Source organism: Chelonoidis abingdonii, chromosome 3 (genome assembly GCF_003597395.2).
Source record: "Chelonoidis abingdonii isolate Lonesome George chromosome 3, CheloAbing_2.0, whole genome shotgun sequence".
NCBI classification, from domain to species: Eukaryota; Metazoa; Chordata; order Testudines; family Testudinidae; genus Chelonoidis; species Chelonoidis abingdonii.
The window spans coordinates 126,300,382-126,372,470 of record NC_133771.1 but is presented as its reverse complement, the minus strand read 5'-3'; the positions used below and the strand labels follow the sequence as shown (position 1 = coordinate 126,372,470).

Genomic DNA, 72,089 nt, shown 5'->3' with positions numbered 1-72,089 from the left:
TCCTTCAGTTATCAGCTACCTCCCTGAACTGATTTCCACCCCATGCACAACTCATCTTCTCTTCCAATGGGACTAATCCCTGCTGTTAATGAAAATCACGTTTCTCTAGTCTGCTACCAGGATTCTCTGGAGCATCTCATGGGATCCTGCTCTCTGCAGTGCTTCACAAAGGGCCTAGCAGAATAATATCCACTGCAGCAGGAAGTTTGATAGCAGGGCAATAAAGGATCCTGTTGAGAAAATGAGCGCTTCACAGAGCTACAGATAGGAACAGATCTAGGTTTTATGGGACTCTAGGCAGAGTAACTCATGTGGAGTCCCATCCAGCTCCCCCTTCCTTAATTTATTTGCACCCTCTCCCATCCTTAGCCAGTTAGGAGCTCCCTTCCCCTCAGGCGCTCCTGAGTTACTTGCATATTTGACTGCACAGCATGAGGTGAAGCTCCCCCACCAACCCAATGTAGTCTGGAAGGCTACGAGCCAATGCTGAAGTGCAATTTTTCCAAGAGAGAGGGCATTTAGGGCATTTAGGGAATCTCTGCTAGTGTTGATATCAGTCTGGAACATGGGTGAGCATAGGATTGTGGCAGGCTGGCGAGAAGATTTTGTGTGGGTGTGGCTATGTCTGTGGAAAGGAGGAGCCCAACTCATAGACCTAAGGTTGATAGTGGTTACTGGCATGTTAGACATTGTTACGAATTAAAACAAAACAAGAATCCACAAACCCTTTTCCACAAGCAAACATCAACAACAAAACCCAATCCTAGAGTATGTCTAAAATGCAAAAACAATGAGAGAAGGATTTCTTTGATGAAACTGTAGAATGACAATATAACCCAGTGAACATTATTTGTGCCTGATTTTCTTCTCACTTACACTGGTATAAATCAGGCATAGCTGCATTTATGCCAATACAACATTGTAGCAGCATGATGGCCTGGGCATTGAAGACACAGAATAGCAGTTATTTGCATTCTGCTCAGTGGCAAAAAGTAATTTTCCTCTCTGCCGATACTCATGCCTTCTTGTCAACTGTTGGAAATGGACAACATCCACTTTGATTGCATTGGCCTTGATAGCACTACAAAAGTAATTTCCTCCTTTGATATTCACCCCTTCATGTAAACTGCTGAGAATAGGCCACTTCCACCTTAATTGAATTAGGCTCCTTAGCACTGACCCCCCACTTGGTAAGGCAACTACCATCTTTTCATGTGCTCTAATATTTATACTGCTTTCTGTATTTTTCACTCCTTCCATCTGATGAAGTGGGTTTTAACCCACAAAAGTTTATGCCCAAATAAATGTGTTAGTCTCTAGGTGGCACAAGGACTCCTCGTTGTTTTTTGTATTTTTTCAGTAATGCTGTCTCTGCCTTTAGGTTAGCAAAAGGAGACCTAACAATTTCAGAGCTAAAGCATGTCCTGTATGATAGGAGAGTGCTTTCATCTTTTCCCAGCATCTAATACAAACATTTAAACGTTATTTTGTAAGATCCTCAATTCAAGGTAATGTTTGAACATTTAGACCGTGGCAGAGTGGGTCACAGAACAGGGAGAATGATTAACTTAATTTGACTATCTTGTTTGTTTGATGCTGTCTAAGTCGAGTATGAGTCAATAAAACTGACACAGCATTAACACAGCTTTCAGCACAGAGCCAGCCTGTCCCAAAATGGGGATTAGCAAAGCCATCTTTCTGTTACTTTTATTTCTATATGCAGGTAAGGTTTCCTTATATTGCATTTTAATCAGTGAGATTCTGGCCCAACTTTCCAAATTTGGTGCTTGAAATTGGGTACCTAAATCCATATTTAGGCACCTAATTCAAAGGGCCTGGTTTGCAGAGGTGCTGAGCAACCACTGCTCCTAGAGAAGAAAATGGGAGCTGTGGTTGTGCAGCAACTCTGCAAATCAGGCCACTTGTATTTACTTGCCAAACTTGAGGCACCCAAGTCAGCAAACATTGACCTATATATTTGAAAGCGCAAATTAGTAATGTTCCTAGCCTTTAAAGATCTAGGTGAAAGCCACACAGCCCAGGGTCACTTATCTTCTCTCAAATCTATATTTGTTGCTCCTTTATGAAGGCTTTCTGACAAAGCATGACATCTACAGAAAGGGGACCCTGCAGTCTTGACTAACTGCTGCTGCTAGTATTTGTTAGTATTAGAGAGATTTGGAAAATTGAAATTCTATCTGGATTTCAGATGTCTTACAGCAGTGCTGAAAGTGGCCTGAAAAAAATGTGTGTGGGAGGGAGGGGGGAAGAGAGTCTATCATAATTTGGGAGCAGCATTTTTGTTAAAAAAAGTGCTTAAAGTGTACTCTTCAGTGCCCTGGCTTGATTATTATTAGTATTGTTATTGTCAGATCTGCAACCCCTGGGGGATCTCCCCACTTTAAGCTCTGAAAATGTTCAGAAGTATTTGGGTTCAGAGATTAGGCTTTTCCATTAAAAGAGTAAGTGCCAGCCACAATATTTCTATCTAGAGCCTAGTTCAGATTCTGAATTCCTTCAAAGCTCCAGAATCTCCTGATATAAATTTTGGTTTAGTCCCCTCTATACTTAAAACAATTGTTATATATTATACACTATATTGTATATCCTTGTCTATAATAGCATATGTATGTCTCATTTCCTGATTTATGTGTTCTTCTGATTCAATGTAATGCACCACTAGAATACTCGCTAATTTTTGTGATTGTATCGTACCATGGCGCCGCTAGAACGAATAACAACACTCAGATTAAGTCGTTTGTAACTTTGCCTTACCACATTCAACAAGTGGTCAGTTAAACAAAGGATTTGGCAGCACTAAATGGTGTAAATCGTGAAACTTCAGTGGTAGCAGAGATCTCACATATTTATCCTGCTCTTTGCTAAAGTCCCAGGAAAAATGATGAACCATCCTTCAATGTTTTTGTGTTGAACAAATGACAACAGATTGATCAGTGGCCAGATTTTCAGAGGTAATGAGCACCCACAAATCCCATGGAAGCCAATGGGAGCTGAAGGTACTCAGCACCTTTGAAAACTAGGCCAATACAGGCCTAATATAAAAGCTGTTTAAGTCCATGGAAAGACTCCATGTGGGCTTTCGATCAGAGCTGAGGTCTGTTTATTTCATCAGTTACTATCAAACATCCCAGAGCTGTCTGATTTTGATTTATTTTGAGCAATATTACAGATTATTATTTTTTGTTTGTTTTTAAATCCAAAGTTTTTTTTTTTAAAGCAGAAACAAAAGAAAACATCCCCTGTTGCTTGGAGATTTTAGTCTCTTCTGTGGCCTGCTTCTTAGAAGAGGCTTTCCTATTACTGATTTGTATGAGGCAATAAAGGATTTTAATAGATTGGAATTTAATCTTCAGTAGTCTAGACTCCATGAGATTAGTTCTTCAAAAGATAAAAACAAGAGGATTTATAAAATGCTAGACAATATGTTAAGCCTTTTAAAATACATATTTGTTTTATGAAGATCAGCAAATGCTATTGAGATTTTGAATAAGTACTCTGTGTGCTGTACAAATGATAAGACTCAGATATCAAAACCTGATGGCATTTCTTCCTGCAGACATCGTATATGTCTACATGAACTGCTGCAATAGCAGTTTTAAAAGCAAGGTTAACAATCAAGACAATATGTCATATGATTATATAACAACTTCATCTTGATAGAGATCATATGGAAAGATAACAGAAGAAAACAGGGATGTGTTTTGTGTGTGATTGTGTGGGAGTGAGGGATATAAAAGAAACAGCTGTTGTAGTTACTTGTAAAAGGTATGAACAGACTCTAGCTAATGGAAAATAGGATTTAGAAATATTACAGAGGGGCCCTTCTATAACAAAATATAGTAATTATTTGATGTTAAAGAATATCCAAGTGAATTTAAATTCTAGTTTCTGAGTTGTCCTTACTGACATGAATACTCCCAACTGAAATCAAAGGGATTATTTAGGTGAGTGAGGACTATTTATATGATTAGAGGTTTACAGGATTTTGTCCTTTGTTGGCAAGGTATTTAAGAAACATACTCAGTATTTGCCTTACCAATCTGTTCATGGGCCTTTCTCAAACTGCTGTAAATGTCAATCTTTGTTCTCTTTTCTGAATAAGAAAGTAACATCTTTTTAAAGTTAGAGAATTCCACAGACTAAGAAAAAACTGCAGTAGGCACATGTCACAAGCTCAGTGCTGGCTGAATAAAGCATCAACATTATTCACATACATTTTCAATGTTTTCTCAAAGTAGTATTCTCTGTAGTGACACTATGAGAGACAGGAAAAGAAAAAAATCATACACCTTTAAAAATTAATTTAATCTAATTTTAGACCATCAACACTGAATACCTTAATCAGAACCATATGGTTATTGCATGGTGTCGTTATGGGACAAAGATAAGGTTGTTTGGATACCCTAGCAGTATATTTTCATACCTTAACACAGTGGTCCCCAACCTTTTCGTCTGGCGGGTGCCAGACGAAGAACCCAGGCGGCAGTGGAGCACCCGCCAAAATGCCACCGAATTCCTGCGGAATTTCGGCGGCGGTGCCTCTCAGTGATGTCACTTGCCTCCGACAAGAGATGTCATCGAGAGGTGTCACCGCTGAAACGCCGCCGAAATTTGGTGGCATTTTGGCGGATGCTCCACCACCGGCCAGGACGTGGGCAATGGCGCCCACGGGCACCGCATTGGGGACCCCTGCCTTAACATGTGCGGACGTCTTTAAGTTTAACCTTTATCCTGAATTTTCAGGCTTAGTAATGAATGTATCTGAGATGAGTACAACATCCCTATATTTTACCCTGAATTACTGATATATTTTCTCAGTCTTACTTCTTAATACCATTTTTGTCTGGGAATACAGTAAAGCGTGGAATCAGCAAGATATGTGTGTAGTACATCTAAGTAACTATCTGACATTATTATTGTAACTCCTGTTTTCCTATTCCTGTCTGTCCTCCATGTTCTTGTTCGTAGCCATCACTTGCATCATGTCTAGCATTAGACTGTATGCTCCTAGGGACGGACCACAGGCCAAAATCTGCCTTCAGCAACACCAGTGTAAATCCAGAGCAACTTTAATGACTTCTGTTGGGTCTCGATTTAGATTGATAGGACTGAGAGAAGAATTTGCCTCTTTGTCTATTTTATTTGTCTGCAAGGCATCTAGCATACTGTAGATGCTAAGTGATGATTAAGAATAATGTTGTATTGCAGGGTGATTATTGCAGAACTTGAATGAACAAAATCACTCCATTTTCAAGTTGTGCTGGCTAATGCCAGCAGAGCCCCACTATGGTCACAGGAATGTCTCTTTTCAGAATTAGGGCTCTGTGACTATTCTGCTAGAACTGTGCTTACCAAGGAGGTGTAGTCAGTCAAGTGGCTATTAGATTCGTGTCAAGTTTATCCTCACCATTAAGCAATAAATCCCATTTATAAAAGGGACGATTTCTTTTTGGCTTTGGAATGGGTTATTGTTACTTCAAGCCCCCTGTAACTTGGCTTGTGTCAGTGGTCACTAGGCTTTACCTATTGACTGTGCTCACTGTGCTAGGGCAATCACTTTCCCTCCCTTGGGAAGGACTGCACTATTTCCCCCCAAACAGTCTTAAACCACAGGGATCTTCAATGCAACCAAGTTCATTAGAATCAGACAGAGAAAAATCATAATAAAATAATATAAATGGTATCAAAGCGGTCCTAGCCAGACCTGTAAAAGCTATTTTAAAACAAATACTGACCTGTATGTAAAGAAAGAGAAATCAGATAATAAGGTACTCTGTGTTTAGCATAATGCCTCATGTGGCATCTTGTGATCTGTCAAAGTGACCACTGCTCTTACAGACAAGCTGTGGTCCAGCCTGTCAGAGTCAAAAGATGCTTATCTTGTTGTGCACAACACTGATATTATAGTCCCTTTGAAGTGAGTAGGTGTTAGATTGCATAAACTTTCCCCATAGAATCCCTTGTTTGAGAAATTACTATTTGTGCAGGTGTCCTCTCCTTGGGATGTTCCTTTCTCATACAACAGCCATTGTATGTTTCCCGTTCTATTCAGTATTTTTGGATTGTCCTCTCCTAAGTAGCTTGGGGGACATCTGCATCCTGTTCCTTCGCAGGTTCATTTCTAAAGCGTCTTGGAATGCATGGAAGTATCACTCAGTTATATATGTCTTTTCTTAGCTTAGGCCTCGTTTACGCACAACTTGCCCTGATTTAACTAAAGGAGTGTTTTTAAATGGATTTAGTTGAAGTTGTGGGCCTTCCTCCTGCTCTCCTCCTCCCTCCTGAGGAAAAAAAAACAATTTACCAGGTGCCTTTCCCAGGCAGTTGAGCATCTGGAAGTCATAAGGCTGCAAGGAGATGTACTATCTCAGTCTGGACATCGGTGTCCTTCATAGAATTTAGCAAGTAGAGGGGGGCGTGATCCGTGAACAGTAAGAAGGTGTTCCCTAATAGATAATAGTATCGGTCCTCTATGGTCCATTTCGCAGCCAAGGCCTCTTTTTCAATCTCCTTTTGTGGGAATAGCTTCATACTCAGATACAATATTGGATGTTTCTCACCTCTTACCTCTTGGGACAACATGGCCACAAGACCTACTTCTGACATGTCCGTCTGAAGGATAATAGGCTCTGAAAAATGTAGGTGGAAGAGAACTGGCCCCTGAGCTATCCGGTTCTTCAGAATTCTGAAGGCCCTGTCCCATGCCTTTGTCCATTGCACCTTCCCAGGGTGGGTGCTTTTTACTAGGTCGGTAAGGTGCAGGTGCGACTATTGTGGCAAAGCCAGGCACAAACCCCCTATAATAGGCAGCCTGGCCTAGCAAATGTTGCACCTGCTTCTTAGCTGACATGGTCATACCATCAGTTAGTGCCTGGACCTTATCCACTGGGGGTGTTGCTGGCCCCACCCTATTGGGTACCTGAAGTATGTCACTTCTCTCTGCCCAAGGTGGCACTTAGCTAGATTTGCAGTAAGCCTTCTCAAGGGCTTGAACAACCATGATGATGTGTTGTAAGTGGTCTTCCTGACTGTAGCTATAGATGACTATGTCGTCAATATAGGCATCCATGGGTCATGGGGCTGCAGCACCTTATTTGTCAGTCACTGAAAGGTGGCAGATGCTCTGTAGGCCAAAAGGCATAGTCACAAATTGATAGATGCTAAAGGGAGTAGGAAAGGCTGCCTTCTCCTGGGACACCTTTGCCATAGGGATCCTGTAGTCAAATCTAGCATGGATATATACTCGGCACTCCCCAGTCTCTCTAGTAGCTTGTCCCCCGCGCATCAGGTACACATCAAATAGCAGTATCATGTTGACCTTTCTAAATTCTATGCAATATCTCATTGAGCTGTTGGGTTTTGGCACCAGCACAATAAGGCTACTCACTGGGGGACTTCTTGATGACTCTCAGTGTCAGCATAGCCTGGAGTTCTTTGCAGACCACCTCCCACCTTTTCTTTGGCAGAGGTCAACGAGTCTCCTGTACTTGCTACATCCTCCCTGGGAGGGCTGAGAACACTATGCAGAAGGCCTGAGTCAGTCGCAGTGTTTGATCTTCCTGTCTTTGATTGAGCTCTGGCTTCACTGACACAGTGGGTGGGTCTGTGGATGTCATGGCTCGAGGCTCCAGTTCTCGTTCTGGGGAATAAAGAGCTATCAGAAGGCCATCTTTAGTTTTCCAGGCCTTCAGTAGGTTGATGTGATAAATTTGCATCTCCTCCATCTCCCAGGCTGATGGATCTCATAATAAACTAACCCTACTCTTCTTACCACTTCAAATGGCCCCTGCCACAGGGCCAATAGTTTTGACTTGGGCATTGGGAGTAACAACAAGCCCTCTCACCTGGTTTGAATGATCACAACTGTGTCCCCTTTTTGTTGATTTGTTCCTGGGCCTTCAAGAGACCTTCAAGAGGTTTTCCTTAGCAAAGTCCCATAGCAGTTTCAGCTATTCTTGAAAATTGGAACATATATGTCACTGAGCCCATCAGTATTTCAGTCCATCAGTATTTCCTTTGGTATTCTGACCCTGGTGAAAACCTTCATGAGTTCATTCACTATGGTGAGCATATTTGTTGTGTGTAGTGTGATGGCTTCAGGGTACTGTGTGGCATAGTCTACTATCACCAATAAATAACAGTACCTGGATGTGATCTTCTCAAGGGTCCCACTAAATCTTTTCCTACCCATTCAAAGGGTATGCCCACTACTGGGAGCAGAATCAGAGGGGCATTTGGCATCCCTTTGGGCCCTGCCAGCTGGCAGTCGGGGCACAAGACAAAAATCAAACATCTTTTTTGTGGATTCCTAGCCAGAAGAATCTAAGGACCACCCTCTCCAGTGTCTTTTTTCACCCCAAGTACCTGGCATATGGCTCTGAGTGGGTTAGGTGTAGAAACCTTCCATGGAACTTCTTGACTCCCAGCAGCCATCACCATGTTTCCTGGGTTTGGGAGTCTCATAACTCAGTAAAGCCACTTGTTACAAAGCTCAAAGTGGGGCCAGTGCTTTACTCATTGGGTTTTGCTCACCTCCCCATCGGAGACAGCTATCTGTTACCATGCTCAGCTCAGAGTCTGGTCCTCCCATTGTTCTTGCACAAAGTTCTCATCTTCTGGTAGCCAACTGTGGCTCATTTCCTTGGGTATCCCAGAGCTAGTGGGCTTCTGGGTTGGCACTGCTGGCTGGCTGCCTGGCGGGGCACTTCCAGGGGTCTTCCATTGTGTCTTGGCCCAAAACCAGGTGCTTTATCATTTCATGACTGTAGTGGTGCGACGACTCACCAGTGCAGCACCTCCTGCTGGTCTTTCAGCCTCCAAAGTGCCCTCTGCAGGTTGATGCCACACTTGCCTCTTGCTTTCATGTCCCTCCCAGATCCCAGTGCCCCTTCCCTTGGGGTTATGCCCCCTGCAGTACCCCACAGTCTTTCAGGATTTCCCCTCCCCAGGGAACCCCCAACCCCCAATCCTCACCTCAGCTCAGTCTTTGGCTACTGCAAGTCACCATCTAGCCCCTGCTCATTGGGGCGGATTGCAGTGTAATTGCCACTCATCATCAGCAAGGAAGGTCTGGACCTGCTGCTTCTGCCTACTCTTGGGCTGCACCTCTGCAACCCCAGTAACTTTTTCAGCCTTTACCAAGGCTGCAGCCTGGGGTTTTTCCAGGCTGGAGTTCCCCAGCTCCTCCAGCCTTTCCACAGCTCTGCTCCACTCAGGTACCCTGTTCAGCTCCCAAGCAGTCAGGCCTGTCTCTTTCTACAGCTAGAGAGAGACTCTTGAGCTCTGGCTAGCAGCCCTTTTATAAGGCCAGCTGCGGTCTGATTGGGGCATGGCCCCAGCTGAGACTGCTTTCCTAATCAGCCTTTCCATTTCCTTCAGGCCTAGCCCTCTCCCAGGGCTGCTTTCAACCCCTCCAGGCAGGAGTGGGATGACCATCCTGCTACAACGACCATTTGACCACTAGCATCACTTCCTCTATGTCACTGACCTGTTGCCTGCCAAGTTCATTGCTGGATTAAGTTGTAGTTTACATCTTGGTGGGGATCTGTTCATTAATTCACAAAATTGCTTATTCCGGCGGTTAAGTTATACATCAATATTCTGGCAGTATTCTCCATTTTTGTCCTTAACCGGCAGAAGCCACAAGAATGGACTGCCAATTAGACCTGAACAGCGAGCGACATCTGCTTACTGAGCATATGCAAGAAACAAACCTCATCCCCAGAGGACTCAACATCTATAACCCTCTGATTCCTACAATGCCACAGAAGTTGGTCCAATAAAAGATATTACCTCACCCACCTTGTCTCTAAATGTTGTCATAACAGAAGTGTCATTAGCCCTTGTTAATTTATCATTTTTAAAATCTTTAAAGAAAAAACCCCCAAAAAGACATTTGCTCAGTGTTACCAACACAACCTCACATATCCCAAACTAGTGAGCCACACACTGACCCCACTCTGAACTTCAGTGAAACAGTAAGTTATGTATTCTGGATCAGCCCTGGAACATTTATAAGTGATACGTATATAAATGGAACAGATCAGTTTACTTCTAGATATTTGACTGGCCTGTTAATTAATTTCCTTGTGCCATTTCTGGGTTTTTAACAAATTGGAGTTTAGGTTAAAATAATGCACAACCTGTTGTATTTTGAGGTCAGTTATTTTGTTTGTATTTTGCTATCTTCATCACGGAATTTAAGTCATATTCTCTTCTCTGTTACTAGTTACCAGTTCAACCAAAATTAGCTTATAAACATCTTCCAAATTTATTTGTGCACAATTTAAATCAGTTTTTAAAAAAAAAGGAGCAGCAGCTCTGTAGGTGCAAAGATATTAGCAAATGTTATTTTCTATTTATGCCACTGATGAGTAAGAATGGGGATGCTTCCTGTATGATCAGAGACAGCAGTGAATATCTGAGGTGGGACCATTTTGGAAAATGGATAGAATTTGAGATTAGCAAAGCCATAGGTGGCCCATAAATGGCTATTGCCCCATAATCATACAACAGGACACTAGGGACGTGAATCCCACAGCATGTTCTCCAGCTATCTATTTAAGGTATTTACATGGCCCCTGCCACTAGAGTACCTCACACTCTTTATCCTTAAAACACCTCAACAGGGCAGAGGAGAGCTATTAACCCTGTTTTACAGATGAGGAATAGAAGCACAGAAAGGCAAATGATGTGCTGAAGGTTACACAAGATGACTGTAGCAGAGCAGGGACTTGAACCCAGGTCTCCCAAATGCTAGACTAGTACACTAACTACTAGAAACTATGGACAATGATCCCAAACTTTCACAGGTCTTGAGTGGCAGGCCAATCCTTGCCCGCAGACAACCCGCCAACCTGAAACGTATTCTCACCAGCAACTGCACACCGTACCATAGTAACTCTACCTCAGGAACCAATCCATGCAACAAACCTCGATGCCAACTCTGCCCACATATATTACTACCAGCCTCGACACCATCACAGGACCTAACCAGATCAGCCACACCATCACTGGTTCATTCACCTGCAGCTCACCAATGTAATATACGCCATCATATGCAAGTAATGCCCCTCTGCTATGTACGTCGGCCAAACTGGACAGTCACTATGGAAAAGGATAAATGGACACAAATCAGATATCAGGAATGGCAATATACAAAAACCTGTAGGAGAGCACTTCAACCTACCTGCGCCACACTATAGCAGACCTTAAGGGCCACTCCTGCAGCAAAAAAACTTCAGGACCGGACTTCAAAGAGAAACTGCTGAGCTTCATTCATTTGCAAATTGACACCATCAGCTCCTGGACTAAACAAAGACTGTGAATGCTCTTGCCAATACAGAACCAGTTTCTCCTCCCTTGGTTTTCACACCTCTACTGCTAGAACAGGGCCCATCCTCCCTGATTGAAATAAATTCCTTACTCGTAGCTTGTCTGCTAGCTATATAATACCTACCCCTGGAAATTTCCACTACCTGCGTCTGACGAAGTGGGTATTCACCCATGAAAGCTCACGCTCCAAAACGTCTGTTAGTCTATAAGGTGCCACAGGATTCTCTGCTGCTTTTACAGATCCAGACTAACACGGCTACCCCTCTGATACTAGAAACTAGCTACTTTGCTAGGGATTATGGGTAGTAGGAATAGTAGCTGGCAGTAGGACTAGGAGTATTTCTTCCCATAGCTGATACTGTGGATCTGACTTTGTCTGCACTTACACTGGTATAAATTGAAAGTACGATAACTCACTAAAATCAATGGAATTAAACCAGTGTAAAACGTGTGTATGACAATGAGAGGGTTGGCCGAGGCAGGTGCTTTGTTCCCCGCATACCCAGATTGTGAGGTTTGAGAAGTGTCTGTTACCTGTGCCACTTCCATGAAAAGTCCAGGAGAGGTTACCTTTGCTCCAGACTGGCTCCGGAGAAAAAGGCAGGTCACTAGAGCTCCTTAAAGATGTATCTGTAAGGTAGGGGTAGATATAGGATTCCAAAAGGTTGGAGATTTTCTTGGATGCTTGGATTCTTATACTACTGAGCCACCCCCTCTGGCACCTATAGAACAATACCCTTGACGTGTGACTTAACTACAAAGGAGATAAATTAACTTTGATAGCTGCAACAAAAAAGCATTTGGCATAATATAAATATGGACAGTATGTATGTATGTAATGGTGTGAACTCTCAAAACTCTCTTAAATTCATTGGAGTTACACTGGCATAAAACTGGAGTAATGCAGCAGTGAATCAGGCCCAATATGTGTTGATTCAAATCAACGTCTATGAGAGTGAAGTTCATCCCTGTGCAGAGGGTCCGCACAAGATGTAAATGGATTTGAGTGATGTGCAGGCCTTGGGGTCAATGTCTGTTTAGGGATGAATTTCATACTGAATGAATAATTCTCAGTATCAAACATTTATCAAGAATATCCTCGTTTGAAAAGGAAATGATAAAACCACATGATTAGTGCTCTCTGTGATCCTGCTGCTAAAAACAGCAGAGAAACAATTGTCTAACTGATGAATAGACATTTAGAATTTTTATAGATGGCAGAGGAAAGTTACTTAGATAGCAAATTCCTTTACAAGGGTGAATATAATTGAACATCTCAGCATTAATTGGTTCATGCAGATGTAAAACATATTAGCATATTCATCCAACACATTTAACAAGTAGGTCTAGCTTTCAGAAACTGCCAAATTAATTTATTTACCAATTCACAATTTTGTAATTCATTGCAATCAAAGACACAGCCTGATAGCTTGACTATTGAATCTGATCCGGTCTTGAGATACTATAACAATAAACATGGTCATTGTAATTGGCTGCAGTAACAGCCTGATGACTGAGGTTGTCTTGTTTCCACTCAAAACATCTGCAGACCGACAACCAAGAAGATGTGACAGATAAAACTGAACAAGAGTCATTTTTTCTCATCACTCCCATCCTTCCAGTGTCTCCAAAATACTGTTACCAAAATCATCTCCCTTGTTTCTGATTCACTCCGTATAGCTTCCTCACCCCTTTGGGTCTCTCTGCCTGCTTCCCATTCCCTATGCATCAGACCACTTGTTCTCATCATCAAAGCACTTCGTCTCTGTCTTTGTGTTCACTGATGCCAACCTTTACCATGCCAGGAGAATGGAGCTTGTTCAGGGTGTGTTACCATTAGCTCAAATGCACACAAATTAAATGGCAGCTTCACTTGCCAATGTGTGACAGGAAATGCAATTTAAAAGCATAAATTATATGAACTGCAGAAGTCTCACTGTTTAATCACCTCTCCTTTTTTTTTGTTTTCTTTTAGCACAAGGAGATATACTAGACAACTATGTAAAAACGGAGGGTGCTTGGATAGTTGGTCAAATAAAACAGATTTACAAAACAAACCGTAAAGAAGAATGTGCTGAGAAATGTGAAGCTGAAACAAAATTCACATGCAGGTAATTTCTGTTGTGTCTCACAGCTATATTCCATTGTGACCGACTGAGTATTCTGCTTTATATGTTAAGGAAGCTTTCTAAAGGTGTTCCTCAGGAGTACGTTTATTCTGAGGTTTGGGAAGAAAGGAAAAAATGCCCAGAAAGTCAATACCTGGGAGATGTGAGTGAAAAGAGACGATATGGAAGGAGAGACCAAGAAGATGGTGTTTTTAATTTCAGCATACGTTAGAAAAAAACTGGGTATCTTGATGCACAAACCTTCTTGACAAACAATCTAACACACCAATATCCAGGTGCCTTCAGACCCTTTGCCATACATAGACCTATAAGAAATGCGCTTCTCAGAAAACAGGACATCAGCAGCAGCACTTCTTGGGTCTATATCATTCTTATTCTGCACCTTGAGCCAGAGGATCCCCTGCACTAATGTGTGTGGACTAGATCTTTCCTGGGACGGAGGGAATGGCACCATCTCTCCTCCTTGCTTCCCTGTGGAGGTCCTATGAGTGAAGGTCTCTGTAGGATTTTGGGGCATTGGAGGTGATGGAGTAGGAAACAGGCCAACCTGTAGCACTGTCCCCTGCTCAGTTGCCATATATCTGACTGGATATTCTACTAACAGTTATCATTCCTTGCAGCAACATTAACTGCAGAGCCCAGCATGCTGCCTGAGGGAAGGGGGCTGGTGGAGCAGTGCAAAGGGAGAAGCCTGCACTGTAAAAGGAGGCTCCCTTCACACCAGGTCCTGTCCATCCATGGGGCTGGGAGGACTTCCTCTCTAAAATCCCAGGGTTCCCAACCCTTTCTCTTCCAAATGATGATGCTTTGAAAACTCCAGAGGTGAATCTTATGGAATTTTCTGCCCTTTCGATTCCCCTCCCCTTGTTCGAGCCACAGGTGATCTGGTGCTGAGTTTTTAAAATGGTTTATAGCTTGGCAATCAATTTAAAATCTACCGAAAGTTTTAAAGATGGCAAAGATCCATCAAAAAACAATATTCATTTTAAAGGGATGCTACCAAACAGGATCACAGAAGTCACTGCCAGGCTCCAGCTACTATTTTCATGCAAATGAATCATCACCCATCCTCTGTGAACACCCCCCACCCTCGACACACACACCTCTCCTTCACTCCCCATAAGCTATGCAGAGGATGCAGAACTTCAGCAACACTTCTGGAGCTCTCACTGAGGAAAGGCAAGAGAGAGATTTGGACCAAGTTCCTTAAAGAAAAGTTAAAAATATACATGTATCTTTTGTAGAGGGGTAACTGTTCCCTGCTGGGACCTCTACGTACAGAATATTATCCCTCAGCCTCCTGAGTGCCTGGTGTGGAAGTCAGGGCTGCAGCCATGAACTCTGCCCATGGCACCTGATCCTGCATCACTGAAGTTTATGGGGAATTTTGCAGGATCAAGTCCCTGTACGTTTGAGCCCTTGATCAAGCCTGGTTTTTAGACCAATAGGACTTTTTTGTATAAATACTTTTAAATCAACAATGTGTGCTGATTAGCATGGTGGGGGGGGGGGGGAACCAGGAGAAGAAAGTTGCATGAGAAGGAGGATGTTACATCTTTATAAAAATACTACAGGAATGGACTCAACATTGCAGTTTAATGTAATGGTTTTGCCATGTTTTGGGCCCATAATTGTTGAACGCTGTTTTGTTTGTGTTGTTGTTTTAGTAAGAGCAGCCTGTCATGGTGTATCAGGCTTTGCTAGACCAGGGAAAAGCTGAGTGTAGGTCAGGCTTACTTGACATCAGCTAGCTAGGACTCCTTTAACATAACCACTTTTCCTAATGTGAATGCAGGATAACACCCATAGTTCAGTTTGCACAGGCTGAGTTATAGGCGAGGCAGTTAGAACCTACTCCAGACAAAGGGTAACATTTTCAAAATGTGCTGGAGACATTTAGGAGCCTAAGTCCAATTTAGGCACTTCAGGTGCTTTTGAAAATTTTACCAAAAGCCTAAAATGTCTCTAAACTGCCATGACTGATAAAATCTAAAATGGATAATGAAAAATTTTCACTAAGACAATAATTTAAACAACATTAATGGCTGTTTCTTCTACGGCTTTCCCCTCTCAATTTCAACAGGGCCTTTCTATTCACCAGTAAAGATCAACAATGTACTACACTGGCTGAGAACACCAAAACATCGGAGTTGGTTAGAAGAACAGATGTAGTGCTCTTTGAGAAGAGAAGTATGTATATATTTTGATATTACTTCTTTAATATATGCTCACCTGACAGAAATATATCCTTTACCACTTTTCTGAGGTTGTTAGTTTCCTGTCATTTATGGTGGTGATGATTTCTGTGAGATGGATGCATGGAAATGGACTGAAAACACTAACGTAATTCCATATAGGCCTTTGAACAGTCCTCAGATGACACTACACCCAACTTGAGCTGGATTCAAACCAGCTTCCTTGAAGGGAAAGAATATAGATGGATTTCTAACCCTCCAGCTAGTCGCACGCATTTTATGTTTTTGGGATCACACATATTGAACATGCTTCAACCAAAAAAAAAAAAAAAGTGTTACATTTCTCCATTGATAAGTGTTTGCAGCACTCTGCTTAATGGGTCTGTGGAATCTATTATCATGTGAGTTTTCAACTCTACTGGGTTTCCTGTTTGTATGTTTTATTTTCAGTCCCTTCATTTTGAGTTTATGTGGTTTAAATATGTCCCAGAAAACCAGGGATGATTTAACAGAAGAAGCATTTGATCTCATATTCTATCCAGTGGTGAATTAGCCATTGGGCCAATGGGGCCTGTGCCCATTCTCCTCTCAGCAGGAGTGCTGGGTGGGCAGGGTGCACCCCGACCCGCTCTCTGGCAGGAGCATGGGGTGAGGGAGGGTGTGACTGCAGGTGGAAGGGGAGGGAGGGGCCCCCACTTGCTCTGGCTCAGGGCCCCACAAAACAGTAATTTGCCTTTGATTCTGTCTATAACAGCAGTAGGCAACCTATGGCACGGTTTAATTTTAATTTTAAATGAAGCTTCTTAAACATTTTAAAAACCTTATTTACTTTATATACAACAATATTTTAGTTATATATTATAGACTTATAGAAAGAGACCTTCTAAAACATTAAAATGTATTACCAGCACGCAAAACCTTAAATTAGAGTGAATAAATGAAGACTCGGCACACCACTTTTGAAAGGTTGCCAACCTCTGATCAATAAACAATGAATCTCTCAATAACAAAATATAAAATATCTGTTTTTTATAATATCCCTTTTAAAATCTCTATTCTAGGCTTATAGCATGCTCAGACGAGTGGTTGGGTTGAAGACTCTTTTTAGATTCCTTAATTCTCCCCTTCAAGTAAAATTATAGTCAAGCCTTGAAAAGACAGTAGGCAGTGTGAAAAATAAATTTCCACCTTTAAATGTGACCACTTCTACAAGTTCCAAGGGAAGAAAAATTACATAGTAACATCAACTGACTGAAGTGAGAGTTCTTGGAGAAAAGAAAGGTCTTATTTGCTAATCATTCAAACACCTAGGGTAACTGGCTAGCATATCTTGTGTTTATATTGACCTGTGTTAAATAATGCTGTAATTATCAGTAGTGCTTTTTCACTTTTTAAAATTTTTTGATGAGTTTGAAAAATATGCTGAAATACTAAGCTGCAGACAGCCATGAAGCAGGTCTCATTTATTCTATAAGGTTCTATAAGGAAAACACAATGGACCAGATTCTAAACTGGTATAAATTAGCATATTTCCACAGATTTCAGTGACTTCAGCTGTGAATCCGGCCCAGATACCCCCAAAACTGGAATTTAAACATCAATGAGCTTCATCAATCTTCCTCCTAGTTCTCACATTCATGTCCTGGAACACATATAGGATAATATAGTGTAATGCGTAGGACACCAAGAAAGAAGTTAATTTGTAGAAGCCAGTAGCTTCAAAAGTTGCTAGATAAATGTCGTATCTCCAGTTTATGATCAACCAAGGAGATTTTGTTTTGATGATGTAATACTTGTAACTTGATATCTTCCTTCAGAGTTGAGGTAAGTAAAATTTCTCTGGCTTTGGAATTGGCCTTCCTGCTTTTGCAGTTTAACTCAGTTGAATAACTATAATCTCTTAAAAATTTAGAAAAATAACAAGCTTTATTAACTCACCATCTGTCTCTTAAATGTTACAGGTAAATGGCCAAAATGCCACCAGAGTTATTTGCATCAACAGAACATTGGCCCTCTGACTCCAACTCAAACCCAACAGCTAGAGCTTCCAGACATATAGTGCATATACAACTCCCTGCCACTTTCTTTTTTCACACGTTCCTGATAGAAAATTGACTTAATAAGTCATTTGTATTAAAAGCTATACACAGGTTTTGAGTCACATCATTTCCGGGCACCTTATAGACTAACAGACATATTGGAGCATAAGCTTTTGTGGGTAATTACCCACTTTGTCAGACGCAGCGTCTGACGAAGTGGGTATTGACTCACGAAAGCTCATGCTTCAATAAATCTGTTAGTCAATAAGATGCCACGGGATTCTTTGTCGCTTTTTACAGATCCAGACTAACACAGCTACACCTCTGATACTTGATATCACTTCTGGGGTAAATTAAAATAGGTTTAAGAATAGTGGACTTAGTAAATGTCCTTACTTAACATTTCAATATGGGATATTCTATTATAGCCAGAAGACAGTGGAAGTTTCCTTTGAGTAAGGATTTGAGTAAAAACCGAGCAAGACCTTAAAAGTTGGCCCTGTATAGTTTTTGTTATAAATATGAAAAATCAATGGACACATGAGCAAGTGATGAAGTAAGATGAAATTAACTCTTCACTTACAAGTAATTAAATATTCCAGTTGACACAATACAAATACTGTAATGAGAGGGCCAGATTCTTATTCTGGTTTACACTGCTGTAAATCCAGAGAAAGGCCAATGAATCTCTGAGATCAGAATCTGTCCCATAACACCACAACATTGTAACTCTTATGTCATTAACTCATGATGCGTTGATGCCAACACAATGACATGCCAATCCTGAAAATGTGTTTAGGGTACTGTCAAAATCAGAACTATCCAGCAAATATAAGGATGGGTGACGATCCTACCACATGCAGACTGGGATTTTCAAAGGATTCCAGAGGAGTTTGGTGCCCAAATCCCATTTAAACTCAATGGGATTTGGACATCCAACTCCCTTAGTATCCTTTGAAAATCTCAGCCATGGATCTTGGGGTTGGTTTCCTGTTAAACAAGCCAAATATATAAGCCAATCAATAAATATGTCAGAATTGCCAACCCTAAACATTCGAAAACCATGAGTCAAGCTACAAAAATCACAAGATTGACTTAAAAACCATGAGATATTTAAAAAAAAAAAGTGAGGGCCTTTTTATTTTCCTTCTGGCTTTTGAGCCATTGGAGTACACTCAGGTCATATTTTCCAGCTCTTATATGCAACCATGAAGGCTACAAATTTGCTTTATTTTTTATTTGCAAGCTGAAATTTTCATCTAATCACTTGCTTCCAGGAGCTGGGGCTTTCAATAAAATCCTAGTATCATAAGATTAGTGCTAAAGTCAAGGGAGTTGTCAACCCTTGATTTAGTCATTCCTTTATTTTAATTTGTACTAACGACTCTAAAAAAGCCAATCCAGTTGCCAATAAGCTTTTTTCTTTAGTGCAGCCTCCAGCATACAGCATGAAGGAGCTCTGACTGTTATGCATGAAGCTGTGAAACTCCCTGCTAAAGGATAGTTTAGAACAGTGCAATATGTCTAGTTCAGTGAGATTAAAGGCTTTACTGTAGCTGACTGACTATTTAGCTGTGTTCCTCTGTAATTTACCCTATTATTGTCACAGAGTTTTAAAGCATCTTGTATCAATCCTAAAGATGAAATCATGTTGTCTGAATATGTTGTTACAGAACAGGAAATAGGAATGAAGAATTTGCCTAACCGGGTCAGATCATTGATTTGTGTAGCCTACTGTGCTGCCTCTGGCAGTCACTAATAGCCTAATGTGTCAAAGGAAAGTGAACATTTCCCATTAGGAACAGGAGTACTTGTGGCACCTTAGAGACTAACAAATTTATTTCAGCATGAGCTTTTGTGAGCTACAGCTCACTTCTTCGGATGGATAGAATGGAACACACAGACAGGAGATATTTATACATACAGAGAACATGAAAAGGTGGAAGTATGCATACCAACAGAAGAGTCTAATCATAGATGAGACTATCAACAGCAGGAGAAAAAAACTTTTGAAGTGATAATTAAGTTGACCATAGAAGGGTGAGGAGAACTTAACACAGGAAATAGATTCAATTAGTGTAATGACCCAACCAGTCCCACCTGAAGCAAATACTCACCAGCAACCGCACACCATACAACATAAACACTAAACAGGAACCTATCCTTGCAACAAAGCCGATGACAGCTCTGTCCACATATCTATTCAAGGGACACCATCTAGGACCTATCACATCAGCCACGCCGTCAGGGTTCGTTCACCTGCCACATCTACCAGCGCATAGATGCCATCATGTGCCAGCCAATGCCCCTCTGCCGTGTACATTGGCCAAACCGGACAGTTCTCTACGCAAAAGAATAAATGGACACAAATTGGACACCAGGAATCATAACATTCAAAAACCAGTGGGAGAACACTTCAACCTCTCTAACCACTCAGTGACAGACTTGAAGGTGGCAATTTTGCAGTAAAAAAACTTCAAAAACGGACTCCAAAGAGAGACTGCTGAACTGGAATTAATATGCAAATTAGATACAATTAACTCAGGCCTAAACAGAGACTGGGAATGGTTGGGTCATTACACATTACATGAGATTTGATTACCCTTCTCTATTTTATCGTTCACAGCCACAGATAGTGTTTGACAGGAAAAAAATGTGCAGATTTTTTTTCAGAACTTCCCCATCAAACATGCTATAAAAGACAGAAGCTAATTTAGTTTGTGTTGTGGAAAGAGGGGTGGGACTTAAAGGCCGTATTTGGACATATCAATTCGTAAATTGTTAATCCAAATGAACATGGGCTTGAGTTCAGGGTTCAAAGTTGGTTATTTATTAGCAGATGGAAAAAAGCTAAAGGTTATATAAACTGTCAGAAGTTTATTCAAATAAAAAGAGTTCGTGTCAGCACTTGACTGCTTCAGTGTTCATTTCTTCAGATTTTCAAATGTGAACACATTGCAAAACTGCTTAGGGTATACAAAAGGTTCCCAGCTAAAAATTCTATGGTAGACTGCATATTTATCCATAAATATAGTCTGGCCAAATTAGAAATAGGCCTGAATCAGAACCCCAGATGCAAAGACCTCTCAATTTTAGGAAAATCTGGACCCCCATCCATAAACAAGCAGTTAGCCTAATTCTCCTCTTACTGTTCCTAGGTAAATCAATTTTATGTCAATTGAGTTACTCCAGATTTACACTGATGTATGTAAAAGGATAATTATGCTCCTACGGTAGTTGTGGTATATGTTATGTTGAGAAATTTTGAAGCAAACCTGAAAAACAACAAAAATTCTCCATAGCCAATGGTTAAAAACACTGAAACCAACCTGATGAACCCCAATCCTTCTCAGCTAGAGGAAAGATCACTTTAATTACCAGGAGCAGGGGAGACACTAAGCATTGACATGTGTGCTTGTGCATGGGGAATAGGTGGATGGGGAGAAGAAATAAAGGATGCCAGAAGGCCCCTGAAAAAAAAATAATCACCACTTAGGCCTGTTTCAGATCCTCTAAAAACAAATAATGAGTAAAACCTGTCCTAAATGACCAAACAAGGAACTGTCAAAAATTGATTGCTTAATGGAGGTCACTTAATAAAAGTGGAGCAGGATTGTATTAGAACGCTTGGTGACACTTGTGGTAAGTCGGTTTAGACAAGAGCATGTCAGTAATGATTATCTCCTGTACAGGTTTCATTGTGATGAACTGTGCTAGAATGGTTCATAAATGAACAAAGATGACACTCACAATTATTAGCTCATAAAATGAAGAATTTGTAAGCCTCAAGGTTGCACTAATTTTCACCTCTGGACCAACCTGGCACCAGGAAATAAGAAAGACTGCAGTATGATAAATGTTGCTTTTTAATGGTGACCACCGGAGAGGAATGGAATTTAAGTGCATGCTGTGTGTCACTGCAAATGGGCACAGTTCTGAAGAGTCAATCAGAGATGCTGCTGTTCAACATCTGCAATTTCAGATGCCCAACCCAAAGGCAGCCCTAGTTCCATCAGCAGTAGCCTGGTCAGCACTGAGCCCTACAGCTGTCAGCTTCTCTGTAGTCTTAGTCATAGCTGCTTGATTTGGGCATAGTTTTTCCAGACCCCAAAGGCCAGTCTTGGATGGCTGCAAGGGGACTGGACAAATCGCTGGCAACTTAAGGCTTTCAGGGCTACAGGTCATTTTACATCTTCAAGGCTATCTTCATAGGGAAATGATAAAGCTAGGGTGACATCTTGGCCCCACTGAAGTCAGTGTCAAAACTCCCATTTATTTCTATAAGGCCAGGTTTTCACACAGTTAGGCCGGTTCCACAAAGGCCAGCACTGCCCAAAATCCAAAGTTTAGCTCTTTAGCTCAAAGTTAACCTATCCAGCTTCATCATGTCCAGGGGTGACTCATGCTTTCAGTATAGTTCCATAAATGAGTCAAGTTTCATTCATGAGCAGGGGGATCTCAGTGAAACACATTGTCTATGTTTACTGTTTGTTACAAAACCCAAACTTGAATAAGTCTGAGTTACAAAATTCCACCTTTTGAAACTTTAAAGTTTAGGCATGTTTAGATCTGTGATCCTTTCTGGGGCCCACTCTGCCCAAAATCAGGTGAGTTTCACGTGCTTCTAGGTTTCGTTGAAAATATTTTGTACAGTTTTATGCATAGCAGAGCAATACAAACACAGAGGCATTAAAAACAACGTTTTATTCCACTCTCAAGAAGGGAGCATTATAGCTGTTGTAATCTGAACCCACCCTTCAAAAACAACCATAATTTGTTATATCTGTTTCCCTAAACATTTTAGTTTTTTGGTCTTTATGTATACACTCATGTGACCTTCCTTATCTACATCATTAAAATTTGCAAACTAACCTGTTTTTAAAGAGCTTTACAATAACACAACTAGGGTTTTTTGGTGGGGGTTGTGGGTGGAGAAGATTCAGAATGTGGTTATTTAGGCTGATTATCATGTGTGTAGAATCTGTATATAGTTATTTAATTGAAACAGATGTGAATTATTATACTGATAGATAAAAATGTATTTCGTGTCAGTGTATCTTTTAGAATGCAGGACTGGTAAGGGGAAGGACTATAGAGGAACAGTATCTGAAACTCAGAGTGGTGTGCCCTGCCAGAAGTGGAGTGACAGTAAACCTCATTTACCTAAGTATGTCATTTTCATATTTGTGTATATGTTATTCTGAACCTATTCTTAGCCATCCATATTAAATGTGTACTAAATCATTTTATAGTGTATATTATTAAAGTGAATTGTTCAGCATTCAAACTCATTGGTAAGAAATCATTTCCTCCTTGTCTTGATCACTGTGATCTACCTGTTCTCTCAAAGACCAGCAAGGCTCACATATTTCTAAGCATCTATGAAATGTATCCTGCAGCGATTCAAGGGAATGTACTAAATGACCTAAGGGATGATTTCAAAGATAGCGTTTCTGGCCAAATTTGGTGGTCCTTAAGCAAGCAAAACACTCATTGGATGAAATCCTAGCTCCGTTGAAGTCATTGGCAAAGCTCTCACTGACTTCAGTGGGCTAGGATTTCACCCATTCGCTGCAACGGGTGCTAAAAGTGGCAAAGGAGATAGAAGTTATGTCATCTTACTGGAGAGCCCTTTGCGTGTTTCCATGGCAATATTTTATGGCTTTAAATGAGAAGCGGTCAACAAGATCTAACGGTTAACCTCACATTCACATAGGATGTGTTAGTATCACATTCAAGTTGTTGACAACTCTCATGTGTTTAGTTAATGTCCTTTTCTGCATTCCCTGGAAAGTGTTCCATGCGAAATCTTGTTGTTTTTTTTTAACTATGTGCGTTATAAAAACAGAACAGTTATTGTTGGAGCTCAGATCCTGGCAATCCAACAGCAGGAATCCGTTGCAAGTGTAAAAGAGCATTCTTGGATTATGAGGCTGTCATATTTCCTGTAAACTGTTGGCTTTTCCCCAGAGCCATCAAAGCTATGAAGAGGCTACTAATGACAGCCACAGAATGCTCTTCCGATAAGGATTTCAACTCTGGGCAACCAAAGGGAGCATCTATTTTTCTGGCCTTTCATGTGTATGACTAGAGTCCAAAATCACCTGAGAAATTTGGACATTTCACTTTTGCTATAATGATATTTTTATTTTATTTCAGATATACACCTGACAACACCCCCCTTGCAGGGTTAGAGGCAAACTACTGCAGAAATCCTGATGAGGATGAAAAAGGACCCTGGTGTTACACAACAGATCCTAATATCAGATTTGATTACTGTAACATCCAAGAATGTGAAGGTCAGGATACACACACCAAAGATCTTTTTACATCAAAAAATCTCTAAGTATGTTAAATTGTGTAAGTGCTTCTTTTCAAAGTATGGAAATGTTAGCTCCTTGATCCCATTATCCCTTTGTTTGAGATCATGCCAGCAAATTTTAATCCAGAAGCTGCAAAAAATTTTCTCAGGTGGGTAGTCTTTACTCAAGTGACTTGCAGGATCAGGCTTCTTACTGTTCTTTTGGATAGCCTCAGGAGTATCCCTAAGGTCAACATACAAGTACATCTGTTCCAGGGTACGTCTACACTACGGGATTATTCCGATTTTACATAAACCGGTTTTATAAAACAGATTGTATAAAGTCGAGTGCACGTGCCCACACTAAGCACATTAATTCGGCGGTGTGCGTCCATGGTCCGAGGCTAGTGTCGATTTCCGGAGCGTTGCACTGTGGGTAGCTATTCCATAGCTATCCCGTAATTCCCACAGTCTCCCCTGCCCTTAGAATTCTGGGTTGAGAGCCCAGTGGCTGATGGGGCAAAAATCATTGTCGCGGGTGGTCTGGGTAAATGTCGTCAGTTATCCTTCCTCCGGGAAAGCAACAGCAGACAATCCTTTCGCACCCTTTTTCCCTGGATTGCCCCTGGCAAATGCCATAGCACGGCAACCATGGAGCCCGTTCAGCTTTTTTTTTTTTACACGTCACCGTACGTGTACTGGATGCCGCGCGGACCAGAGGCGATACTCCAGCACTCACAGCAGCATTCATTTGCTTTTGCATGATAGCAGAGATGGTTATCAGTTGTTCTGTACTTGTTCTCCAGGGTAATTGCAATGAGATGATGGTTATCTGTTCCTCTGTACTGTCTGCTGCTATCATGGGGTGCCTCTGGCTGAGATCGGCCGGGGCGCAAAGCAAAAACTGGGAATGACTCCCCGAGTCATCCTCCCTTATGGTTTCTAAAATAGAGTCAGTCCTGCCTAGAATATGGGGCAAATGTACTAGAGAACCAGTGTATCAGACAGCACAGGTGTCTGTGTCAGATCCCGCAGAAATGATGAGCTACATGCCATTCACGGGGGGTGCCCCTGCAACACCCCACTGTAATAAAAAGCCTCCTGTCCCAAACCTGGACTTTAGGTCCAAAGTCTGGGGCTTTATTGAAACTCCCCCAAGTCCACTACCAGCTTGGATATTCTCGCTGCCACCAGGTCAGGAATTATAGGGCCGACCCCCTTTCCTCTCTTGGTGTCCCCAACCCTTCCTTTGGGACCCCAAGACCCAGACCCCTGGGTCTCTCTCTCTCCCCTCTCCCAGCTTCCCCCCTTCCTGGGTTAGCCAGTGCAATGCTATACTTTCACTTCTTGGAATACAACCGGAGAGCAATCTAGCTTCCCCGAGGCTAGGCATTCACTAGTCAGCTCACACAAGAGATTCCCCCTCCCTTTGTCCTGCAGCCTTTTCTCGCCCTGGGACAATAGGAAGTGAGACACAGAGTTTGGGCTTTTCCCTCCCCCCTCTGCCTCACTAGGAAAGAAACTTCCACAGGGTTTAAAAGAAACTTTATAGAAAAAAAAGAAAGAAAATATAAAACAATAACTCTGCATGAAGAAACTCAATACAGGCTCTTGCTTATAAGAACATATGAATACACAGTCTGATTTAAAAGATAGCCCGATTAAACCAGTCAACAAATCAACATACATGTCAATACAACACAAAGCTCATCATAGCCGAATTACTTTGCTTTCCTTTGTACTCACAGATGTTTAGGAGGAACTTTGATATAAGATGGGAGTTAGGAGAAGCTTGTCCCTCACAGCCGAGGAAGCAAAAAAGGCACAGCAATCCCATCGTACATACAACACAAAGCTCTTCATAGCCGAATTACTTTGCTTTCCTTTGTACTCACAGACGTTTAGGAGAATATTTGAGATAAGAGGGAGATAGAAGAAAATTGTTTACCCATAGCCAAGAAAACAACAAAGACCCGAGTATACAAATTCCCGCCCCTGACTTTAAACAATCCAGTTCTCTGATTGGTCTTCTGGTCAGGTGTTTGGTTCCCCTTACAGGCAAATAAAAAAATTAACCCTACCTTAACCTATCTACTTTATGACACCCACCATGCTTCGCTCCTCCCCCAACCTTTCCGGGCTACCTGGCAGTTCCCCTCCATTTGTGTGTCATGAAGTAATAAAGAATGTAGGAATAGAAAACACTGAGTTTTTAGTGACATGAATGAGGGGGAGGCAGCCTGCCGGTGGTATGATAGGTCCAGGCAGAGGAACATTAAGCGGTGTGGGGGAGAGGAGCCCAGCATCCCACTGCTATGATAGTCCAGGCAGTACAGAATCTTTCTGTACAATGAAAAGGGAGGGGCGATTGAAGCTCAGCCCCGCCAGTTGCTATGATGAAGACGGTTACCAGCCGCTTCTGTACCATCTACTGGGAATGACCAGGATCATTCCTATTTTACCCAGGCATCCCCCCAGCTGGCCTCACCTCAAGCCAGCCAGGGGTATTCAAGCAGTTATCAAGCATAGGAGCACTCATGGGATGTAAGGACAGTTATCCTTTATCTTACTGCACCATCTTCTTGCCACCAGGAGGGGAGAGGACGAATACTGTGCTTCACTGCGTGCAGGGCATGCGTTTTCTACCAGCAGCATCATAAGACATAGGGTGACATTTGAAGAAGTCAAGAAACGATTCCTTTCCCTTTTCTTCACGTCGGGTGGCAGGGGGGCAGCTAAATTGAGGAGCTATTCCCTGAACCACACCAGACAATGTGTGTGAACCTACAGGCATTGGGAGCTCAGCCAAGAATGCAAATACTTTTCGGAGACTGCTGTGGACTGTGGGATAGCTGGAGTCCTCCATGAGCGTCCATTTGGATCTCTGGCTTCCCGTTACGCTTGTCACGCAGCACTGTGTAGCCTGGAGATTTTTTTTCAAACGCTTTGGCATTTCGCCTTCTGTAACGGAGCTTTGATAGAACAGATTTGTTTCCCCATACAGTGATCAGATCCATTATCTCCCGTACAGTCCATGCTGGAGCTCTTTTTGGATTTTGGACTGCATTGCCACCCGTGCTGATCAGAGCTCCACGCTGGGCAAACAGGAAATGAAAATCTAAATTTCGCGGGGCTTTTCCTGTTTAACTGGCCACTGCATCCAAGTTCAGATTGCTATCCAGAGCGGTCACAGTGGTGCACTGTGGGATACCTCCCGGAGGGCAATACTGTCCATTTGCGGCCACACTAATCCTAATCCGATATGGTAATAACAATTTTAGCGCTACTCCTCTCGTTGGGGAGGAGTACAGAAACAGATTTAAAGAGCCCTTTATATCGATATAAAGAGCTTTGTAGTGTGGACGGGTACAGCGTTAAATCGGTTTAATGCTGCTAAAATCGGTTTAAACGCGTAGTGTAGACCAGGCCCCAGAGGACAAATCCCTTTGACAGTGACAAGAGACCTCTTTTCTTGGTTAATATTATTGCACTGCATTATGATCACATCCTATTTTTAATCATCAGACCAATCCTTCCATAATATATCTAAGGACATCAAATCTGAGGACCTGGCCCATTTTTGTGATAGTTAATATGGCTAGTACCATTGGCCTTAATTCAGCAAGGCACTTAAGCACATACCTAACTTTGAGCATGTTAATAGTCCCATTGATATCAATAGGTCCCCTCATTTACTTAAGATCAGGCATGCGCTTAAGTACCTTACTGACTCCGGGCCTTGTTTGTGTATGACCTTGTTTTTAGACGTTATCATGCTTAGTAAAATGCCATAATTCTGTCTGGAAACTTCCAAAACTAAAAAATAGAGTTTTCGCCACTTCCCAATGGTTTTGTTTCAGCATCCCACTTTAGATTCAGTTAACATTTCCATTAGAACAGCTCCTTGCCAGATCATTGTATGGGATGAAAGGACTCACAATTAGAGACGAGCCTGACTCAAAAATCTGGATCTGAACAAACTCCTATCTGAGGAGTTTAAAAAGCAGATACAGATCTCAGTTTGTGCTTCAGGTCCATTTGTGCTTTTAATTCAGATCCAGCTGGGACTTAGCATAAAAGGTCTCAACAAAAAGGACGTTTCCCTGAAAGGCTTAAATTGTATAAATATTTAATAGATACAGAGGAATCACAATTTTTGGTTGGTTTTAGATACTTTTTGATCTGCTCTAACTAGAAAATGGCTTATTTAAAAAAAAGAGAAAAGAAAAAGAAAGATTGACCTGACGATCATAGTCATGCAGGCAAAGTCTGTTAACATTAGTGAGAGTTTTGCATGCAGATATATGGCATGGGTGAGCCCTGAAAATCTTGCATTCACATAAAATTTGATGCAGTCGATGAGCATAAGCACCAAGAACTTCTAGGGTTCCTTTGCTCAGTGCATAAAGAGATTAATCTTGGTTCAACTCCCCTATTCTAAACATATTGCTCTTCCTTTATCTTCCTTCTATAACTCACACAGACAATTCTACTGAAGCCAGGTGGGACTTCCTCTGCTGCATGAGGCACAAGTCACTTGCAAGTTTAAAGTTAAATGGTGGTTTCTGTGTAACCTGAAGTCTTTAAACCATGATTTGAGGACTTCAGTAGCTCAGCTGGAGGTTAGGAGTCTATTACAGCCAGGGCCGGCTTTAGGCCGATTCAGCCAATTCCTTGGAATCGGGCCCCTCGCCTAAGAGGGCCCCGCGCCTTAGGCCTCTTTTAAATTTTTTTTTCCTTACTGCTGGCTGAGGTCTGCTCCAGGGTCTTCCGTGGCCCGCTCCCCTGACCAAAGCGCGGCCGGGAGCGTGGCTGCCCCACAGCCCTGCTCTCCCCACTGGAGCTCTGGCCAGAGCACGGCAAGCCCCGCAGCTCCTCTCTCCCTGCTGGAGCCCCACACCGGAGAGTGACACGCTGCCCCACAGCCCCGGCCGGAGCGCGGCAAAGCAGCCCCGCAGCCCCGGCTGGAGCCCCGGCGGAAGTGCGGCAAAGCAGCCCCGCAGCGCCGGCTGGAGCCCCGGCCGGAGCACGGCAAAGCAGCCCCGCAGCCCCGGCCGGAGCACAGCAAAGCTGCCTTGCTGCCCCACTCTCCCGGCTGGAATGCGGCAAGCTGCCCTGTGGCCCGGGCCGGAGCATGGCAAGCTGCCCCGCTCTCCTGGCTGGAGCCCCGGCCGGAGCACAGCAAGCCCCGCAGCATCGCTTTCCCGGCTGGAGCTCTGGGCCCTTTAAATAGCTCCCAAAGCCCTGGGATAGCGGTAGGGGGCTCCGGGGGCTATTTAAAGGCCAGGGCTCCAACTGTCTCTGCCACCCTGTCCTTTAAATAGCCACCAGAGCCCCGCAGCCCCCCATGTATTCTCCAGGGCTCCCGCGGCTATTTAAAAGATCCATGGGGAGTAGAAGCAAGCGGGAGCTCCGGCCCTTTAAATAACCCAGAGCCCTGGGATAATGGAGCTTGGGCTATTTACAAGCCAGCTCCAGCGCCTCTGCTGCACCCCCTGCCCTGCCCGCACCAAGCCCTGCCCCCCACCACTGCACCAGCTCTGCACCCTGTGCCACAGCCACCCTGCCAAACCCCTGCCCTGTCTCCAGCCACCCCTGCACACACCCTGTGCCTGCCCAAAGCAGCCAGCCCTCCCACCAGCCCCTGCCCGCCACAGCCCTGCACACCAGCCACACCCACCCCAAGCCCCTCCCTGTCTCCAGAACCCGCTGCACTCCCCTGCTGAAACCAGAGAGTTCGCCACTCCTCTGTCTCCAGCCTCCAACCTGCTGCATCCCCTCGCGCCTGCTGAAGCAGCCCACCGCACACCCCGCTGTTCTTTCCAGTCAGCCCTACCCTTGCCCTGCCTGCAGCTAGACCCTACCTCCAGTCAGCCCCTCCCTCTTCCAACCAGCCTAATGTCCATGCTAGCGCTGCAGTTCCCGCAGCTCCCTCACACCTGCTTCAATGAGGGGGTCAGGGAGCAGCTGGGACTCACACATGTGCACACCCGCAGGGAGTGGCAGGGACCCACACATGTGAAATGATGGTCATTAATAAGCAATCAACAGCATATATGATGCAATGTACATAATATATAATTGTATTATTTATATAGTTACGGGACGCAAATAATACATGAAAGAAATGACAGGTTTTTGTTTTTGTTTTCAGTCATCCCTGCCAGGGCCCCACCGAAAATGTTTGAATTGGGCCCCGCGCTTCCTAAAGCCGGCCCTGATTACAGCAGTGGGTGGATGAGGTTATGTGGCCTGTAATGGGCAGGTGGTGGGACTAGATGATCTTGATGGTCCCTTCTGATTTCAAAGTTGAATCTATGAAACTTAATGGCTTATGTTCAGGAAACAAAATGAACATCAGTCCAGAGGGTTGGTCTCGCCATGGTCTGATTGCTGGGAATAGTGGGAGAATGTTAGCTGTTCAGTGTCATTATATTACATGCCATGGAACCAGTGTCTTCATTATCCAAATCATTACGCTTTAAAGGAAGCTACTTTGCAAAGGAAGCTTCTCCAGTAATATACACAACCTAATAGCTCCTTAGAAATCTTGTCATATCATAGTGTTTTAATTGTAGTTTTCATTGTTTTTATTTTAAAAGATACACTATAGTGTAACAAATAAGCCAAATAAAATCCATGTAATTAAGCAGGAGAAGTCACCCACCAGTAGAAGAAACCTTGCCATTTTAGAATAGTTCTTCATTCTAGCTTTGCCTTCTGATTGGTCTCTTGAGCTGATGGCATGTCCAAAGAGAAAGTTTCCAGACAAATACTATTCTTGACTTTTTCCTGTTTCTTTGTTTTCACTGCTGCTTGTCCATACAGAAGAATGCATGTATTGCAGTGGCGAAAACTACCAAGGCAAAATTTCCCAAACAGAATCTGGGATTGAGTGCCAGCACTGGGATGCTCAACAGCCTCACTCTCATGGGTACATCCCTTCAAAGTAAGTCGCAACCAGTAATGAAATAACTGATCAGCTAGATGGACCAAAGACCAGGAAATAGCCCCTGGGGTCTGGAGTTAGGAGGAAAAAAGGATATTTAGATTGTTTTTCATAGTAATTTTCCATTTTCATTTTGATGATGCTTGATCATGTTTTTTGTTGATGATGTTTTTTAGTGACCAACCTCTCCCTGTGCTTGATGTTTTGCTTGTTTGTCATACTAATACCATAGGCAGCATTTGGGAGTGTGCACGTGTAAGGGAGCTATGTTTTTAATGTCCTTCCCTTAAAAAGAGAGGGCTGGGGAGTCAACAAGTTCTGATTCAGTCCAGGGCAACAAAAAGGCTGATCTGTTACGTCTCAGTGCAATGGAAGAAGGTAAATCATCCCTCCTCTCTTTTCTTTCTGTTTCTTTGGAAGCAACTCCAAGTTATCAGAAATTCAAGCTAGGGAAAATGGTAGCGACAGAAGAACCTCAGAAGGTTCTGAGGTTTGGTTCTGATAATAATTAATAATACCTAACACGTACATACAAGTTTTCATCTCAAATTACTTTACATTGCTAAGCATCATAGTCCTCATTTTACAGATAGGAAAACTGAGACACAAGAGTTTTTTTAAATGTCTCATTGTTTTATTGTGCTCCCCCTGCCTGTCTCTTTCCACTTATTGTCTCATCTTATACTGTATGTAAATTGTAAGGTCCTTGGGACATGCTTTGTGCAGCACCTAGCATGTTGGGGTCCTGGTCCATTACTAAGGTTCCTAGGTGCTACAACAATATCAATAAATAGCAAAACAACCAAAGAAACAAAACCAATAATATAAGGGCAGAGATTCTTGACATCCAGAGTCCAATATCTGGAGTTGTTAGGGCTGAGCACCTCTGACTATCAGGTCCTGAGTGGCTTGCCCAAGGTTACATAACAGCTCAGTAGCAGAGCAGAAGTAGAACCCAGGTCTCAACTCTCAGGCCAGTGCCTTATCCATTAGACCATGCTGCCATTCGTAAAACCCCTAATAACCACCTTGCAAAACTTGAATGCTTGGCCATGTTTATCTGAAACGTTTAAGATCTTTTTAGCGCTCGCCACTCTCAGTTGATATATAGAACGTAACAGCTGGTGACATGAAACCTCCTCAGATGGCCCTTCATTCTTGTCTTATGAATCAGAATGAACAAGTAGGAGGTTGAATCTGAAAGACAGTAATATTTTAAAATAACCCTCCCCCTTTTCTTAAAGACAGTCTCGAATCAACACATATTGAAACAGACGAGCTTACAGAATATCAGAAGAAAGATGAGGTACCATGAAAGTTTTCTGCTATGAGATCTTAAAAAAATGGAAACCAGAGAAATAGATTTGTATGCTTCATAGCTTTAAGATGATCTGCCAGAAGGAATATCTCCCCCATTGTCACAGCACTGAACACATTGGCTGGGTGGCAAGGTTATCATAGGTGGTGGTTTTGGAATTCCCTTCCTCTGAAGAACTGAGCTTGGTACAGGCCTACACAGAGCAAAGGTTTGATCCCCTGGGGCAAATGCTTCATTTCTTTTTTCTCTTTTCTCTTCTTTCCTTCCTCATGCTAAACCAGTTCTCTTCACCCCAACCTCCTTCACCATCACTGTCTCTGCTGACCTTGAAAGGTGTTTGTGTTCAGGGAATAGAGAGATGGTGATTATGTCTAGACTCTGAGCAGTCGGCTGGGAGGAAAGCGTCCTGCACCTTCTCCTACACATGTGCAATCAAGAAGAGCTAATCACACCAGCTAGTCCAAAATGTTGAGAGGAAAATGAAAATGGAAAACTAGACATAGGTCACTGAGAGCAGGGAACAACACAGTGGCGCACGTGGGCAATTTCACTTTACAGAAAATGTATTCAGATTTTTAAAGTTTCGTAGGATGATACATTGCATAGAGGCAAGCTACTTAGGAAACTGGACAAACAAAGCAATATCTCCTTTTTAAAACAACTCACTGTTAGAGAAGGGTCTAGTAATTCCTTTAGGCTCCAGTCCAGCAAAGCTGTTAAACACATACATAAGTTTAAGGATGTTCTGCCTCATGGTACAGTATTTAATTGAATTATCACATGCCAGTTGCTGTACAAGACCCCTGTCTCATCCGGTGCACAGAAAGACAGTGGATGAGGCTGTGGGTTGCAAGAAGAGAAAAGATGTTCTATTTCTCTTATGAGTAAGACACTGGACTGGGACTCTTATTGCTGGTCTGCCACAGGCTTACTGCATGACGGTAGGCAGAACTACCATAGTGCTTATGAACAAGGGGCCCAAATGGAGGTTGCACAGGTAACTTTAATTCCAGCATTTCCTAACTTTGAGTGTTGACTTTGCAACCTTACTGTTCTTTTAATATAGTTTTTCTTATGTAATTTATATCTCACTCCGAGCCCAGTATCTGAGTGCCCAAAAAGCCCATTGTGCCACACGAGGGGCAATTCATACCATCAGCCATTAGTGAATTAGATTCTTAATTCAAACTTCTAATTTTCAGCTTTCCAGAGAAGAATCTGAGGATGAATTACTGCCGTAATCCTGATGGTGAGCCTCGGCCCTGGTGTTTCACTACCAACCCCACGAAACGCTGGGAATTTTGTAACATTCCACGTTGCAGTAAGTGTTACTTACGGAGATTGTGGAACCCAAGTTAGCTATCGCTGTAGGGAGTTGCAACAGGTAGACCCTAGAACCAAAATGTAGGGAAAAATTGGGGATGAGGTTGGAGGGTGGAATCCATGAACAAATATCCCAAGAAGAGCCTTCTGTTCCAGGGAAGGTGCATCATTAATAGAATCATTTACTAAGTTCCAATCATTTAAACCTGTGTAAGTGCATTAAGAGTGATGGGGCTACATAGGTTTTATTGAGTATATAATTTGCACAGTTGTCTCTGAAACTCAAATTTGCCCTGAAGAAATGTTATTACTGATGATAGCACTAGAGGGAAATAACTCAGATTGACTCTCAGGCTGCATCTTCACTAGGGAAAAAAGGTGTTTTTCTTTAAACTCAAGTTAACTAACTGAAGGTAAAATCCTAGTGAGTCAAGGAAGTATGTAGTTTTCACAATTGTTTGCAGATCAAGGAAACTATGGGGAAGCCTAGGATTTACCTTGGCCTGTTAACTCATGTGAAAACTACAAACTGTGTTGTCATCACTAGGATTTTATCCTATGTTAGCTAACTCAAGTTAAGAACACATTTTTTTTTCCTAGTGAAGACAAAACCTCTGAGCTCAGGGCTAGCAGTTAAAAAAAATCCATTAAATTGAGCACATTTGACATGCAAATCACAAAGACAATAAATATGGCGCACCACAATGCCATTTTTAGACCAGAATTACACTTTGAGGATCAGGCTTATATTTATGTCACCAGTCCTAGTCTTCTCAAGTATACGCTTTTCTCACTGCTTTATGAAGAATCATGTATTTGCTGGATAGAGATCAATTAAAACACCTATTTATTGATGGAGGGTGAATATTTGACAGGTTTCTCTAAAGTAAGAAATGGGTTGAGAAACTGTAAGATCACTGATACTGAGTTTAGAATTTTAACTAGTTTTATGGAATATGTTGACCTTTTAGAATCTTTTATTCTGCCATCAGGAAATTATATGTACAGTCAAAATGCATTTTCATTTTCATCTTGAAGTTAAAAAGACCAAATAAATAAATGTGGACTCAGAGCCCAATGGTATCTCCTTTATGCCTTTCTGCTGAACCAGTGCTCTGGTTCTCCTTGGAATACTTGTGGGCTGTGGCTAATAGACACTTGTCTTTCTTAATGCTTATTGCATAAGTACCTGAGTTGTTCTAACCATCTTCCATTCTTCAGCAATCTCTTTCTGCTGCTAGACCATCTCAGGCTCCTTGTTCTAAGACTTGCTCTTCCCATTAGATCTTCCCCTTTCAGATTTCTGTTTTAGCTCCAAAGGCCCCATTCCCTGCTGTGATGCTTCTCTTTACAACATCTCACATGGCCTCATCCTCACTACCTCCTGTCCTGACAATCTCTGCTCTTCCATCCTACCTCTCAGACTCACCTAGCCATCCTCCCTCAGCTCACTTTTCTCACCTCCATCGTGGTGAGACAGCTAGGCTGGAGGAAAGGATGGATGGTTTAAATATGGTCATGTTGTTGCCAGATGTTTCAGAGGGTTCAGCATAGGATAGAATTCACTGTTTGGAAAGTTTAATTTCTTTTGAAAATTTTATGGCAACTTAAAATCTAAGTCAGAAGAGTCAAGAAGGAGTATCTGGCTGTTTTCTCTGTGTTTTGGCTTATGTCTTGCCATATCCTTCGGAAACCTCACCAGTATAGAAACAAAAAAGTGCATGTTCCACATTATGCAAAGTTAAGCTGAGTTATGTAAAGTTAAGCTTACATATCTTGAAGGCATTGTTTATATTCATTTCCTTTTCTGGTATAGCTACATCACCACCACCTTCTGGCCCAGGACGTCAGTGCCTTTCAGGAAATGGAGAGGATTATCGAGGCAAGATAGGTGTCACTATGTCAGGAAACACTTGTCAACGTTGGAGTGCTCAGTTTCCTCACAAACATGCCAGGACTCCGGAGAGCTATCCCTGCAAGTATGTAAAATCTCTTCATTATTTGGTGCCTGCTGGAAGTACCAAGGAACACAGTTATTTCATGATGATGTAGACATAATATTAAGGTTGGCACAATTTTTCTCCAACTATATTGCTAAGTTCTCCTTTCTCCATATTATTTCAGCTCTCTCATTATTCTTCTTTGATTTCTTCACTTGATCCTGTTCTGATTTTTCCTATGTTCCTCCTCTTCATTTCATTCTCATGTACTTGCATCTTCCTCTCCAGCATTCGTGCTCTTCCTATTCTTCCTTTCCCCACTCACATCTATATTTTACTGTGTTCCATACCCAGGTGCTTCCGCACAGAATAAGAGTGTTAGAAAAGTTTTTTCCCAGTGATGATACTGTTCCACAACATGCTTTATCTGCACTACTCTTGGTGTCCTGTCATAAGTGAAGGAAGTACAAGTGTGATCCATTCGTGAACGTGTGTTACAGATTCTCCTCTGTGCTGATCTGCAGAGGATATGAGTTGTTACAGTCTCCAGTTATAGAGCCTTGGCTCTTAAGCTCCATCTGTAGCAGCACATGCTTTAAGTCTCCAGTTCAATGTGATTACTGCTATCTTGGCCAACATACCAGGGACCTCCAGAGCTAAAAGCATGAGCTGCTACAGTTTGAGCTGAACAGTCAAGGCTGTAAAACAAGGGTTTGTAACAACTCATATACTCTGTGGATCAACATAGAGGGGAACCTGTAATAGTCACTTGGGGTTACATAAGCATCAGAAATGCTGCTCATAGTCTTAGAATGTGGATCTCTCTTACCTAGAATGCTGTCCAGACTCACAACAATAATGCATTACAGTAATTTGCCTTATTACGGATAAATGTAATTACTGAGCAACATTTTGCTGCAGTAGTGACTCACCAATAAATACAATCCTAAACAGGTGAGGAAACATTTCCCCACACGCTTGTTCTTGGCCATTATCATTTTCCCATGCAAAGCTAATTTTCACATAGTGCTTTTGCTTCAGGGCTTTAGAAGAAAACTACTGTAGAAACCCTGATGGTGAGATCAAGCCATGGTGTTATACCACCAACAGCACAAAACGATGGGAATATTGTAACATACCCAGCTGTGATGGGACAGAAGCAGTAAACACTGGTAAGGAGAGTGAATGAACCTGTGATATGGAAGTTGAAGGAATAGTGAGAGACAGTCATTTTTTTTGTACCAATTGGAAATAAATTATTGTTTATTCATATTATTAATTTGTTGATCTGAACACTGTGCAGACCACATCTGAACATTAGTGGAAGGTTGAACCTGTTGAGGGTTGGATTTAAGGCTGGTGGGAAAGTGCAGTGTGAGGAAGAAAGATTTTAGATCTTATTGTTCTGCTGACTGCCTCGACTTTGGAAAAGTTACCAAGCAGTGGGCTTACGGAGTTTCATTTTTCTTTTTGAACTTAGTATCTTTTCTAACATCAGAGAAGATTTAAGAAGTGTGGAAAAAGTTAAAAACAGAAAAAAAAGAAAAACAAAACCCTAGAAAGCATTAATCGATTGCATTCAATGGCAAGGAAGAAAAAAATGTAGATAAAGCAGAAAAACATAGTAATTAAAAATTCAATAAATATTCAATTTTTGAAAACTGAAATGAAAATTTCCTTTTGTTTTAAAATTTCTCATTGCAATTGTTTTAAAAAATGGTTAAAAATAATTTTTAACAGAGAAATGTCATTGTTTTGGACAAAACTCCATTTTTTTGGTAAGAAAATTTTTGGCTCAAATGATACAAGTACAGTACGATCCCAGTTACCCAAATTGCTTGGCACCATTAAGTATGTTTACATACACCAGATATGTGTCCATTGATAACAAATCAATAGAAGCTGCAATAATGTAAGAGAAAACATCAGCCTCCAAACTCCAACCCTTGAAAAATGCAACCAAACACTTCCACTTGTTACATATCCTAACTAACAACCCCAACCTACTTCAGTACAAACAAAGGGAAATCACCCAATGCAAGGTCAATCCAACTATTAGAAGTACATCTGATACAAAACCACAACTTTGGATCCACATTCTGAACTTTGTGATTCTCTAATACAAGTAGGATCATAAACACAAAATTGAAATTGAGATTACATCTAAGGAACAGCATCTGACTCATGAACGTAACTCATTAAAATCTTCCATACATCCTCAGAAATGCCCCTTCTAAATGAGATCTTGTCATAAGGTATCTGTGACAGGCTAATCTCTCTGACTTGTTTGTTTATTGTTTTTATTTGTTTATTTTTGTTTTTCTGTGCTCATTTATCAAAGTAAAATTCACTTTTCAAGCACTGTTTTTTATTGTTCATTACAGATGCACTTGTGATTCAACAGAATCCAGTCATTGAGGATTGCTTTCAAGGCACTGGCCGGTCATACCGTGGCACAACTTCATTGACTATCTCAGGAAAGAAATGCCAAGTATGGAGATCAATGTCTCCACATAAACACACAAGAACCCCAGCGGAATATCCAAATGCGTATGTTTACTTCAACCACTATCACAAAATCAACATAGGCATTGTCCAGAAATCTATTAATTGTACCATCCACTTAAAGGGACACAATCAAGTTAAAATTCACACTGCAAACAAATTTCTTTACCAATTTACTAAGAGTGCCTTGAGAGAGAGAATTTTAAAATCCAATTCAGTTGCTATTTTAGCTCTTTGTTTAATTGTTTTAGTTTCTCCCACTTGAACAATGAAAATCAGCTAAGCCAGCTTCATTTTCAGGATCTTAATACTGCAGTGGTTTCAAAAACTGTAAGAAGATGCATTTCATTTAAAATAACATCTCTCATTTTTTAAAACACTGAAACATTTTTATGGGTCAAAAATTTTAAAAAAGCTTGTTTTCACAACATTTAAATTCTGAGCTAAAAGTAAGTATAGTGTCTTTTTAAATTGCCCTTAAAGAAATTAAGAGTTGTCATAAATATTATAAGAATCAGACTTATGGCCAAATTCTGCCATCAGATCCACACTGTAGGTCATAGAAATATGCACTGTGTTATGTGTTTGAGAATCTGACAGGGACAGAACACAGGGAGAATCTAAGAAAATGGAAATTACTTACGGACACAAATAATGTTGCAATACAGACTGGTCAGGAATATATATAGTATTTAGTATTGCTAAGTTATATGTATTTTGTGACTGCTGTAGTCATAATTAGGAGATGGGGGTTGGGAATATTATATACAGTGCTTAACCCCCCCGACAGTTAAGAAGTTTTTCCTAATGTTCAACTTAAACCTCCCTTGCTACAATTTAAGCCCACTGCTTCTTGTCCTATCCTCAGCAGTTAAGAAGAACAATTTATTGCCCTCTTCCTTGCAACAGCCTTTTATGTACTTGAAAACTGTTATCATCTCTCAGTCTTCTTGTCTCCAGACTAAACAAACCCAGTTTTTTCAATCTTCCCTCATAGGTCATGTTTTCTAGACCTTTAATCATTTTTGTTGCTCTTCTCTGGATGTTCTCCAATTTGTCCACATCATTCCTGAAATGTGGTGCCCAGAATTGGACACACTACTCCAACTGAGGTCTAATCAATGTGGAGTAGAGCAGAACAATTACTTCTCGTGTCTTGCTTGTAACACTCCTGCTAATACATCCCAGAATGATGTTTGCTTTTTTTTTTTTTTGCAACAATGTTACATTGTTGACTCATATTTAGCTTGTTATCCACTATGGCCCCCAGATCCCTTTCCGCAGTACTCCTTCCTAGGCAGTCATTTCCTATTTCGTATATGTGCAACTGATTGTTCCTTCCTAAGTGGAGTGCATTGCATTTGTTCATATTGAATTTCATCCTATTTGCTTCAGATCATTTCTCCAGTTTGTCCAGATCATTTTGAATTTTAATCCTGTCTTCCAAAGCACTTGCAGCCCCTCTTAGCTTGGTATTGTCCACAAATGTTATAAGTGTAGTGCTCTCTATGCCATTATCTAAATCACTGATAAAGATATTGAATGGAACTAGATCCAGAACTGGTTCCTGTGGGACCCCACTTGATATGCCCTTCCAACTTGACTGTGATCCACTGATAACTACTCTCTGGGAACAGTTATATATTATATTAGCCTTTTTTATAACTACATCATATTGTTGTCTCATATTCAATTTGTGATCCGCTATCACCCTCAAACCTTTTCAGCAGTACTACCTCCTAGCCAGTTATTCCCCATTTTGTAGTTGTGCATTTTTGCTTCCTAAATGAAGTACTTTGCACTTGTTTTTATTGAATTTCATCTAGTTGATTTCAGACAAATTCTCTAATTTGTCAAGGTCATTTTGAATTCTAATCCTGTCCTTCAAAGTGCTTGTAAAACCCACCCAGTTTAGTGCTGTCTGCAGATTTTATAAGCATATTCTCCACTCCATTATCCAAGTCATTAATGAAAATATTGTGTAGTACCAGACCCAGGACTGATCCCTGTAGGACCCCATTAAATGTGCTCTCACAGTTTAATAGCAAACCGTTGAGTAGCAAACCTACTCATTGAGTAAAGTTTCTCTATCAGTTCTGCACCCATCTTATAATAATTTTATTTAGACCTCATTTCCCTCATTTTCTTATGAGAATGTCCTATGGGACTGTGTCAAAAGACTTATGAAAATCATACATCACATCTACTGCCCCCGCCCATATCCACTAGGTCAGTAACCCTGTCAAGGAAGGTAATTAGTTTGGTTTGACCTGATTTGTTCGTGACAAATCCATGTTGACTGTTCTTTATAACCCTATTGTCTGCTAGATGTTGACAAACTGATTGTTCAATAATTTTTTCCAGTACTTTTCTAGGTATCAATGTTAGACTGACTGATCAATAATATCCTATGTCCTCTTTGTTCCCCTTTTCAAAAATAGGTACTATGTTTGCCCCTCTCCAATCCTCTGGGACCTCACACATCTTCCAGGAGTTCTCAAAGATAATTGCCAATGGTTCCAAGATTGCTTCAGCTAGCTGTTGAAGTACACTAGAATGAATTTCATCAGGCCTTGCTGACTTGAATACATCTAACTTATTTAAATAGTCTTTAGACTGTTCTTTCCCAATTTTGGCTTGCTCCTTGTTGTTAATATTAATTGTGTTGTGTAGCAGGTCACCATTAATCTTTTTAGTGAAGCCTGAAGCAAAATGGACATTAAATACTTCAGCTTTCTTGATGTCATCAGTTATTAGCTTTTCTTTCCCACTAGGTAGTGCACCTACACTTCCCTTAATCTTTCTCCTGTTCCTAATGTATTTAGAGAACCTCTTCTTATTGCCTTTTATGTCCCTTGCTAGATATAACTCATTTGGTGCCATAGCCTTTCTGATTTTTGTCTCTACATGCTTATGCTATTCTTTGCTCTCCTCCTTAGAAATTTGGTCATGTTTCCACTTTTTCTAGGATTCCTTTTTGATTTTTCAGGTCATTAAAGAGCTCCTGATGGAGTCATATTGGCCTCTTGCTATTCTTCCTGTCTTTCTTTTTCATCATGATAGTTTGCTGCTTTGCCTTTAATATTGTCTTCTTGAGAAACTGCGAGCTCTCCTGAACTCCTTTTTCCTTTAGATTTTCTTCCCTGGGACATTACCTACCAGTTTTCGGAGTTCACTAAAGTTTGCTTTTTTTAAAGTCCATTGTTCTTATTCTGCTTCTCTCACTCCTTCCCTTCCTTATAATAATCATGAAATCTATCGCTTCTTAATCACTTACACCCAAGTTGCCTTCTGCCTTCAGATTCACTATTAATTTATCTCTGTTGGTCAGAATCAAATCTAAAATGGCTGTTCTCATGGGTACTTCCTCAACTTTCTGAAATAAAAGGTTGTCCCTGACACATATCAAGAACTTACTGAAAATCTAGATCCAATAGATGTCTGGGTAATTAAAGTCCCCCATTACTACCAGTTCTTGTGTTTTGGAAATTCTGTTTTTTGTTCCAGAAATGCCTCCTCCTCTTTCTGATTCAGTAGACTGTAGTAGACCTCTACCATGACATCACCCTTATGTTTCCCCTTTTACTTTTACTCAGAGACTTTCCATTGGTCTGGCTCTTACTTCCATCTGGACCCCAGAACAAGTGTATATATTATGGATGTATAATGCAACCCCTCCTCCCTTTTTATTTTAGCTTCTCTTCCGGTCTGTACAAATATTCCAGTCATGAGACTTGTGCTACAAAATCTCTGTTGCCGGTTAAGTCATAATTTACTTTATGTACTAACACTTCAGTTATTCTGTTTATTCCCCATACTCCTTGCATTTGTGTATAGGCATCTAAAATATGCCGCTCTGTGTTATGCATAGAAAATAAATAACTAGGAAACCCATCTTGGATTGATAAATTAGAATGAAGGTTGGTGAGATCAATGTAAATAGCTACTCACAGGCCTTCTTAACACTCACTTACTTCTGCCTTCTTTAGTCTGTCCAAAATAAAGAAGCTTAAATAATCCTGTCACAGCTCTCTAACCATGTTACTGTCTTCTCAAGTCCTTTCATGGAGTTCCTGTCACTTTCAACGGAAGTTGAAACCCTGCTTACATGTCATCTCACCTATTCCACCCCATCTTGTCATCTGCACTTTGACCAACTGGTTGCTCCTTTTGCCTCCTCCTCCTCCAAGTCTGGCCTCTGGTGCCATTTTTCATGCTACTACCTGTGCCTGGAAATACATCCTTTTCTTCAGTGCACCACCCATCTCTCTTCTCCTCTTTCAAATACCTACTCAATATCCATTTCTGTGGCCTTACTTTCCGCAATGTCCTCCATTCCTGTGCTATCTGCTTCTCTTCTCTTGCTGCACCTCAGTCTCTGATTAAATATACCAGAATTTATATGACTAGCAAACTACATATTATATGTCCCACATTGTTCTCATCTAACCCTCATCCCTCTTTTCCATATCCATTTTGTCCTCCTTCATATTCTTTTAAGTATCTCTATTTTATGCCCCAACACTGCAAACGCTTATGCATGGGAGTTGTCCCAATAAATTCAGTGGGACTATTCTTACACAAAGTTATTCACATGCAAAAAAGTGTTTGCTGGGCCTTAGACCATAAGAACTTCGAGGGAAGGACCTGGTATTTTCTTAATTTTTATTTTAAAAAATCCTTCATTTTGTTTTCTAAAGGCAACTTCCCCCTTCCCCTCCACCAAAAGTTCTGGATCTGTTTGAATATTTATTAATACATAGTTGCTAAGGCCCTACTTGAATTGCAGGATGATTGTCAAAAAATTGTGGCTGAGTTGCAGGCAAGCCATGGAAAATTGCAGAAAAGTAATAATGGACCTTATTATTTGTGGTAATAAAGTCCATTATTTCTGTTCCGTGATTTTTCCACTGTCAGCCACCCAGAGCTGAGAGCAGGGGTCCAGGGCAGAGAGTGGGGTGCAGCAGCCAAGGCTCTTGCATGGTGGGGCTCCTGCTGTTAAAATTACATTGGAAGCCTAATATTATGGAATCCACAATTTTCACAATATCACCAGTTAATAATTGCATACTGTTCTACAATTGTATACATTTGTCTTTTTTAAAAATAATATTATGACACCAGTCATTATTCAGCAAATCATAATATTGGCACAGCTTTTGGCTAAAATTCTGCAAATATTGTTTTATGTTTCCTCATGCGTAAATAAAGGATCATGTTACCAGTTGTGATGTCAATATGAACTTCAGCCCTCTGCTGATATAATAGCCATAATAGCCACATGATGGCAATAGAATTTCTGCTATATATGTTAAATAAATATATTGTGACAAAATGGCCAATGTTGGTATGGTGGGTCCTGCGCTTTTCTTGGCGGAGGGCTAAGATGTCGCCCTTTGCCCTGCTCTTGGGGTACCAAAGGCCCTGTTAGTGGCCCAGGAAGGTGGTAGCGGAAGGAAGCAGGGGAGGGATCCAGGTTTGCTCCTCACTCTGAGCCCCAGCCCCTCTCAACCCCTGCATGTTTCTTACCCTCTTCCCCTTGGGTAGGGTTTCCCTCAGTCCTTGTCCCTGAGGCAAGGTCTCCCTTCCTCCAGTTCTCTGGTCTTTCAAGTCTCAGCAACACACCTCCAAACTCCAGTCCTCTCTCCTTCCTCACACCCCGTGACTGCCTGAAGCAGGGGGGTTTATTAGGTTCCTGACAGGACCTTAATTGACTACCGGTGCTCCAATTAACCTGTAGCAACCCTCCCTAGTCTACAGGGAACCATGCCTTGATTAGCCTAGGGTTTATATATTTCCCTTCTGCTACTCTCCTACCGCTCCCTGGTCCTGCTGTATCACAATATACAATTTCTTTAGTGCCAGCATGTGTACTTTGTTTTTGTAGGAGGTTCCCGTAAACCCTTTCAGTGCCTTAGCATGAATAAGAACACACTGTATTTACATTTGTAGGGACTTGAGGCAGAACTATTGCAGAAACCCAGATGGTGATAGAGCCCCGTGGTGTTATACCATTGATCCCAGTGTGAGATGGGAATACTGCAATCTGAGGCGGTGTAGCAATACACAAATAAATTTACCGAAGCCCCCTCGGCCAACTATGGTATCAACCCTTCGTACAACGACAGCCACCCAAACAGGTAACCAGCAAAATATAATCATTATGTCAAAGTCTTATAGCATTTAATATGGCTTCCATTCATCAAAATGCTTAAGTACGTATTTAACTTTAAGCATGTGAGCAGTTCCATTGAAGCCAATCCTTTGCAACTTGCACCATCAAGCCTGTATGCATTAGTGCTTCAGACACATGCCTGAGGCCCTGACTTCTAGAGTCATGTGAGGTCAGAGGTATCTAACCTTTCCTTTAAAAAATATTCTAACACTCAGGGCTGCCAGGAAAAGTTTCAAGATGTGGTCCCAGTGTAAGTGATGCATGATATCTGCGTACATTTTCAGAGAGCCTGAAACTGGAGCTCAGAGAAGTGTGAGCTGCCCCATTCATCTTCATTAATTTTTAACTCTGAAACTCTCCTGAGTGCCCTGGTGAGACCAGCCAAGCAAGGAACTGGTGTAATGGGAGCTTTTTCAATTGTGTTTTCCTAATTCAATTGTAGAAGATATTTGGCCTGATATTTTATGAAATAAAATTGGAATTTCATAAAAATTGCTCTAAATTCACACATTTTGTGAATTCCCAACACACATTTTGACAAAAAACAAACAACATTTTCATTATCAGTATTTTGCCCATCTCCAGCAATATCCTAGCCTACTCTATCTTATACCATCCTGCTAGTTTCTTTTTCTGCTACACCACAGGGCATGTAAGTACCAAAAGTACATAACCTCTGAATTTGGCCCAGTGATACATAGCAAAGAATCACTCTCTCTTGTTTTCTTTCCTAGTTGCAGACTGTGTAGTTGGCAACGGTCTAGACTATCGTGGTACAATAGCAACCACTGTGAGTGGCAAGACTTGTCAAGCTTGGAGTTCGCAGAAACCTCACAGCCATGATTATTTCACACCAGTGACTCATCCCCGGGCAGGGCTGGAGAAAAACGTAAGCAGCGGTTCTGACAATGCTTCCTGCTGTTGAGCAGTCACTCTTTCCACTCTGACATATTTGTGAAACACTGAAGAACTCTTCTTACTTTAATTTACTTTTCTCAGGACAAACTAAGAACCTGATCATGTAAAAACTCTTATTCAAGTGAACAGATCTGCAGGTAGCCTCCCCTGCTGGAAGCAGCAGTTTGTGGGAGCAGTTTGTGGTAGAAGGGGGGGACACAAGACTGGTTCCAGGCTTCTCCAGCCACAGCACACTCCTCAAACACCCCTCTAGACAGCACCTATGGCCCATCCGAGGACACAGCCACCCCACAGCCACCCTCCTACCCCCAGGGCCAGCACAACCCATTAGGCGACCTAGGCAGTCACCTAGGACGCTGACATTTAGGGGGCGGTGACCGCGATGGCCAAACATCCAGCTGCCACAGTCATCATCGGTATTTCGGGGGTGGAACCTTCCGCCGCCTCTGTCAGGGGCACCATTTTGGGGGCAGGATGTTCTGCCGCCTAGAGCGCCAAAAAGGCTGCCGGCGCTCCTGCCTACCCCGGCATCCCTCCAGCTACCCTGACACTCCCCCTTGCACCCAACAGCTGCAGAGTTTTGTGTGGTTCCATGTCCTACCCCTGCCATAGCTTGTGGCAGAGTGTGTGTGGGACACATGGGGCACTCTTAGCATTGCCAGTTTCCTCCGTTTCATCTTCAGTAATGTGGTTTTGGCCTCCGCTGGACCCAGACTCCCAATGATGTGAGAAATTCCAGTCCCCAAATCCCACTGGGGGATAAATTCCCTCTGATTGGGTGCCTGCCCCACTTCCCTGCCTGCTGGGGTGGAGCAGGGCTGCAGCAGGCTGCACTTTCCCTCCCCATTGGAGCTGAGGATAGTTTTGAGGTAAACTGATAGGGCAAAGGGAGCAGCTGACACCATTTTCACAGGAGGAGGGGGCAGAAAAAGTCTCTCTCCCTCCTCCCATCCTGGGAGCAATGGGTCAGTCTGCTGTCTCCCTCCCCCTTCCCCTCTGCAGCCTCCAACACCTCATATGGGAACAGGGTGATGAAGGACCTGTGGAGCTGCAGTCAGAGTAGAGGTGCTCTGAGCAGCAAGGGGGAGATGTGGGGGGCTGGAGTGCATAATTTATTGGGCTTTGGGCAGATATGGGGCTGTATGGCAGCAAAACTGATGTGGGAATTAGGAGGTGCCTAAGCAATTGCTGGGCTAGTGGGGTAGAGAGTTAGAATGTTGGAGTGCGGGCAGAAGCTGCTTGATGGTGTAGACTAGATTCCAGCCAGCGAGAGCTCCTGCAGCTGGGCCAGCTGTGCTTTGCACGTTTGAGGTTGCCTATAAATTACATAACGTGCTGTTTGGTGATTTTTCAAGACCCACGATCCTTTGGAACAGCAAAACAGACATGCACAATTGAGGACCAACCCATCCCCTAATGTGTTATGTAATTTATGGACAGTCCCTGTGGGGGCGCTGGCAACACTTTAACTGCCACACACCCCCGGGGAAGGTTCAGAACTCAAAAGAAACACTGACAGCAATTGCGTTAAAAAGAATTCTCCTGATTTCTGAACGTTTGGAGCTGGAATTCTGCACTCTAATTCATCCATGAGAAATGCTGCACCTGGAGAAACCCAAATCTTGGCAGCTTTGATAGTCCCCTTGATATTAATGGATCTGCAAGTACCAGTAAAGTCTACTTGCATGAGTACGCTTTTGCAGGATTAGGCCCTATTTGTTTGTTTTTGTTATGTTTCTAATCTACAGCAGAAGTGCTTTTCTTTCATGAGCTGAAATTAGGGCATATTTATCAGAACTGTCCATTGCATTTGGGTGGGGGTTGATTTTGGGAAAGATTAATGGATGCATCCAAACATAGGCGGGAGGGATAGCTCAGTGGTTTGAGCACCAGCCTGCTAAACCTAGGGTTGTGAGTTCAATCTTTGAGGGGATCATTTAGGAATCTGAGGCAAAAATCTGTCTGGGGATTGGTCCTGCTTTGAGCAGGGGGTTGGACTAGATGACCTCCTGAGGTCCCTTCCAACCCTGATATTCTATGATAATTCACTAATTTGATATGAAATATGTATTCCTCAGAGAGGGAATCACACAGGCTATGCTATGATCATTCCTTGGTATTTGAGAAAGATTCATTCCCCTTCCTACCACCTGCACAAATGCCCAGCACCTGGCCCAGCATTTCAGATTGAGCCCAGAGAGATGGATTTGCCCCTAAGCTGTGGCTAGGTGGCACAACTGATTAATGCCCTAGGCAGAATTTGGGGTGAGAGCCTGTTTGACATAGATCTTTTTTCAAATGCATTGAGATAAAATGCTGAGTGCAGATAAAATCAATTACATCTTACACCATAGCACCTTCCTAATAGAAAAGACTCTAGCTCCCACCCCACATCCAAAGCAATCCCCTCCTTCCTAAGTATTAACTCAGGAAAAAGCTGTGTAAATAAACATATTCTAATGATATTGGGTATGTTTATTCATGAAAAAACACACAAGAGAATTCAGCAGATTCTCAGGGGTCAGTTCGCAACTGACACAAAAGGTGCAGAGGAGCGGAAACATTTAGGGTACATCTTCACTACCGGCCGTATCGGCCGGCTGTATCATCTAGACACGATATATCGATCCCCGAATGTGCTCCTGTCAACTCCGGAACTCCACCAACGCAAACGGCGGTAGTGGAGTCGACAGGGGGCGCCGCGGACACCGATCCTGCGCCACGAGAATGGTAGGTAACTCGATCTAAGATACTTCGACTTCAGCTACGCTATTCACATAGCTGAAGTTGAGACGTTGCGTATCTTAGATCGATTCGTTCCCCCCCCCCCCGGTCCAAGTGTAGACCAGCACTTAGACATTTCTGAGCACTGCGGTGTTTAAGTATTGATATGCAGGTTGGGAATGCTGTGCATTGGCAAGCTATGTAAGAGAAGCTTTCACTGTACCTGCCTGGCCTCATGACATACAGGGTCCCTTGCAAACCTCAAAACAGATGCTCTTTGCCATCTCCTCAAGATCTTGAAAACAAAGTGGGATTTGGAAATGTGCTTAGCATTGGCTTAACCACTCTGATTGACTTCAGTGATAACAGAGTTAGGCCAACACTGAGCGCTGTAGGAAAGTCCCATCTTATGTTTGTTGTACCCTTGAGTCATTGGAGCAATTGGAGTTTCAGGCTGGTTCTGCTATTTGTGGCTTGCCTGGCTGAAGAAAGGTGTATCAGTTTTTCTTTCACAACATTTCCCTAAATTCATCTAACAGTTTTGAGAAAACAAAGGATTTTATTGCAATGAGAATAATTGATTATCGACAAAACAGTGAAATAGCGTCTGGGGAAAAAAAGCCAACATTTAGTTTTGTTTTATAAAAGCATAAATCAATAACTTTTTAATTCCCTTCTTAATTCTCAGGGCTTCACTGTTTGTTTGTTCATTTCTGTATTTATTATAGTATTGCAGGAATCCTGACGGAGATATTAATGGTCCTTGGTGCTATACGACAGACCCGAGGAAAGCCTGGGAATACTGTGAAATCACCGAGTGCCGTAATTATTCTTTAAAGAGTCTTGTCTCCCCTATTTACACTTTTGAAAATGTTTTATGACACTTGCGATGGGTAATTTTATTTTTTAATCTGAGTGGAAAATACAGGCTTTAACAACAGCTTTGTATTTCAAATTATAGCTCCATGTAAGTGATAACAGCATCTGCTGGTCATTATCAGCTAAAGTTTAGGTAAGAAAGTGGTGTCTAATCGCTACAAGATTGTCTGATCTTTACAGAATATGCTGTTTGTCATTGCTCGAGGTAGTCATCCAAAAGCCGAAGCACCCCACATCACTAGCAGAGGCAGCTCTAGACATTTTGCCGCCCCAAGCATGGCAATATGCCGTGGGAGACACTTTGCCGGTCGCCGGTCCCGCGGTTCTGGTGGACCTCCAGAAGGCGTGCCTGCAGAGGGTCCGCTGGTCCCGCGGCTCCACCAAAGACGCGGGACCAGCAGACCCTCCGCAGGCAAGCTGCCGAAGGCACCCTGCCTGCCGCCCTCCCAGCGACCAGCAGAGCGCCCCCCGTGGCATGCCGCCCCAAGCACACGCTTGGCATGCTGGTGCCTGGACCTGCTCCTGATCACTAGTCACTCTTAAAACATCTTGGGCAAAGTCTACACAGAGGTTTTTATTCGCGGTTGTAACTAAACCCCACCCCAGAGTATAGGCCTGCTCTAAATCCCATTAAATTGAATGGGAGTCTTCCCATTGGCTTCAGTGGGTTTTGGATCAGGCCCTAAATCTGCAGGTTGCTCTCACTGCTATTCTGTCAACTCACACATGTAAGGAGAAGGCTGAGCCAGGCTGACCTAGAGATACTCTTATTTAGTGCATCTCCCTGGGATCCTCTGCTGAAGGGGTGCAGTCCTAGACATAAAAATAAATTTGCCCTTCCCTGGCAAAATGCCCTTCATGCTGGCTGGGGAGTGCATCTGGCCTTAAATATTTAACAGCAAAGCCCCTCAATTTGTTTACTTAAAAGGAAAGGCATTTGGGGGGTCAAGAAAGGGAAAGCATTGAAGGTGCATGTTTTACTCCAAGCTTTGTATGGAATTTATAGAGCAAGGCTCATATTCTAGCTTTTAGGAGACATGAACAGGAGCTGCACGCATGCATCTGACAAAACGCAGGCAGCCAGTGAGCTGTGACTGCTGCTTCCCACACTGATCGTAATCATCTCACTCTTACCTTGTGCTCTCCACCCCCACGTTTGTTGTATCCACCTGTTCTCTTTTGTCTTACAGTTACATTGTAAGCTATTTGGGGTAGGGATTGGTATTTTGTTATATATGTTCAGTGCCTAGTGCAATGAGGTAGTGGCCGGTAGGCCATACTGCAATACAAATAAATAACCACAACAACAGTGACCTGAAATGAGACTATCCCCAATACATGCTTTCTAAAGATTTTATTTTGCAAGGGTTAATAATTCATATCCAAGACACTGTGTGCAAATCAAAACGCTGGGACTCACTGAATTAAATAGGAGGTCTGACTGCATATGGAAGTCAAGATGTAGCTCCAATTTTTGAGCTCTCTGGAATAGGATTTTAAAAGTGCAGAAAAACATGAGCACTCTGGTTTGCTTGTAATGGCAAATATTACATGGACCACAGACATTTTCCTAAAACAACTTGTTTGAAACAGTAACTAAGAAGAGGTGGGTTTGTGAGATCTCTCCCTAAAAATAGCCAAACTAGCTGAAACCTTTTAAAAATTAAAATAATGTATATGCAAATATGTGCTTACACTGTACCTAACGTGCACACACAAGAGCTTGGAAATACAGCCTATGGCTGGGAGCTGGATTGCCTGTCAGTTAATTAATTATGTGTTGCTGTACTACAGTAGCATCTAGAAGCCACAGCCCACTGTGTTCAGCACTGTACAAGCATTAAACAAAGAGACAATCCCTGCCCCAAGAATGTATATAATTTCTCCTCTCAATGTTCTTGTAAGATGGACACATGATGCTTGTCCTTTGGGAGTATCCCTTACCAAACCCCAGAACAGAGCAGGTAAGCAGAGTAAGGGATACTGCAAGATACACACACCACAACTGTAAACCAACCCCACTGGCTTTATTGCAGGGTATACAAACTTCACACTAGAGAAGAAGGGGTTAAAGAGCAGTTCTGGGCCCAGGCGGCCTCACCACACCCCACCTGCAAAGGCTGGAGGAGGAGGTTAGAGAGAGTAGCTGAGTGGCAGGCAGACAGTGGAAGTAAACTGCACTCCCTAGTGAGCTACTGTAGCCTGACCATTCCTGCAAAGAAAGGACTGGTGAAACTGTGAAGGGTAGAAACTTTATTTTTATTTTCAGTTCTTTACTTTATCTTGTGGGAAGAGAGGGTAGCAAGTGATCCAGGGAGGCAGCTGTAAACTGTCCTCCGTTATGCCCTTTATCAGGCCCCAGTGGAGAGGATGGCCCTGGATTTCCCTAACACTTTTAAAGAGGGACAACTCTGAAAACGTATCCATTGGTGGGAAACACAGAGACAGTGACTCAACTTCACTTACCATTGCTACAGATTAGTTTAAATGCAGTCAGAAGATATGGTTCTTAGGGTTGTTGTACTCAGTCAGAGATGGAAGGATACTTACTGAGGCAATTTGGGGAATGTGTTTTCTTATTTTTCTTTTGTTTTTCCCCCCTTATTTTAATTTTAGCCCCATTTTGTTTCTGACTCGCTGATATCCAAATGATACATCTCTAAACTTTTTGCCATGTAAATCAATGTGTTGTCATCTTGAAAGCAATATTTTGGTCACAGACATTATTAACTGTTCCAGGGAAGAATAACCTAACAATGTTTATGCAGTTTTTGCTGTGTAATTGCTTCATAAAGAGTGACAAGCTGGAGAAGGTGTAACGATAACCTTCCTCTCCCCATTTATTTAAATATATTGTGGATGGTATAACAGCTGCTTTAAAATTCTTCAGGTTGACTTCATTTCATTTTTTAGCTCCTACCAAATATAAGTGTGGAAAAGCCAAGATCGCTCCAAAGCTGTGTCCTACACGGATTGTGGGCGGGTGTGTTTCAAATCCACACTCTTGGCCCTGGCAAATCAGTCTCAGGACAAGGTATAACTATTCCACGTTGCATTACAACTTACAAAGCACCTCAGTAACAACTTTACAGAAAAGACTTAACTCTTCATGTTTCTGTATGGGGAGCTGATGCCTTCTGGAGTGTAGTCTTGATCTCTCCCTAAAAATGCCTTCAAACGGAAATGCCTCTAAAATAAATCTTTTAAACAAAATATATTGCATAACCTTTTTTCCTCTTGACAAGATTGCCCCAAGCTAGTAAATGTAATTTAGTTAACTAGAACCCCTCCTATTTTGTCCTAAACATTTACATAGGGCAGATTTGAGCCACTAGTCCAAAATCTGCTTTAATTTTACTGACATGGGAAACAAATAATTCCCATTGAACGCAACGGGAGTTATTTGTATTCTACCATCGGGATTTAGACCCAGGGGTGGAGCTAACAATTTAAAATTTGTACAGATGGATTTCTGTTATCCCTGCTTATACAGGATCCAGTCCTGTTTCCACCGCAGCCAATGACAATACTTCCATTGACTTTGATCAGAGCTGCATAAAAACCATAATCTCCATGACCTAACATTTTCAGTGTCATGTTGGTTGTGGTTAGTTATAGAGATCTAGCAGTGCTAAGAAAAGGACTGATGAAAATGCCCACAAAAATCTGCTGGTCACCATAAAAAATATTGTCCTCAAGGCAATGAAAATTGTATACCTTGGCATCCATTATATATGCCTATCTACTGCTATAGTTCAAGTCACCTACTCACAGCTATACATGATTGCAAGCTTTTGCAATTTGTCCAGTAGGACCCCACAAACCAACTGGTTAAGATTAGGGCTGTCAGTTAATCACAATTAACTCATGCAATTAACCACAGTTAACTCATGCAATTAACTCAAAAAATTATCATGATTAAAAGAATTAATCATGATTAATCACACTGTTAAACAATAGAATATCAATTGAAATTTATTAAATTTTTTCAGATGTTTCTACATTTTCAAATATATTGATTTCTATTACAACACAAAATACAAAGTGTACAGTGCTCACTTTATATTTTTGTTCCAAATATTTGCACTGTAAAAATGATAAAAGAAACAGTATTTTTCAATTCACCTCATACAAGTAGTGTAGTGCAATCTCTTTATCATGAAAGTGCAACTTGCAAATGTAGATTTTTTTTGTGTTACATAAACGGCACTCAAAAACAAAACAATGTAAAACTTTAGCGCCTATAAGTCCGCTCAGTCCTACTTCTTGTTCAGCTAATCACTAAGACAAACAAATTTGTTTACATTTACTAGAGATACTGCTGCCTGCTTCTTATTTACAATGTCACCTGAAAGTGAGAACAGGCATGCGCATGGCATTTTTGTAGCTGGTGTTGCAAGTTATTTACGTTCTAGATATGCTAAACATTTGTATGCCCCTTCATGCTTTGCCCTCCGTTCCAGAGGACATGCTTCCATGCTGATGATGCTCGTTAAAAAATAATGGATTACATTTGTGACTGAACTCCTTAGGGGAGAATTGTATTTCTTCGGCTCTGTTTTACCCGCATTCCGTATATATTTCATGTTATAGCAGTCTCGGATGATGACTGAGCATATGTTTGTTTTAAGAAAACTTTCACAACAGATTTGACAAAAGGCAAAGAAGACACCAATGTGAGATTTCTAAAAATAGCTACAGCACTCGACCCAAGATTTAAGAATCAGAAATGCTGTCCAAAATCTGAGAGGACAAGGTGTGGAGCATGCTTTCAGAAGTCCTCAAAGAGCAACACTCAATCTACAGAACCTGAACCACCAAAAATGAAAATCAACCTTCCGCTGATGACATCTGATTCAGATGATGAAAATGAACATACATCGGTCTTCTCTGCTTTGGATCGTTATCGAGCAGAACCCATCATGAGTATAGACGTATGTTCTATGGAATGGTGGTTGAAGATGAAGGGACATATGAATCTTTAGCACATCTGGCACGTAAATATTTTGCAACACCTGCTACAAGAGTGCCATGCAAATGCCGGTTCTCACTTTCAGGTGACACTATAAACTAGAAGTGGGCGGCATTATCTCCTGCAAATTGTAACCAAGTTTGTTTGTCTGAGCGATTGGCTGAAGTAGGACTGAGTGGAGTTGTAGGAGCTAAAATTTTATATTGTTTTATTTTTCAATGCAGTTTTTTTGTACATAATTCAACATTTGTAGGTTCAACTTTTATGATAAAGAGATTGCACTGCAATACTTGTATGAGGTGAATTGAACGATACTATTTCTTTTGTTTTTTACAATGCAAATATTTGTAATAAAAATAAATATAAAGTGAGCACTATACACTTTGTATTGTTTTGTAATTGAAATGAATAGATTTGAAAATGTAGAAAACATCCAAAATATTTAAATAAATGGTATTCCATTATTGTTTAAAAATGTGATTAATCATGCAATTAATCTTTTTAATCACACAATTAATAGCAATTAATTTTTTAATCATTTGATAGCCCTAGTTAATATAAGTCATAATATTGATTATACTTCTGAACATAGAACACTCCTGTTGAAATTGGGACAATCTTTCAAAATTCAAGATAGGTGTCAACTATCTTTTCTCATGTTTTGAGTCAACCAAACCTCAGCTCTTGATGAAAATCAGTATTTATTTTTTCATGATCTGTAGAACAAAATCTGGGAATCCTAAAAGCTCCTGAATAAGCAAAGATGATAGTTTACTAGTAGTCCTTACTGTGCATTGCTGTGATAGTGGAGAATTTACTTCACATTCTCAAACTAATCTCATGCCTTTCCTTTCTATTCCAGTTTCAACATGCATTTTTGTGGTGGCACTCTGATAGCCCCACAGTGGGTTCTTACCGCCAAACACTGCTTAGAGCGGTAAGTGTCTATTGTAGCCAGCTGCAGATATTTCCTACAACTGGAGAGGAATATCAAAGGGGAAAAAAGTGTGCCTGGCAAGGTGTTTCTTTGATCTGTCTGAACCAGAAGCTGGTTTTTGCCAGGTGGGAATGAGTGACAGGGGATGGATCACTTGATGATTACCTGTTCTGTTCATTCACTCTCGGGCACCTGGAACTGGTCACTGTTGGAAGACAGGATACTGGGCTAGGTAGACCTTTGGTCTGACCCAGTAGGGCCATTCTTATGTTCTTAACCAGCCAATGCTGCACCTGCATGATGGCTCTTAGAGTGGTTAACTGCTCTGTTACTTCTCATCCCCAAGCTCAGTTCATTCAAGTTAGAGCAGAGAGAGAGAGAGAGGATGACAGTGAGGATCCTTACTGAATAATGTACCTGTTCATATCTGTAAGGGCAGCACATTCAGGCCCTGATTTTGTGCATGTGGAATAAGCAAGAGAGATGCTCAGATATCTCAAGAGAGCAACTTACTATATTGAGGAGTCACCCAGCTATGTGAAGCTGACACACTGATGGTTGAAAAGAAAGCTTCATGTCATAATAAATGTTAGTGGGATACGTGAAAAGACCTTAATAAGCAAAACTCTGCATCCAAAACAGAGTATCTAGTCATCTGACTTCATGGTTGCTGTAGCTATAAGAGTTAGAATATTTGCAGTTTTATTGTTGCATTCAAACTGTCACGTAGATGACATTTATAGATGAAAAATCCCAGCTGAGACCAGAACGTGCTTTGTTTTTCAGATTCTGATACAAAGAGATGACCAAAAATATGATTTCATAGACCTAAAGGCCAGAAGGGACCATTGTGATAATCTAATCTAACCTCTGCACATTGCAGACCACAGAACCTTACCCACCTTCTCCTGTAATAGATCCTGAATCTCTGGCTGAATTACTGAAGTTCTCAAATCATGGTTTAAAGACTTCAAGTTACAGAAAATCCCCCATTTACTCAAGTTTAAACCAGCAAGTGGCCTGTGCCTAGCAGATAGCAAGTGTGAAAAATCAGGATGGGTGTCAAGCTTTTTTCCCCACTTTGAACTTTAGACTTCAAGAAGTGGGGACCTGCATGATCACTTTTGAGCTTAATTACTAGCTTAAATCTGGCACACTTCTGTTCCCCCAAAACCTTCCCTGGGGAACCCAAGACACAAACCCCTTGGGTCTTAAAACAAGGAGAATTTAACCAATCCCCTCCTTTTCCCCCCACCATCCCTGTGAGTTTAGACTCAATCCCTTGGATTCTAAACAAGGAAAAATCAATCAGGTCTTAAAAGAAAGCTTTTAATTAAGAAAGAAAAGGTAAAATTTATCTCTGTGAAATCAGGATGGAAATGCTTTACAGGTACTCAGATTCATATAGGACTAGAGGGACTTCCCTGCCCCTCCAGCCTGAGATTCAAAGTTACAGCAAACAGAGGTAAAAATCTTCCAGCAAAAGACACATTTACAAGTAAAAACAAACATAAGACTAATCCGCCCTTGCTAGCTATTACTTACATTTGAAACATGACAGACTGATTCAGAAAGATTTGGACACATAGCGGTGTGTAGTCGGTCCCTCTTAACCCAAAAGCGAACCAACCCAACAAAACAAAAAGCACAAACAAAGACTTCCCTCCCCCGAGATTTGAAAGTATCTTGTCCCCCTGTTGGTCCTCTGGTCAGGTGTCAGCCAGGTTTACTGAGCTTCTTAACCCTTTATGGGTAAAAGAGACATTAACCCTTAACCATCTGTTTATGACAATGGGGTTGTGGGGTAATAGGTGCCTATATAAGAAAAAGCCCCAAATATCGAGACTATTCCTATAAAATCAGGATATTTGGTCATCCTACCTGTGCCCCATGGTGCAGAAGAAGGCAAAACCCCCCCAGAGTCTCTGTCAATCTGACTTGAAGGAAAATTCCTTCCCATCCCCAAATATAGCGATCAGTTGAACCCTGAGCATGTCAGCAAAACCCACTGACCAAACTCCTGGGAAAGAATTCTAAGTAATAACTCAGAGCCCACCCCATCTAGTGCCCCATCTCTGGCCATTCGGGATTTTTGCTAGTAGCAATCACAGATGGGTCACATGCCATTGTAGGCAGTCTCATCATATCATCCCCTCCATAAACTTATCAAGTTCAGTCTTGAAGCTGGTTAGATTTTGCAGCCCCCACTACTTCCCTTGGAAGGCTGTTCCAGACCTTCATTCCTCTGATGGTTAGAAACCTTCTTCTGATTTGAAGCCTGAACATGTTGATGGCCAGTTTATAGCCATTTGTTCTTGTGTCAGCACTGGCACTTAACTTAAATAACTCCTCTCCCTCCCTGATGTTTGTCCCTCTGATGTATTTATAGAGAGCAATCATACCTCCCTTGGCCTTTGTTTGGTTAGGCTAAGCAAGCCATGCTCCTTGAGTCTCCTTTTATAAGGAAGAGTTTCCAGTCCTCTGGTCATCCTAGTAGCCCTTCTCTTCACTGTTCCAGTTGGAATTCATCTTTCTTAACCATGGGAAACCAAAACTGAACACAGTATTACAGATAGAGTCCCACCAGTGTATTGTATAATGGCAATAGCACTTCCCTATCTCTACTGGAAATACCTCACCTGATACACCCTAGGATTGCGTTAGTTTTTTTCATGACCACATTACATTGGCGGCTCATAGTCATCAACAAATACACCCAGATCTTTCTCCTCCTCTACTGATAAATCCCCAGTTTATAGCAAAAATTCTTTTTGTTAGTCCCTAAATGCATGACCTTGCACTTTGCACTTTCATCCCATTTCTATTACTCCAGTTTATAAGGTACTCCAGATCTTCTTGTATGATATTCTGGTGCTCCTCTGTATTAGCAATACCTTCACACTGTGTCATGTGCAAATTTTATTGGTACATCCCCACTTTTTGTGCCGAGGTAGTGAATGAAAATGTTAACTAAGATTGGTCCCAGAATTGATCCCCAAAGAACTCCACTACTAACCTCCCTCCAGCCTGACAGTTCACCTTTCAGTATGATCCGTTGTAGTCTCCCCTTTAGCCAGCTCCTTATCTACCTTTCAATTCTCATATTAATCTCCATCTTCCCCAGTTTAACTAATAATTTCCCATGTGGAAGTGTATCAAATTGCCTTACTGAAATCCAAGTAGGTTAGATCTTGTGCTTTTCCTTTGTCTAAAAAATCAATCTTCTCAAAGAAATATCTACCTTTTGTAAAACCATGTTATACTTTATCCCAATTACCCTTTACCATTATGTCGTTAACTATTTTCTCTTTCAAAATTTGTTCCAAGACCGTGCATACAATTGAGGTCAAACTAATGAGCGTGTAGTTTCCTGGATCACTTTTTTCCCTTTCTTAAAAATAGGAACTATATTAGCAATTCTCCAGTGATAGGGTACAGCCTCCAAGTTTACAGATACATTAAAAATCCTTGCTGTTGGGCTTGAGATTTGATGTGGCAGTTCCTTTAATATTCTGGGATGTGCAGTGTGACAAATTTTATACTAGTTAGAGGACTCTACCTACTACTAGCTTTAGCACAATATGAAAGATTTAGTAGGAATAACAGTGAAAACACCCTCACGAGAAACCTATCCCCTCCCACCACCCTAGCTTCAGCTAAAAGGAAGGATGCTGTGATTAATACCATGGTGCTATCTCCTGAACTTACTGAAGGAGCTATCCTTCATACCAGTGTCTGGTAGGTCGATGCCTGATAAAAGTGACGCTCCCTTGTTTATGTAGGCTCTTGAACACCACACCCATCACTGTAGTAATCTGTGCACCCCATCCACCCCTCCCATGCCTGCCTTCCTCTGGTTGCTGATAGAGTTCCTCCTCCCTCTACCCTCATCCTATTCCTAGCACCTCATTCTAACCATGGCACCATTCTGCGCTCCCCCACTTTTCTGGGTGTTGCAAAAACAGATGGGCTCTCCACCACTCTATCGATCCGCCGACCGGCTGCTGCTGCATAGGGAGGGTTTATGTCAACACTCTTCTACCCTTTTCCCAGTCTCTTGGTTGCTGGGGCAGAGGAGGAGACCGTATGTCTACCCCTTGTTTTGGGTCTTCCTCCCCAGTAAATAGCTCCGCTACCTGCCTCTGTTACTGCTTGTACCTTGGTCAAACATTGTCATTTTCACTGTACCCCCTATGCACCTTCCCTCATAGGATTTTGAGTAGCAGCTGTGAAATTGATCACATGTCCACTGTTGCTACTTGGGAAAGCTCTGAGCAGCAGCAAAGCCACCAGAGCAGTATATCTGCAGATTCAGGAAGAAAACATGACATCACTTTATAGACTCTGGATTTCTTGATAACTATAAGAGCTAACATTTAAAAAAACTAGTGCTTAGATTTTTGCAAAAATCAGTGTGTCCCAGCTCCCTATCAACTACAGTTCTCCAGGACTTGCTCCCCACTCAGCAGGGGTGCAAGCCCTGATTATCTGTATAGAACCTCATCATATGCAATCACCTCTTACAGGTCATCCAGGCCTTCTTCATATAGAATCTTCCTTGGACTACATACTGAAACGGCAAACGAGGCGTCTGTGCAAATCCGAGATGTTGAGAGAATATTCAAGGAACCTGGTGGGGCAGACATTGCCTTGCTGAAGATGCGCAGGTATCATTTCAATCAAAGCTTTCCCCCTAAAGCCCTTTAGGCCAAAGTCATGAATGTCCTTGTCTGGATTTAGATTTGACAAATAAGTGGTGTGGAAGTGACTAGTTAATGGACAGTGGGCAGCTACCCATACCACAAAGTGTATAAAGTCATTTCTAAGCATTTCTTACAAGCTTCAAAACTGTGTTCACATCTATGCAGAATACATATTAATGACAGGTAAGCATACTGAAAATACTACAGAACAGACCAGTTTCCATCATAGAAACGTTGGACTGGAAGAGACCTGGAGACATCATCTAGTCCAGCCTCCTGCACTGAGGCAGGACCAAGTAAACCTAGACCATTCAGCCAGGTGTTTGTCTAACCTGTTCTTAAAAACCTCCAATGATCGGATTTCCACAGCATCCCTTGGAAGCCCATTCTAGAGCTTAACTACCCTTATAGTTAAAAGTTTTTCTTAATATCTAACCTAAATCTCCCTTGCTGCAGATTAAGCCCATTACACTTCTAGTCCTATCTTCCATGGACAGGGAGAACAACTGATCACTGTAGCCCATGAAAGCTTATGCTCAAATAAATTTGTTAGTCTCTAAGGTGCCACAAGTACTCCAGTTCTTTTTGCGGATACAGACTAACACGGCTGCTACTCTGAAACCTGTCCTCTTTATAACAGCATTTAACATCTTTGAAGACTGTTATAGGTCTCCCATCAAGCTTCTTTTCTCAAGATGAAACATAGTTAAATTACTTGGTTTGACTAAAGAGATTTTAAAGGAATATGGCAGGAAGAATTTTCCAAGTTGCACTTCTGTATTACATAAATCAAAATTACACTTACGTGTCAAACACATTCCAAAAGGATTCCAAGAGGTTTAATAATGTCCCCTGCCCTGACTCCTGCATGCCTCTCCTACCCCGCCCTCTGCCCTGACTTCTGCATCCTCCTCACACTTCCCCAGCCCCCTGCCCTGACTCTTGCACCTCCCCCACCCTCCCACCCCCCCTCACACACACAAAGACCTCTTTCCTCCTTGACTCCTGCAACCCCCCACACCCTAAGCCCCCTGCCCTCCCTGCCTCCTGCACCCCCCTTACACATTCCCAGCCCTGACCCCGGCACCCCCCCACCACATCCCCACCTGCACCCCTCGCACTAAACAGGAGCTGTCCCAGGTAAGTGCTCCACACCCCAACCCCCTGCCTCAGCCCTGAGCCCACTCTTGCACCTAACTCCTGGCCAGACCCCACACCCCAAGGGTTTTTTTTTTAAAAATTTATAAAGTGCTCTAATCCAAAGTGCTTTGCAATAGTTAGCTAATGGTACAAACAACATTTGGAAAGACCATTAAGTGATCTGCTGAGACCCTCAGCGATTTTCACATGGTCTGTGGAAAAATAAGTCAGATTACAAAAACAATCAAGGTACCTCACTTTATTTTCATTTACTTCCTATTATTTATAGGAGGAGGATGAAGAAAAAAGGTTGAAAAACAGGGGGGGGGGCGGAAGATAAGAGAGAATGTTCTTTTTCTTGGCTGGGTCCCAAGGAAGGGCCTCAAAAATGAAGCTGAGCACAGGGACCCACTAACCCTAAATCTGCCACTGCCTAATAGATAATTTCTAAAATTAGGAGTCAGAACTTGGAGAGAAGTCAGAGGTATGGTCTGACCCTGAAAAAGCTCTGTTCCATTTTCAACCTACGCAAGCCACAATTTGAAGTCTAAGCAGGCCCCCTGAGTTAGTCAGAAGCAATCCTATTTAAACCTGGCTCTTTGTCAATGCATGGAAAATGACCTGAAACCTGCTAGGTTTTGTGGTTTTCTGCTGCAGAAGATATTGTCTCCAAGATGAAAGAGATGGGTGTTATGCCCATGTCACACAGGTGTAAATGATTGCACAAAGTGCAAGGAAAGAATCGGATCCCCAGGCATCCAGCACCTGAATCTTGGTTGAATCCCAAGCTGGCCATTTGCATTGCTAGCAGATGGGCAGTTAAGACTCAAAATGGTTATGTTTAGGCATGTGACAGATGCATGTGGAGGACCCCTGCCAACAGAAACAGCATGGTTCTGTTACACTATTTTGGGAAGGGAAGAGACAAATTTGGGCGATTGAAAAGAGGGTGCCTTCCTGACTCCCCACAGGCTGGAATTCTGCAAGTGGCAGCACCACTGAGGAGGGGTGGGTGGAAGTGGAACAACAGTAGGGGTATGGCTGAAGCATCTTCTGCCTTGAGGCTCCCATCATTGTCTCCCATCTTGAGGGAGGGGTGAGATAGGGCTGCAGTAATGGTCATGGGGTGCCTTCATAGCTGCTCCTTGGCCTGGGTAGGAGGATTTCTTCCTCTGGAGGAACTACCCAGTGCCCAACCCATTTGAGTATTTAATGATGGGCTGAACATTTGGGCCTCGATACAATAATAGTCAGGCATCTCTTGTGGTACACTGAAAATGCCTGTGTATATTTGCATTTGCCTGAAGCCCTGTCCAGGGTCCTGCTTAGACATCCAAGCACGCATCTTTGAAATCAGATCTGTCACGCTGTGGCTTGGCAAATTCTTTGATTTATTTAATGTTATTTCTTCCCCTCCAGAAGGATCTGCCAAGTCTCTCCAGCTGCTTGTCATTTCTCCCCTTGCCTGTACATGCACCACCCTGTGGGAGAGTCCTAAGAAGAAAACTGTTTTGGGCCAGAGAGAACACGTCACTTAAAAAAAAATGTTCTACTTCAAGACTTGTAGGGCTGCACATAGGTGCTGAGCACCAACAGCTCTCCTTGACTTCTTTTGGGGATTGGTGCTCAGCACTTCTAAAAATCAAGCCCATTTTGCACCAGTTCTCCCTCCAGAGCCTCAGAATGTAGATGGCATCAGGGACAAGCCAGCTAAAGCTATGCTGCTGTGGATTTGGTTTTCATTTTGTTTTGTTTCAGTCCTGCAGTGATCAGCAATGAAGTGATCCCAGCTTGTTTGCCTTCAGAAAATGTGATGTTAGGAAACAGAGCAGAATGCTATGTGACTGGCTGGGGAGAAACCAAAGGTGAGGCACATTCAGTGCAGCTGAAAGATCAATGCAAACCCCAAATGTATGCAACCTCTGTGCTCGAAAAAACAAATCAATATACATCAGTATTTACCATACAGCAAATATCATTGAGCAATGCCATTCTTTCCATCTCCCTCTCTCTCAGAGTTTGATTCTCATAATTCAGGAGTGCTCCATTGAAATCCTCTTTATTCTCCTGTCTGGTGCCCCAGCGTGGGTTTCTGCACAGTCAGGAGGGATATTTTTCTAGCCTTGCCCCTACTGTAAACTGCATGATGTTGGCTTAGGTCATTCTCTTGAATAACTCTCTCACAAAGACTCCGGTCCTTACTCAGAAGGTGACTTCTTATCCACACTTTCAAAATCTGCCACATTGCCCTGCCTGACTAGAACGTTGCCTCCTATTCCAACTCCTTTCTCCGCTCAGTTACACAAGTGATGCCATTCCCCCATCCTGTGTCTGTCCTGTCTGGTTAGGCCGCAAGCTGTTCCAGGACTATCAGCTACTTTGTGCGTGTACAATGCCTAGCACATTGGGGCCTATTCTTGGTTGGTCCTTAGCCAGTACATATGGTTCCTAATAATGACAATACCCCCATTTGATTCCCACTCCCATCTCTGCACATTTTTCCAGAAGAAATGTCCTTCACATACCTGTTTGCCAGCCCACCGCTCTCACTTTAAGACCCTCCTCTTAAAAACCCATTTCTTCAAGATGAGAGGCGCAGCTGTACTCAGCATTCCCAGTCTCCACAGTGATTGGGACCTATGTCTTTATGATGTTTCAAGCAAACTGTCTATCAGATTCCTGCTCTCAACTGCGGGTTTCTTTGACCTCAGGGGGTTCTGTGGCATCTTGCAGGTGGGTAGATGCATATTTGAAATGTTATATCCCAACATCACACTGGCTTTCAGGTGTTTTGACCAGGCAGATTTTCCCACCCTGAGGTTTAACATACTTGAGCTAGATTTAAAATAAATCCAAGCTAATTTCTTCATCTTTTTTGCTGAATCAGCCATGCTACTATTGCACCCTAATGAAATCCTATCAATACTAAACAATCTGTGTCAATACTAATACAGTATTGACTGCTGCTTTTTATTTATTTATTTCAAAGCACTTTACAAAGGAAAATAATCAGTATTATCTCCATTTTGTAGATGGGGAAAATGAGGCTCAGAAAAGTTAAGTGACTTGGGCAAAGAATCCCATTGACTTCAACGGGCTTTGGATCCGGCCCACAGTGAGTCAGTGGCAGAGCCAAGAACAGAAGCCAGGTTTCTTGATTCCCAGGCTAACACCTTATCCATGGGATCATACTGCCTCTGCTATGGAGTTTTTTTTTTTCTGTGAAATTTATACTTATTTTGTTGTTCATTCACAAAGATACTGGTGGAGAAGGTAAACTTAAAGAAACTGGCTTCCCTGTGATAGAGAATAAAGTGTGCAATCGCCCCGAATTTCTGAATGGCAAAGTCAGAAACCATGAGCTCTGTGCTGGGAATATTGATGGTGGTACTGACAGCTGCCAGGTAAGAAAAGACTGGTGACATCAAAACTGACTTTGAGCATAAACAAGACAAATGACACTTGGGGCTCTGTTCTTTAGGAGCACGATATTAGCCTCAGCAACTCATGGCTCAATACGAAGTGAAGAGCTGAAAATACATACAGAATCTAGTTCTCCCTCGCTCCTCCTTCCATTGGTACAATCAGAGCTGGAGATCATTCATAGCTAGATTGTCCCCTTCATCCTAAGCAGTGAATAGGTGTGAAAATCTACAGTTCAGCCCGTGTGTATGTATTCCATGCTGTATTCCTTAGACCCATCTCTTGTTAGGGGAAAGTGTGTTAGTGGTGAATGTTCATAAGTGTAGAAAGGCTTTTTTTTAGTCCAAAGGATTAGGACTGAAGTGTTTCCAGTTTTCTGATTTCCTTGAATATGTGAAAGGACTTTAGAAATTCTTGTTAATCTAACTGAATAAAGGGATCAAGCTGGGAGCTTTCCTCATTGAAAAGCTGAGACTCCTTGGTAAAGAAGGCTGAAAGTAAATATGAATCTGCTTGAGCAGACCTCCTGCACCAGCAATGTTAATGATATTTCCTGAGCATGCAGAAATTTCCATGATGAGCCTGTCGCCCAATGGGCATATGCACTTGAATCAGGGTTCTGATGTTTACAGGCAGTAGTTTGTGACCAGGTGGGACATAGGGTGTGAAGAAGCTACTGAATGTCTAGAATTTGGACAGAAGCTCAGATCTATTGTCTTGCTCCCTGGCTTTCCAGTGCTGCCTCCTGCTTTTCTGGCCAGCTGCCAAAAGGTTTTTTTTAAACCCTTTGATTCCCACCCCCTCCCCTGCTCACTCAGAGGAGATGCTCTCATTGCCAGCTGAGTTAGTGAGAGGGTAGCTACTAAGGTTCCTTTCTCTTTCCTGACCAGCTTATTTACTATGCTCACTGCCCTCTGCTTCTCCCCCAGCTCCCAATTGTGTGTGGGTCTCACTGTGTAGGAGGAATTGGGAGTAAGAAGGCAGAGAAGTCAGCTGTCTCACAGGCAGCAGTAGCACAGTAGTAGTGCCACCCCACTTGAAGAGCCAAGGCTTCAGCGGGCAAGGAGTAGGAGAACTGATGGGATGTTCTGAAGGAAGGAAGTGGAGGTGGGACGGAGAGGAACTCAATGGAGGAAGAACAGGGTTAACTGTGAAGTCAAATGCCCTTTGACATCATTCTCTGTTTCTACAAATATGTTTCATGCCTGGCTGTCTTGAGTACTGTGGATAAGATGCAGCTTTACAAAAAAGCAATATTGTCATTTCAGATATTTCAGTCCCTGCCCACCCCCTGCAGGGACCCTGTTCTGGTGCCTGCTCATGCCTTTCCCCAGCAGGGACCTCAGGTTTCCCTTGGCTGGGGAGTCACCCCCAGCAGTGCAAGTTAGGGCAGGATGGTCTAGTACGCTGTACCAGTAAGCTATTTACAGCCGGTACACTGTACCAGTAAGCTATTTACAGCCGGTATGCCATACTGGCAGGACACAGGAGGAGAAGAACGTGGGGTGGCCGCACGCCAGGAGCTCCTCCAACACAGCTACCACCCCTATCCCTTCCACACAGCTGTATGCCAGTGTCTCCTGTCTGGGGTCTGTACAGCACCCCCGCTGGAGGACAGGGCTGGAGGTGGGGCTTCGGGCCCTACAGTTCAGGACTCTCCCAGGAACCGCAGCAGCGAAAGGAGCAGAAGCGGGGCTGCTGTACAGACCCTAGACAGGACTCAGGAGACGCAGTTCCGTGGAAAGGCTCGGGACGGGGCTAGGGGTGCTACAGCCGCGCCGGAGGAGCTGCTGGTGCGGCCCCACATTCTGCGCCTTTCACCATTGCGGTTCCAGAGAGCCCTGCAGTTCAGACGTCTCCAGCACAGCAGGAGGAGGACAGAGCCCCCCCAGGTAATATGAAATGGATCATGGGAAGGGGAGCTGAGGGGGAGAGTATGGGGCCCAGACTGGGGGCAGGGTAGGGTCAATTGAGGAGTCACATGGGAGGTCACGTGGGGAGATCACATGCCCCTCTCCCCCTTTAGCTGGAGCAGTGTACCAGTGAGAAATGAATTCTACTTGTACCACTAGTGTCCCCTCTGTTACATGAGCTGGTGCTGCCAGGAGTCGAGTTTTCCATGGACTCCCCTGCACTCCACTGTGCAGGAACAGACTCCCTATGCACTAGGTCGCAACACCATTTGGCCTGGTTACCCCTCCATCTGGACGGAGGGGTGGCTGGGCCGAATTTCAGTGGCATTGCACCCACTCAGCTGAAGTGATGCAACAGTCATAATTTCCTATAAGACTGTTGCTTAAAAGTGGTGAGGTAACGGTCTTCACAGCGTATGGAACTTTGACCAAAAACCTTGGGTCTGACAGGGAACATTCACACCCCACCAGGTCCCTTAATTGGCACCACAGCAAAAAAAACCAAAAAAAAAAACCCATGTAGGCAGGGAAAGCATAGCTCCCTGGCGCCAGCTGAGGTGTTTTCTTATGACCACATACTTGGCCGTGGAGATATTTCCACTTCTGTGCCTCTGACCCGAATGTTACTGTTTGCATATCGTGCTCTCAATAAGGTAGCAACCCTCTTTCTTCTTCTTTGTAGGGTGACAGTGGAGGACCTCTAATATGTAAAGAGCAAGAAACATTCTTCGTTCATGGCGTCACCTCTTGGGGTCTGGGCTGTGCTCAACCCATGAAGCCTGGTGTTTATGCCCGAGTTTCTAGGTTTGTTGGTTGGATTGAGAGGGTAATGAGTACTGGCTGAGTTCTGGGGATTCACTGACCCCTCCTGGAAGGCAATGCACAAAGTAGAGACATAGGATTCCAAATACAGTGTTAAAATCAAAATTATTTACAACAATCTGAAATAAATATTGTCATCTATTGTAAGTTACTGTAAATTAACAGTCATTGCCAAGAAACCAAACTGACTGTTAGCCTCCTTTGGTGTGTTTTATATTCTACAATGAACACACGTTTGTGAGGTACTTGTTGAAAAATATCCTATTCCCTCTTTTCCATTATTGGACCCAAATATTTTAATCTTTGCTACGGTACTAGAACAATAAAATAAATTGTTCACAAAGTGTTTACTTTCCCTTCTGTTTTTGTGCTCTCAGGATATTAATAGAACTGCTCTATCGTCACTAGTTACTGCATTTCAAGTTTACTTTTCCCAGGCTCTAACAGCACACGAGTTGCACCCAAATGAGTGGTATAAAGCAGTAGTCCTCTATCTATGGATCTTGGACTGCACGTGGTTCTTCAGGGCGACAGCAAGTGGCTCTAACAGAGTTTAAGAGTATGATACATTCACTGTCTGATGCACCCTACCCTCTGCCCTATACATGTCAGAAAGCAGGGGGAGGAGTCCTCACCCAACTGCCTGGTGCTAGGGAGGCTTTGCTCTGCTCCACACTCTACACAGGGAGGAGAAGAAAGAAAGAAGCCACTGGAATTCTCTTTCACTCTCACCAAAAGCCAGAAGGGTGCAGCAGGGAGAAGGAGAAATACCCTCACCAGACACTATCTGTGAGCCAGAAAATGGGGAAAATTCATCCCTCCTGGGTGGGGGTCAAGAGAAAGGGGAGACTACTTACCCTCATAGCCGCCAAGTGGTAGGGAAGACAGAGGAGACCCTTTGTATTTCAGGTGCCCCTTGTGCATGTCAACTTATGCACCATTTTCCTGTGTGTTCTATATATCTGGCAGGAGATGGGAGAAACTCTCTTTTTTGGTAAATGCACAGTTTTTATTGTTACGGACACTTCTGTATTAGCACAAAAGGTATGAATGTGGCGTCAGGAACATAAGATGCTGAATAGCAAGTAGACCTTCCCCTCCAACTAATCCACCTTGAAGACAGAAGCGGCCAGTTATGCAAGTCTTTACTGCAGTGAATGATGGCTCACGATGGCACATAATAAAATGGCATAAGAGCCTCAGTACCAGTCTTCCTTCACTATACAAGCTTTAGTTGTATATTTTCTGCTCCTGATAGAGAAGGATTTACACCCTTGTGTGATTAATGCTAATGAGAATTCTGTCCATAAAGCATCACACATTAAGCCACAGCTAATACCTCATGGTGCTACAAGAACAACTTTCCTCATGAAGTCCAACAGAGGAAAGGAAAAAGAGAAACAAATAATGTTGAGTGCCTACCAGCCAGAGAGATTGTTATACATTTTTGGAGGCCAGTCACCTGTTCAGTGTTCCATATCATAATAAACTATCAGACCTCAAACATTTTAGAAAGATTTTCTGCTCCACCAGTAGGCTTTTTACATTTAATTTGTGATAAGAATTTGCACCTTGATTCTTCAATAGTTCATTCCATAGACATCACTGCCTCCCAGAACACGTCAGAAATGTGATTGTTCTTGTAACAAGATCTGAAGTGCCGCCCATATGAAGACCATCATACTGTCTGGCTACTACTGTCAGTAAACCCAGTACTTCACCTTCCAGCTATATCCCTGGAAATAATTTCCACAATGGGCTTCATAATGATCACGCTGGGCTTGACTGAAATAGCCACCCCTCTCTGTCAGCCATTACACAAAACTGCCATCATCACACTCTTCATCTGTAAGTTTTACAGGAGACCCCTCACTTCAGGACTTTAAAATGATTTTGATCCAGAAAATCTGCTTCCTGTGGGGTTTTTTAGTCAAGTCTGCTTACTTCAACAAAACCAAATGTTTGCTCCTGGTAACCCCTCATAGATTCAATACAAGCATGGAAGAATGACCTGATTTCTATTGTGCCTCCTATTCAGCAGCCCTGTCTGTTAAATTCTGATGACAAAATCTTTATTCCTAGTGATAGTGTAAGAGGCAGTCAGAACACATTCCTTGATTTCCATATCCTGTGTTGAGTATGCTGTATTGACAGTTGGAAAATTAATCCTTTGACTTTTAAACACATCACACTTGATATAAAGGCACTAAAAGATGATATGTAAGAAACTCCATGATAAATGAAATCATGTCTTAACTGTCCAGTCCTAAGGGTATTTGAGTCCTTTGCCTTGTGCTGACTGCAATGAGTACCTCTCTGAAGCAGGCCCTAAATGTGTTTCTTGAATCATTCCTTAACCGGTGCTCAGTTTGGAGGGCATATGGCTGGATATACCATGTCTTCACTTATTCCTTCTGCTGGCTCAAAAATGTTGAGAAAGTGTCGGAGCAAACATTGGAAGTACTGCCGAGAAGACTGATATAATTTTCCCTTTTTTCTTCTCATAGAAAAGTCCTGTAAAAATTAATAGGGATGAATCCTAGAGAGTGATGTCCTCTTGATAGAATTTTTAACATTCACCTATAGACTTTAATAGAGAATTATATCCCTGCTAGAAAAATTTGTAGGACTCTCCCATAAGGCTCAGAAACGATTAACTCATTGAAATTTAGACTTCAAGCATATGTGACTTTGCAGTTAAAAGAATTATTTTTATAAGCAGCATAATTATTGTTCCATATACATATAAGCCCTATTTCCCACTGTGTGGGGAGGGAGGAGTTCCCCACTTTAGACTTCAATGTACCTCCACCATCTGATCTCTCTCCTTCTACCAAAATATTAATAAAACAAGCCAAAAGACTGTATAAAACAAAGAACCTAATTGAGGTCACCAAAGGGATTTTGGCATTTCTGGATATTATAACAGATCACTGGATAATGTGCTACAATTAATATGGAGGAACTCTCACAGGGACTGAATTTTACTTCTCTGTTTGCTTATCAGTGAACACTAGCACAAGTTTCCTCTTTTCTGTACAATATACATACTTAGCCTGAAAATATAACCCAGGTTACTATTAAAATAGTATCATATTAAAGAGCCAGAAGGCAATGACAGATACATGCCAGACTTATTTAGCAGCAACACTTTAAGTTAGTTTCCCAGACCTGAAGTAGAGCTCCGTGTAGCTCAGAAGTTTGTCTCTCTCACCAACACAAGTTGGTCCAATAAAAGAAATTATCTCACCCACCTTGTCTCTCTGATCCACACGCAAACAATTGTAAGCTTAAAGAGACCTTAAATTCCTAACAGGGAGTATGCAGGCATTCAGTTATTTTAAATACTGACAGACATTGCCTACATTTTATTCTGGACAATACCGAATGCCACGCTGAGCAAAGTACAGTTAGAAAGGCCTGAAAAATAAGTTCTCATGCCTTAAGTTCTCAATCACATATCAAGCAACAACAAAGTGCAACTGCAGGCAGTTGACCAATACAACACAACCTTCCCTCTGCCACAGAAAACATCAAGCAATTCTGCTTATAACCAATATAATTAAAATTACCCATGGATTTCTCTGCAAACCACAGACACCACTGCAGAGCTGAGGGAGCTCTTATATTGAGGTACATTAAGACTTGAGAAAAACATTAAATAAACACGAAAGGTTAAAATAAGTCCACTATCTATTTAGGAGAATGTCTATTTGATCAGGTAATCCTGGCATCTCTTAGTAGCATAAGAACAATTGTCTCTCAGGGACAGCATCAAAATACGTGTTCTAATTTGACATTACAAACCATCTAACCAGATATTTTAACAGAGGTGCACATTTGGTTCCATTCCTTCTAGTCTGTAGGGAGTTTTGCCAAATGTCTTATTGTCATTTCTCTACGTGTCAGGGGAAATTCTTATTGAAAAGTACTTCTGCTGGTCTTCTCCATGGACTCTCCTTCTGTTGCCTGTTCCAAGCATGCATGCATTTTACTGCTAGCATAGTTCCTATTTTCCTTAAGCAGACATGGCATTGGGTGGAATGGGCCGGGAAGAGTTAGGAAGTGTTGAAGTACTGTATATAGTTCACCAAGTTGCAGTAATGAAGGAAGCACCTTGTATATTGGTTATCTCCCCCTATGGTTTCTTGAAACCCCATCTTATATATAATTGCTCCTCCATACCAGGCTTTTGGCATTAACTGTTCAACCACAATGCAGCGCCTGCTAAATTTAGAAACTCTATCCTATAGTCCCTTCACCAACTCTGCAATACCAATCCATCCCAAATATTAAGAATATCCTGTTGACACCTACACATTAGAAACGAGGCCCCACTCTCTCCATCCTCAATGTCATCAGTTCCCTTGTTCCCAAAGCAATTCCTCGTTCGCTTTTCTGATTTTTCAGAGGCTTTATCACTCAGTGGGGCACAAAACTACTCTAATTCTGCTTCCCCTAAACCATCACCATTTTAAACCAGTTTCCCCCAAATTATTGTAATATCAGGGATGAACAAATGACCCAAACATGTACAAATAAGTAAGAGCTTACTGGGCCAGGCAAAGCAGTTGATTTCAGTGGGTATTCTCTAATAAGAACCACACAACGCCCCTTCCTGGAAACAATGGACTCAGAAAATATGTATTTATTCCGTAGCTATATAAAAATACAATACTTCTTTAGAACAACTTCATTCTTAAAAGAAGTACTTGGAGGTGTCTTCTGTGACACAGCTCAATCCAGAGGACTTTAAAGCAGTTATCAGGAGGAAACCAAATTCCCAGTGTGAGAACAGAGACGTTTTGCTCAGTGCTTTTAGTGAAAGATCATATATAGGAGGTATCCTGATGATTCTTTTTCCTGCCACTTTTACTTTGGAGACTGAAGTAACAGAGGGAGAAAAGAAAAGAGTTATATTTCTAAGCTGTAGCACTGTCCAATTTATTTTCAGTGCAAATGTACAATTCCCTGCCCCTTGCTCAGAAAATCACATCAATGTAATATTGAAGAAAAGACAGAGTACCTGGAAAGCTGTTCCACATCCTCCACTGTCTCTGGTAAGGAAATTCCCTTTGTCTCAGGTAAAAACAGCACTAAGATCCCACAAATAACTGCAAGTATACCTATGACAGGCATTGAAGAAAAAAAAGAAAAAAAAACAAGAACCAAAACTAGTTTGCCATTTTTCTCATTCTCAGGACAGTTTTGTGGCACAAAATAAGAAAAGGGTAGAAAGACCTGAAGTTGCTCCCAAACCACTAGGTAAAAGCTGAAGGCCCCTTTCTCCCCTGCCTTGCTTCTCATTTGGTCATTTACATTTTGGGAAAGTAGATGTGAAATGTTACCATGCTGATTGTAAAGTCTTTGCGGGAGGGACTGTTTTTTTGTCCTGTGTTTGTACAGCACCTAGCACAGTGGGTCCTGGT

General features: G+C 42.2%; 2 protein-coding genes across 2 annotated transcripts in view; one reads left to right on the top strand and one right to left on the bottom strand.

Moving 5' to 3' along the window:
- The first annotated feature begins 12,831 nt into the window (after nt 1-12,831).
- On the top strand, nt 12,832-66,684 carry PLG (plasminogen). Its single transcript, XM_032793183.1, has 19 exons — nt 12,832-12,922; nt 13,331-13,466; nt 15,568-15,674; nt 22,771-22,885; nt 23,878-24,017; nt 30,848-30,968; nt 33,489-33,607; nt 35,426-35,588; nt 36,591-36,721; nt 37,934-38,099; nt 44,007-44,194; nt 44,964-45,118; nt 48,600-48,693; nt 51,664-51,784; nt 54,585-54,659; nt 59,186-59,326; nt 62,261-62,367; nt 63,761-63,906; nt 66,521-66,684. The coding sequence occupies exons 1-19, from the start codon at nt 12,832-12,834 to the stop codon at nt 66,680-66,682; spliced, it is 2,478 nt and encodes an 825-aa protein (XP_032649074.1). The 3' UTR covers nt 66,683-66,684.
- Nucleotides 66,685-71,275: 4,591 nt separating this feature from the next.
- Nucleotides 71,276-72,089, bottom strand: part of SLC22A3 (solute carrier family 22 member 3) — a 59,877-nt gene continuing 59,063 nt past the window's right edge. The window contains exons 10-11 of the mRNA XM_032793195.1: nt 71,687-71,786; nt 71,276-71,544 (exon numbers count right to left, since the gene is read on the bottom strand). Of these exons, the coding sequence (XP_032649086.1) occupies nt 71,490-71,544; nt 71,687-71,786 (155 nt within the window). The 3' untranslated portion in view covers nt 71,276-71,489. The remainder of the gene's footprint in view (nt 71,545-71,686; nt 71,787-72,089) is intronic.

Excerpts from the sequence above, each read along its gene's own strand:
- PLG (XM_032793183.1), top strand. The coding sequence starts at position 12,832 with ATGGTCATTGTAATTGGCTGCAGTAACAGCCTGATGACTGAGGTTGTC. Across the intron at positions 36,722-37,933 it reads GACAGAAGCAGTAAACACTG|ATGCACTTGTGATTCAACAG; the intron begins GTAAGGAGAGTG and ends TGTTCATTACAG. Across the intron at positions 59,327-62,260 it reads GCCTTGCTGAAGATGCGCAG|TCCTGCAGTGATCAGCAATG; the intron begins GTATCATTTCAA and ends GTTTTGTTTCAG.